We start from the raw sequence: 63,175 nt of genomic DNA, 5'->3' as shown, positions 1-63,175 counted from the left end.
TTCTCCACGCTGCTTTCAAACTCTGAGTAAACAACGTACGCTTCACTGGGAGGCTGTCTGAAGGTGTACACGGGTCTCAGATGGACTTGGTATCACATTAGGAACGATATTCAGTGATAATTCGGGCAACAATAGCTGGTTTTAAGGATTTATTCGAGCGGATCACAGCTCAACACAGCTGAAGACTTCTCCACGCTGCTTTCAAACTGTGAGTAAACAGCGTGTGCTTCACTTGGAGGCTGTCTGAAGGTGTACACGGGTCTCAGATGGACTTGGTATCACATTAAGAACGATATTCAGTAATAAGTCTGCCAACAATAGCTGGTTTAAATGATTTATTGGAGCTCGCAATGTTTTGAACAGACATGCCCATGTCAACTCGTTTTTCTTTTTGTAGTCCTCGCTGTTCGCGTCCGGATATCGCCATCGTAACTACAACCTCACACACTGGTACTGAATGTGCATCAAAGTGTTCCTATCCAGCCAAATATACCAAAAGATTTATGTAAACGACAGAAGAAGCGATCGAAATGTGTATCTCTGTCGAAGGCCACGCCTCCACATCTGTCAACCAGTTGATCGGGGAACCAGTTAAACCGGAACACCGGCCCTGGGAGATGGGTCCATAGACATATAAAGAGTAGACGCCGCATTGGCTGCTGGGGCGCAAGAAATACGGCCGCCATCTTGGACCGGTCATCCTACAGACATTCTACCCATAGACAGCAGAGGTTTCAAGATGCCAGAGCACTGTGCAGCATATTGCTGTGCAAATCGGCGGACGATTTGCGAACAGGGGTCGGGGGATTACTTTTCACAAGTAAGATTCAACATTATAATTGGTTGTATTTTGTAAATAGAATATTATTGTACTGTATTGATGCCCGCCAGCGAAATCGTAGCCAGCAAACATTATGTCCATGGCCAACTGAGACTTTATAAATCGCTGCTGTAACAAGTGAATGTCCCCGTTGTGGGATGAATACAGTAAAATCTAATCTATCTAGGAAGAAGAAGGAAGAAAATAAGCTTGACCTCCTTCTTAAAATGTTTTTGTGTTGACTCTCAAATCTCCCGTTTTTATTTTGAAGGTTTCCCAAAGACAAAGATATGAGAAAGAAGTGGGAAGTTGCTTTGAGGAGGGAAGGGTTCACTGCAAGCGAGTCATCCGTGATTTGCAGTGAGCATTTTAAGCAGGACGAGTTTGACAGGACAGATTGTCCGACTCAGAGATGGTGTTATTCCCTCCATCTTCAGCTTCCCGGTTCACCTCCAAAGAGTAGGTGTATCATCATAAGGTTATTAGCATTCATAAATGTAAATATTCTATTATCAATAACAGGGCAGGGTGACGTGTGTGTGTGTGTGTGTGTGTGTGTGTGTGTGTGTGTGTGTGTGTGTGTGTGTGTGTGTGTGTGTGTGTGTGTGTGTGTGTGTGTGTGTGTGTGTGTGTGTGTGTGTGTGTGTGTGTGTGTGTGTGTGTGTGTGTGTGTGTGTGTGTGTGTGTGTGTGTGTGTGTGTGTGTGTGTGTGTGTGTGTGTGTGTGTGTGTGTGTGTGTGTGTGTGTGTGTGTGTGTGTGTGTGTGTGTGTGTGGTAGGTATTCTGCTTTTTCATTTTAGCCGGAAAAGGGCAGGACTACGTCTACTTCCAGAAAAGCTGAAGAGAGCCTGTCTGTGGCCCCTCAGGACGACCCAGAAGCTTCAACCTCACACTCACAACCTCAGCCTAATGATGTGAGTATTTCTATTTTCAACATCATTCATAATGGTCCTAGACAAAGTAAAATCTCTCTTGTTTGCTGCCACTCATATTAAACACACTCACAAATAAACACATACACACACAATTGAAGACATGTTGAACATGCATTCCACACACACACACACACACACACACACACACACACACACACACACACACACACGATGCTGGCAGTGGCTTTGACAGGTGATGACTATAAGAAAGAATGTGGGCCATACTCTAGTTGTGTCAAAGTGATGTGTGTGAAGTGAAACATCACTCAAACCATGTTCATCCCTCTTATAGGATCATAGCGATGTCTCGCCTGCTTCTCCTACTGCTCTTAAGGCCAGAGTCAATGAAGCTTTAGCAAGAGTGGAGAGTCTCGAGCGAGAGAGGAAGAATGCCATGGCTAGAGAAAAGAGGGCAGAGACCACAGTGAGGAGTCTTTTGGGGGATTTGAGGGAAAAGAACCTCATTAATGAAGAACTCAAAGAGAGGCTTGATTTCTACTCGGGTAAAATGAAATTAGCACTTTGAAATTCATGTACATCTTACTCTTACACTCTTTATTAAACTCCTTTGTTATTATATGAAGGGGGCTTATTCATTTTTTCTCATACAATTTCAGATCTTCAAATAGACTTGAAGGCAAAGCAGGGCCATGAGTACTCCAAGGACCACAGAGAATGTGCCCTCACACTCCATCTACATGGTCCAAAGGCATACAAATACCTCAGAGAGACTACAACAAAAAGGTAGTCTTAATGTTGTTCAATTTCATTTTTGGAAATTACGGTTGCAAGTACGTTAAATAGCTACTTCTCAATTTTTTTACAGGTGGCTGTGTTCGGTGGATGGCAAGCCTGGCCTGAACAAGATGATGCTGGATATGCTGGAGAGAAGATGCCAGGAAGACCAGGCTAAACATGGATGTGTTTCACTCATGTTGGATGACATGGCCATCAGAAAACATGTGCAATATAATCCACATAACCAGTCAATGTCTGGTTTTGTAGACATGGGTGATGGAAACAATGAGACCGATGCTGCTACTGAGGCTCTTGTGTTCATGGTGGTTGGCCTACACGGACATTGGAAGGCTCCCATTGCATATTACCTGACGAAGTCTTTGTCACCTGAAACACAAAGGGTCCTAATCTAAATCTAAAATCTAATCTATCTAGGAAGAAGAAGGAAGAAAATAAGCTTGACCTCCTTCTTAAAATGTTTTTGTGTTGACTCTCAAATCTCCCGTTTTTATTTTGATGGTTTCCCAAAGACAAAGATATGAGAAAGAGGTTCTCAGTCATGCTTTGGAGGGGCCGCATGCACGGGGCATTCGGGTGTCATGAGCAACTTTGTGTAAATATGGTTTGGGCGGGGTGGTGTCATGTTCTTGTGTTTAACTTGAACATTTACATTTTTTATATAGATGTAGAAGTACATTTTCCTTTTTTATGACATAGATATTCATTTTTTACTGATATATAACTTCTGTCTATGTATAATGTATTATTGTTTCTTCATTTTTCAACTTATTAAAATAGCTGAGTATAGGCCTACACAATATGCTTCTCTATCATATATAGACCATTAGTGTTTTTTTATGTGTGTGTGTGTGTATATATTATATATCGTGTGTCTTTTGCAAAATACCTATCATACATAACATAGGCTATCAAATACCAGAATATTCTATTGCTGTTAAGCCTACTATGAATATTAAAATACGCCGAATCATGTGTCCGGTATCATGCCTACATATATGACGTTTGCAGAAAACCCCCCCCCCGTGAAAATCAGTTTTGTATTCAGCGAGTTATGATTGATAAAATGCGCTGACACTTCATTGCGCCTGCCAGACAGATTACACTGAGTGGAGCGGGTGACCGGTCCAAGATGGCGGCCCCACGGCTCGCCAGCGCCAATAGGCAGCAGCGGTCGATGCGGCGTCTACTCTTTATATGTCTATGGATGGGTCTGTCTGCAGACCGCAGCAAGGAGGCGTTTCCTATAGGGGCGTTTCCTATAGAGAACCGCAGTGACGCGTCCTAAAACCCGGAAGTAAGTTAGCATTTTTAGCACTTCCGGTTCCTTCGTCAAAAAAGCAATGTATTTTCTCCATAGGGTTTTGGAAAATAGCTCGAAATAAGGTCTGTAGTTGACACAAATTTAAGAGATAAATCACGTTTTGTTCTACGACAGTAGATACATCAGCAGTGACCCCACTGGTGATTTGTGAAGAGTTTACGTGTCTGAAAAACGATGGTTGTTACCGAGTGGCTGAATAGGACTACAGAAATGGTCGAGTCCGTTGTACGTCATTACGCCTACACACGTAAACACTCCCGCTAAGTTTGTTTTCCCCTGTGTTCTGCTTGAAAGAAAGTACCTGCCTATCTTTAGTAGCCCATCTGTAGTCTCTTTAGTATCTGTATATCTATATCTTACCATTAGAATCTCTATTTTTGAAATGGTCATTTTTAACACCGTAGTTTTATAAATTATAGAACAATTAATTACCAGTGTTTTCCAATTTTACTCGGCAGTTCGTTTCGTTGGCTAACGTTAGCTAAAGCTAGCGCTACTAGTTAGCTACGCAATGGTTTGTTGCTTTGCTCCGGGTTGCAGCCACAGGTCTTCGCATGAAACGTGCTCGTTCTATCGTTTCCCGGCCAATGTTTTCCAAAGGAGAGTCTGGATTCGTGCCATGAGGTAAGCTGACGTTACATTGTTGTCCATGTCACGGTGAAATGTAAATGATGGGTAGTGTATCGCCGTTTTAGAGATGGCACTGCTGAAAAGACCGCAAAATAAGTAAAGATAATGAATACATCCTATTAAAACCTGTGTGGCTTATATGATAAGTTTAATTAGTACAAGCAGCATAACGTTTCACCATGTAACTAAAGATTGTAGTCAGGGAAATCAGTTTGACATATTGAACTAATAACAAATCACCTCTGGCTGGCAGAGAACTCTCTGCTCCATAGCTTCTCTTGGACGTAACATCACATGTACATTTTACATTTATATTCAATTTAATATTCCATCCCTAACATACTTTTGTATATATAATAACTTATATTTTGTTTTTCTTGTTATGCTGCTGCAACACAAACATTTCCCCAATTGGGATCAATACAGTAATATCTTAATTAATTAAGAAATATAAATATTATAATTAGTGTAGCAGCTGACACCTATTTTCAATATGGATTAATCTACCTTTATTTCTTTAGTTCAATTTTGATCTATAAAAATGTCAAAATAGTGAAAATGTTCACGAGTGCAAGGTTATATCTTTAGATGTTTTGTTTTAGCCTATGTACTGTATGTCTTAATGCTCTTATTTGTGACGATGTGACTTCCATGAAACTAATATTTTATATCTTCCCAACAGACGAGCTGACAGGAAGCCTAACCCCCTAAACGCACCAGGAGCGTCTGCGCCGCGTTACGGCTGCGCCGCGTTACGGCTGCGCCGCGGCGGTCGTAAGGATCGCGGCCACTCTAGTCAATGGGTGCTATTCCACCACACGCGCCGCATTACGGCTCAGACGCGTCCCAGAAGCGGCTCGGCGCAGCGCTTCTCTAAAATTAGGATGAATCCTATTTGTGCCGCGGCGCAGCCGTAAGGTAAGGTCGGACAGGCAGCCCCCCCCTCGCAGGAAGTGGAAAGGTGAGCATCCGGGCCAGGCCCATCCCGCGTATATACTAATTTAGCAGACCCCCCTCCTTCATCACAACACCTCCACTACGATACGCACAATGGACGACGAGGAGTTCATAATGGAAGTGGAGAAACACACCATTGTATACGATGTAACCAATGCTTTTTACAAGGACAACATCAGAAAGGACAAGGCCTGGTTTTTAGTCGCTGCAGTTTGTGGAGTGGAAGGTAACAACTACATATTAATGTTTTAAAGTTAATTAAGAACTGCGAGGCTGCACACACGACGCTCTGCTTCCGCAACGTTTTGAAACGCGCCTGGTGTGTTAGGTCGCAGGAGGAGGTCGCAGCGTGGCGCAGCCGCAACCTAACGCGGCGCAGACGCTCCTGGTGCGTTTAGGGGGTAACACTCTAACAACCACAACATTGCAAAGGCGAGTAAATGTAAATTAAAAACGATTCACAATTTCTTAATTTCTTCTTCTTTCTTGCAGTGAGGTGAAGCTGACCTTGCACTTGGTGCCAGTAAGGATGCTCCTCATGCAGGCTGAATGTTTTTCCTTCCTTACTGACACAGAAGCCCTTGACTTGCAATGCTTCACTAATTGTCATTTCCCTGGCTCCGTAGGGACACTTTACCTCCAGCACAGCGGGAGACCCTACCAGACCATCTGGAGATGCCCCCAACACTCCTGATTGGGAGAGCCACAAACCTGACTCATGGACCTGCATCTGGGTTGCAGTGGTGAATGCCCTGACGCCCTCACATTCATTCATAGTCCCCCACTGTACAGACAAAACACCACCAAGGGTCTGTTGTTGCCCTAGCACCCTGGCACTAAGGGAAGCAGTCACACGCTTTGACCTCAGGACAGCTCCAAAGTTGCTGGCAGTCAACCTTCCTTTCCTGAACAAATGCCAGTTTGGGTTGGTTCGCTGACCAGTGTCGCCAACTGAATTGCCCTCTGTTGCTCCTCAGACAATGCCATGCTTGCCACAATTGCCTCAGGTCCCTGATGCCCAACAGATTTGAGAATTTCAGGAACAGTAAGTGTTTCCAAGCTGTAGTGTTCCTCTTCTGGCTCGGGGGAGAGAAGCCAAGACATTCCTGAGAACCTGCCCCCAAGTCTGTCCCTCAGCCAGTCACGATCTACGGAGGTGGGCTCTCTTGTCAGCGGGTTGAATGAGTTATTGGTTGGAGGAAATAGCTCCTCCACTGAATGCGTACGTTTAGCTGCCTTTGGCTTCTTCCACTGACAGGGGGTGTCAGTGCAGCTGAAAGTGTGGATGGCAAAGATGGCTAATGCAGCCGCATGACTGCATTTCCATTCTCCACGTGGGCATTCACATTTTGTGGAGAGAATTCCCTCTTCTCCTGTAGATACCTGTGGTGGTGGGATTGTTTTATTATTTAAAATATATTTACATTTGTAATGCCTTCCCAATTATAGCCTACTGTATGTTTATTTCATGGATATTTCTGTGTTTTCTGGTGTGTAAAATTTGTAATCTTGGGGCCTCTTCTCTTTAACGTCTACATGCTACCACTGGCTCAGATAATGAAGAACAACAAAATCAGTTACCATAGCTATGCAGATGACACACACATGTACCTAACCATTTCACCAGGAGACTATGCTCTATTTCAAACACTGAGTAAGTGCATTGAACAAATCAATGACTGGATGTGTCAGAACTTTCTCCAATTAAACAAAGATAAAACTGAGGTAATGGTTTTTGAAGCCAAGGTGGAACGTATAAAAGTTAGCGCTGAGCTTCAGTCTGCAATGTTCAAACCAACAGATAAAGCCAGAAATCTAGGTGTAGTCATGGACTGACCTGAGTTTCAACAGTCACATTAAAACAGTTACTAAATCAGCCTATCACCTAAAGAACATATCTAGGATTAAAAGACTAATGTCGCAGCAGGATTTGGAAAAACTTGTCCCGTTATCTTCAGTAAACTGGACTACTGCAATGGTGTCTTCACAGGTCTCACTAAAACATCTATTAGGAAGCTGCAGTCCTCACTAACACTAAGAAAGTGGATCACATCACTCCTGTTCTGAAGTCTTTACACTGGCTTCCTGTGTGTCAAAGAATAGATTTCAAAATACTGCTGCTGGTTTATAAAGCACTGAATGGTTTAGGCCCAAAATACATTTCTGACCTCCTGCTAAATTATGAACCATCCAGATCTCTCAGGTCTTCAGGGACTGGTCAGCTTTCTGTCCCCAGAATCAGAACTAAACATGGTAAAGCAGCATTCAGTTATTATGCTCCAAACATCTGGAACAAACTCCCAGAAACCTGCAGGTCCGCTGCAACTCTGACTACTTTTAAATCCAGCAAGAAGACTTTTCTTTTTGCCGCTGCTTTTAATTGAACTATTCACATCTTAAACTGCACTGTAACTTTTATCCATGTATTTTTTCTTTTAATGTTTATTTTATTAGCTTTGCTTTTTAATGACTGATTTTAAATGCCATTTCTTAATGTCTTTCATTTTTTGTAAAGCACTTTGAATTGCCATGTGTTGAAAAGTGCTATATAAATAAACTTGCCTTGCCTAATAAAGATTTCATATGACACATAAAATGGATTTGTTGATGGGAATTAATGTGAATAAATTAACTCTAGGTTAACGGTACTCTCGCTATAACTACTCACCGACACTCTATAAACCTTGTCCCTCATGCTAGCCCTGACAACGCCGGTAAGCACACCTTCATCTAGGCTGCCCGTGTCCTGACTTGTAGTGGTTCTCTCCTCGTCATCTTTGTAAAACGATATCAGACTGGTAATTGACACAGCCATGACTTCTAGTTAAATTCAGTGTGGCTAAAATGAAAAGCTTTGTTAAAATATGCAAGCACGCGGAAGTCAAAGTCAGCTTTATTGTAAACAAATTCTACATGTGTTATACATCCAGAAATATCGTTTCCCACAGTGTGACATGTAGCCTATACATGAAACAAAAAGGGCCTAGATAAACGGGGTATACAGTTTAAAATGTTAATATATTTAAAGTGTTCAAAGTGCAGTTTCAGTGCAAGTCAGTTGAAACGATCTTAAGTTGGCGTGCCGTTGAAGTCGTGCGACCCTGCTGCTGTACTGGCGTGTAGTTCGTTTATAGCATAACGTTAGCATTTCGCTTTTGGCGACTAGAGTTATGATTCAAAAATTATAAAAGTAGGAGAGACATGTGGAGATTATCCGGCTGAACAAAACGTGATCCTTCTCTTAAATGTGTGTCAACCACAGACCTTATTTCGAGCTATTTTCCTAAATCCTATGGAGAAATTGCATTGCGTTTTTGACGAAGGAACCGGAAGAAGTTTACATCCGGGTTTTAGGACGCGTCACTGTGGTTCTCTATTGGGGCATTTCCTAACTTTTTTTATCCAGCTGCTTTTATAAATCCTCGCAGAAGAAGTCATTGTTCTAGTGATGGGAATTCCGGCTCTTCTTGCTGAGCCGGATCATTTGGCTCACCAAGAAGAGCCGGCTCTTTCGGCTCCCAAAGGGCTCTTCAGTTTACCACATATTATACCTTTTAATTATTTTATTTTTTATTTATCCTTTATTTATCCAGGAATGTCCCATTGAGATACAAGATCTCTTCTTCCAGGGAGTCCTGAATTAAATCAAATGTAGCGCTGTTTTGACTAATGATTTATATGTGTACACATATATCACTTAAATTATTCAAGACATCCTTTGTACTAAAGTATTCAAAAGTAAAAATTACATGTTTAATATAAATTATTTGCTGTGGCCAATTGTTTTCATTGCATTTACAGACCTGTGTAACTCTCTGATACCACCCAATTAATGCATTGACTTGCTTGTAGAACCACGCTACACAAAACAGATGGCAACACCTATAACAACTATTTAAAAAAAGGGGCTACTGTATCAACCTATATAAAGTATATAAATATAGTTTTTCTCCCTGCAGGAGAGGGGAGCGTGCTTTGAGATCAACTCAGCGGTCCATACATCATCGCTACGGCGACATATATTCAGTTGCCAGTTACTTTTGACATTAGGGCAGGGATATCTTTCAAGGTTTGACATAATGAATTGTGCTACTTTTAAAGCAAGCAACGATGTTTTCAAATCTGTAATCAAAAAGCTCCTCAAACACACTATAGAAGCAGTTCCTGCCGTTGTTACGTTAGTTCAAACAGTAACAACGGACTACTTTTATTAGCGGATGCATGTCAATTTAAATCAATACAAAAAACTATTTTTTAAATCAATAAAATCTTTTTCTAAATCCATAAAAGCATTTCAATTATTATTGGGAGTCATGTCGTTACTTTGTTGAGAATGTGGCCATGTGTAATAAGCGGGATAATGTCCACATTGCACATTGCATAATGTGCCTTCATGCCGATCTAGATCCCTCCGCAAAAACAAAACAAAAAACGTCTCGTTCGCGGGCGAGAGCCGGCTCCCATCGTTCACTATAGGAAACGCCCCTATAGGAAACGCCTCCTTGCTGCGGTCTGCAGACAGACTCTATTGGGCCCTGGTCTCAGGTTACACTGTAGGAAGTGTAGGTACAATGCTACATTTCCCGCCTCGCCGCAGTCATACAGTAGGCTACAGAGAGCGGCGAGAAACATTTCCTCAGGCATCGAAAAGCGGAACCGAAATTCACATTTCTAAATGATGCCGTTGGAACCGGTTCCGTACCGGTGTTACCGTTTAACTGGTTACACCGGGGAAGTCGTTACGTTAAAGGGGAAAGGAAACACCAATTACAGTTATAATATTCCGGTAGTTTATTCATTTTACAATGGATATTGATCGTAATATTTATTGTATATGATATTACTCGCCAAAAGAAAATTAATTATCCACCGGCCGGGTGGGGAATTCCGGGACCAGGCCACTGCCATTAGGGGAGTCCCAAATGGTGACGTCACTGGCTGTGTTTTCGCTCCACCTGAAGTCAACACAACGTAGCAGATATGGCAGCGATGGAGGAATTTTGCAATGAGATCGACGTTTTGAACGATGAATTTGACTATTCGTCGGGAGATGACATTGATGTGGAAGCATCTACAGCAGGGGTCTCCAACCTTTCTCCACCTGAGAGCTACTTTGAAAAAATGAAAGTGGCCAAGAGCTACTTGCATCACATCGCTTACATTTATTCACATTAGGGGTGCAACAACTAATCGACTTAATCGATTAAAATCGATTACCAAATTAGTTGGCAACTAATTCAGTCGTCGATTCGTTGGTGACGTCATCACATGTGTTCTACACCCCGTTAAGCTCCAACGTTATCGCTCTTTTTTATCGGTACAGGAAACATTTAAAACATGTCATATGTATTATTGCTACATAAACGTTATATCGCAGTCTTAGTGTCACCAACTCCGTTTCTAATATGCAATATGACTACAAAATGCGTCTATAATGTATTTTCGATCTTCCCAATTCAGACGAGAGATCTCTCCCCCGCCTGCTTGCGAGGGGGCGGGGCAGTTTACACACACACACGCAGTGGGTTAAAACATGGGTTAATGATTAGAGGTAACTGAGTTATTTATTTTGTTAAAGTTTCAGCTATTCTGTTTACAGTTCTGTCATCACATTATTTAATACGATTTGTTAAAACATTGTTGTTTCTTTTGATGTGAAATATTATGCATTTAATTAAAATAAAAAGCGATGTTAGTTTTGTTCACAATTTGTTTAGTTAGTTTACCTTATTTCTTGTCAAAAGAACCGTTAATACTATCGTTAAAAGGACCGGATCGATAAGCAGTATCGATATAAGTAGTAGTACAGTTAAAACCTTAACGATCCGAATAATCGATTAATCGTTTCATTAATCGATAGATTAATCGATTATCAAATTAGTCGTTTGTTGCAGCCCTAATTCACATAGCACTCATCAGTTGAATTAAGCTACTTTTGTACACGTGTGAAATTGCAATACCTAAAGCTTATCTAAAATCTTAACTTCACATCAAGGTCCAAGAAAACGACAATTTCTCACATATTAATATGGCCGTCATAGTAAGTACATCGCCTTAATCACCACCTTGCAAGTATGCTTATGGCACATGTGTGTAAAATAAGTGCATTCACTCTTTTTTACAGTCAGTGAGATGAATGGCACTGCATGGAGTCCACCATAGAGGGGTCTGCTGGAGTGTACCCACTTAGGTTCACTCTAATAGAGTAATTTACATGTTCATCAGTCTTGTTCTGTATTTAGATTTCATTCATGTCAGAAAAAGCTGCTTCACAAAGGTCTGTAGAACAGAACCAAATAAAGCAGACATTTTCAGTGCTGCTTGGTGAATGTTCTTATAGTTGTCTGGGTCTACAAGGCTCCAGAAATGTTGTGAGTTTTCTGAGACTTCAGCTGAACATGATTTTGGAGATTTATAACCTCCATCTCCACAGACACTGAACAGTTCAGGCATCTTTTCTTCTTCTTGACATTACATTATAAACCATAATAAATCAATTGTATAGGTCTAGCCTCCCTATATCTGTGTGTGACATTTTTCTATCCTCAAAAACAAAAAACTAATGCTTCTGCAGTCGAGCAGCAGCTTCTTGCAACGGTCTTCTGTTAAAAAAAGGATAGCATTATAAAAACAAAAATAGGGCATGTGGGTGCATTCTCTGTTTTACTGTTGCATAAATCCCATGAATGTATGAGATTAAGTTAGCTTCATCATATCTCAATCAGTGATTAAGTAAATAATAAAGTTTCTATCGGGTCAGCCGTTAGGAATGGGGCGTGTACTTTGAGGAGCATTGTCGAATAGCCAGGAAATACACATTTCGATCGCTTCTTTTGTTGTTTACATTTATCTTTTGGCATATTTGGCTCCATAGGAACACTTTGATGCACATTCAGTATCAGTGTGTGAGGTTGTGGTTGCGATGCCGATATCCGGACGCGTACAGCGAGGACTACAAAATGACAATGAGGTGACTGGGGATGTCTGTTCAAAACATTGCAAACGTGAATAAATCATTTCAAATATGTATTTGTCTCCGACTGTCATTTGTACATCGTTGTTAATGTGATGTTTAGTAGCTTTGATAGCTGTCCATACCTCCAGACAGCCTAAAGTAAGACACAAGTTGTTTACTCACAGCCCGAATGCAGCATCGAGATCCGTGGCCAGCTGTGATCCTCTCGATTAACTTGTGACAGGACTTCTGTAGCTATTCTCCAGCGAGCAAGATTTTTATTAAATACCTCCATCCCTCTCATCACAACAAGACTCTACACTGTGCAGAAAAAAACAACATAAATGAAAATAACCTTGCTGGATAGCTTAGAATGAAACAAACAAACTATCTTCCATGGCTGATACAGTAACGGGTAAACCACAGACTAGTCTAGCGGGGGGGGGCACAAGTTGAATCCATATAATGAAATTGTTATTATATATATATATATATATATATATATATACATGCTATATATATTTATATTTATTTCTATCCTACATTGTCTAGGCCAGGGGTCGGCAACCCGCGGCCCTTTAAGCCCTCTGCTCTGGCTCCCTTGAGTTTAGACAAAAATAAGAAGGAAATAAATAAAAGTATTTGTAGGACTATTTATATTTTCTTGCATGGTTGAAAATGTTTCGTATCTTGTATTTTGAGGTGATACCGTGACACATAAATAAAAAACAAAACGGTTTTAACTAGGTCAACTAAAATATGCGTCACATCCTGCTACGGTCCCGCGCGAGCGCCTTTTCTTGGAGGCGAATAACCTGACCCCCGATTTAATTCTGTGTGGACAGAGTTATCTGCTTGCACAGCAAACGATGCTGGTTTACCGGTATGTTTGATATGTAGAGAGAAGTTGTCAACGGTGGTGCAGCCTTTAGGTATCGAGGAGCAACAAGGGAGAGGAAGCCAGCTGACGATCTTCAGTCATAATTCAATGGGGTATGTAATTTATTTCAGAAAACACTTTTTGTTATATTCCATGGAATGCTCTTAACGTCCCGATAGCAATGAATATTAAATGCTTTGACAATAAATACATACACAAATTAATCTCTGGAAGCCGTAGCGCTGTAAAAAGCACGACCAATCATCTGCCTCGGCCCGGCTAAAGTAACTGGATGGCCTACCTGCCTGTCAGCCTTCCATCTGTGCACAAACTTATCTCGTGCCCTCATTGGTCATGTGCGCGTTCGTGTGTGTTGGAGGAGGGACTCAGTAAGAAAGTCTGAAGGAAGAGGCATATTTTTTCCGGTTGTGTATTTTCAAATTCTAGCGCACTCGAGCTGGTTTCTCCATTCTTACCTACCCTACCTTTAACTCTTTTTAGGGTGCAGCTATATGTTTTATTTATTTCAAAGTGGGCCCATTTTAATGTTTTTTTTTCCTTCAAATGTGCAGAGGACTCCCCAAGTGCTGTGTTTAATTTATTTTAAAGTAGGCCTGTGTATTATTTTTAATTCTCCTTATAAGAGTTCTTTGTTTCTTATTATAGGTTAACAGTTTGTAATAAATAGCCTAATAAATGCAAAAAAACTGTTTTTTGTCTGATATAACAATAAAAAACTATAAAATATGTTTTGCGGCTCCAGACAAAAAAATGTTTTGGAAAAAGGAGCAACATGGCTCTTTTGGTCAAAAAGGTTGCAGACCCCTGGTCTAGGCTATACTGTATAAACTGGCGGAAGTGTCACAACTTTCTAGGTTTGTGATTATAGAGAGAGAGAAATAGCGACAGAGAGATAGAGAGCGATAGAGACATAAATCGAGATACTGTAGAGATAGACATAGAGAAAGATCGGCTGTGCGTAAGTGAGTTGTGTTTGTGTGCGTGTGTGTGGGAGAGAATAGCTGTAGGGCTAACCAAGAGGGGATGGATTCAGGAGTTGTTAAACAATTGATGGATTTTATGATCCACGATATTTATGCTGATGGCTTGGAAAAAAGAAAATTGTTGACAATTATCCTTTATTATCTTGTATGAATATATCTGGTATATTGCTCATTTTCCATAAAAGAAAAACATTTATTTGAGTTTTATCTATCTCTATCTGTCTCGCTATCTATCTCTCTGTCGCTATCTATCTCTATCTGTCTCGCTATCTATCTCTCTGTCGCTATTTCTCTCTGTCTATAATCACAAACCTAGAAAGTTGTGACACTTCCGCCAGTTTATATAGCCTAGACCAGGGCTATTCAATTACACATTCAATTGGGCCAGATTTTATAACTACAAAATTCAGCTGGGCCAGACATTCAGCGGCCTGTAAAAAGCGGGTAATGACACATTTTAAACCAACACATATTACTGCGATGAAAAACATTCCATTTGTATTCATTGTTCATCTAACAAAGCCACTCGGGAGTTGGTTCTGGGCCGCATCTGGCCCGCGGGCCGCCATTTGAATAGGCCTGGCCTAGACAATGTAGGATAGAAATAAATATAAATATATATAGCATGTATATAGCATGTATATATATATATATGTATATACATATATAAAATAACAATTTCATTATATGGATTCAACTTGTGCCCCCCCGCTAGACTAGTCTGTGGTTTACCCGTTACTGTGACACCAGTATCAGCCATGGAAGATAGTTTGTTTGTTTCATTCTAAGCTATCCAGCAAGGTTATTTTCATTTATGTTGTTTTTCTCTGCACAGTGTAGAGTCTTGTTGTGATGAGAGGGATGGAGGTATTTAATAAAAATCTTGCTCGCTGGAGAATAGCTACAGAAGTCCTGTCACAAGTTAATCGAGAGGATCACAGCTGGCCACGGATGTCGATGCTGCATTCGGGCTGTGAGTAAACAACTTGTGTCTTACTTTAGGCTGTCTGGAGGTATGGACAGCTATCAAAGCTACTAAACATCACATTAACAACGATGTACAAATGACAGTCGGAGACAAATACATATTTGAAATGATTTATTCACGTTTGCAATGTTTTGAACAGACATCCCCAGTCACCTCATTGTCATTTTGTAGTCCTCGCTGTACGCGTCCGGATATCGGCATCGCAACCACAACCTCACACACTGATACTGAATGTGCATCAAAGTGTTCCTATGGAGCCAAATATGCCAAAAGATAAATGTAAACAACAAAAGAAGCGATCGAAATGTGTATTTCCTGGCTATTCGACAATGGCTCCTCAAAGTACACGCCCCATTCCTACCGTTGACTTAACGTAACGACTTCCCCGGTGTAACCAGTTAAACGGTAACACCGGAACCGGTTCTCGGTACCCAACCCTAAGTAGGACACACCTGCTTTTTAAAAAAGTAGTCCACCTTTTTATTTCATGGGAAAGTTTTTCAATTACATATACATGAGGTATTATTCCTACATTGGTGTTGCTTTGTGTCATCCAAAGAGTAATTTATTGATGTTCCCCATCGTGGTTTAAAACAAACCTTACTGCGATAGTGTTTTCGCTTATTTCCTCAAATATTTCCTCTAGTTTTACAGTTCCTCCCTACAGACAAAACACAGGGTTAAGTCGAACTTTCACATAACCTGTTTGCATACATTTATTTGTATTTTTTTATTGTATCTTATTAAGCTGTCTTTGTCTCTTTTATTGCTGTAACAAATGCAAATGTCCCCTCTGTGGGACGAATAAAGGTATTACGATTCTGATTAATATTAATTCTAATTAATATAAACTGCTTTAGGTTATCTAATCATGAACTTATAAACCATCCTGCTATTGTATTATATTTGTGCATACATAGCCTGTATGGAATTGTGAAATGGAAAGGTAACACAGTTGGTTTACTCAAGTACTTTTTTATGATTTGTATCTTACTTCTTCTGCTCTTTTGAGAGTGAAAACACTCCACTAACTTCTCAAAACCCCTGAACAATCCCCGTGGGCCTTTGTGGGACTTCCTGATCCCACAGTGAGGGAAAACTGGTTTAAATTACCCTACAGTAAAGATATCACGTTTACTTTTAACAAATTACAATACACTGAATTTAGGTTCCGTGAAGGATCCGAATGCAGCCTTCACCTCCGGTATGTCAACCCACAGACACCAACACCAGAGAGATTTATTGATCCAACCATGAAATATAATTAGATCTAATTTACTTGGAATGAAATTACTAATTATTATTAGTATATCAAGTAATCAAAGCATCATGCCGTGCAGGATTTAATTGAATTGTTTACTGATCGTGTGGTTGTTATAGAATGAAATGAATATGTAACAGCTGCAGGTATGTGTGAATACCGTTGGCAAGGAAAATCTCTGAGACTACCACATTTGTCTTCTGAGGGCCTCGGGTGTGCATCTCAATGAACCTGTCACCATCAATCATTCACCAAGCTCGAAACTGTGTACTTCTTCTTACCTCCTATAAATAGCTGACATATCAAGCATTTCAGATCATGTCTCATGATGCCTCTTTTTGTTGTTGTCCCTAAGCTTACCTAACTTCCAAACATCCCACAGGAAATAAACTTAGTCACAAAGTTAAAGGTAAATAGAGTTCAATGTAGGGACACAGATATTAAATTCAGATGTTTTTTGATCCAAACTACACATTTTTAAAGTATTATTTATATCTTAACTGTAAAAATTACATTATTTAAATATCAGTTTTTAACATCAGATTCCCATAAAGCTGTAAACTGTGTCATACACACTCAAAAGATACAAATATTTGGCAGGGAAATAAAACATCAACTCCCACGAAAACGGTTTAATTGACTCCTCAAACATTATTTACACAATTCCAGAAGAACAACAAGTGCCAGATGACAAACAATGAAAAAGACTCTTCCAAAACTAAATGAAAACTTTAAATAAAAGTAGAAGACACTAGTCTATATCGAAAATGAATTGTCTAAATATGTTTAATAAACCAAGATGTACAGTATACAGGATAGGAAAGTGCTTCTCCTATATAGTTTGTGTTATTTGAAACACCTGCAAAAACATCTCTGCTTGTTTGACTGTTTACTTTCCGATGGTGACATTTTGTTCTTTATTTCCCTCTGAAATAGTCAAGAGGCGGTATAAGGCAGGACTAGTCAGCGCCATGATCGATGCCTTAGAATTATCTGCAAAGTGCACTTCAGGACCCGATAAGTCAACAACTTCCTTGATTTTACATTCTGGTTTGGAAACTATGCTCCAATAGTTTGCTAACAACGAATGTGACTTCTTGGGACTAAATGTGGCGTGGACCATGATGCTGAAAACACGCGCATTCCTTGTGCAATTTTAAGAGAAGTATTTTAGTCGCAGTCTTCTTTTCATCAAATCAGTCCCAGTGAGGTTTCTGAATGTGCACTGCAGGCCAGCAGAGTGCTTTTGTTGATTCCTGTGGCACTTAATGAAGTGCACAAAGACGGCGAGTACTGCATTATAAAGGAGGATGTTTTATTTTGAAGGCATCAGTGGCTATTATCTGAAAGCTTGTACTGTTATTTTGTGTGTATTTTGTGCATTATCCTTATAGCAGATGCAGTAAGAGATTTCAGACACACTCTTCACTTGGCTCCAATGTGTCGAGAGAAACTCCATCACAGATAACAAGATCAGAAGGCATTTCAAACTTTGGGCCGGCATCCAGCCCACAGTTACACAGTAGGATAAGTCAATATGTGACATCAGACTATTATATTTCGGCTTGAGGCTAGGCTGTTAGGCAACAGTCTCTGTCCTGTATTGCAGCTATATGGTGCTTTACAAGTAACACACTGTACATGAACTCCAGCACTATGCAACCTCTATAACCCTTTTTAAGGTTTAAAGGGGGCAGAGCAAGTACAAAACTGCAAGGCAACAAAAAGACATTCAGAAGTTAACTTTGTTTCTGCTACAGCTGCAAAATAACTGTTTTTTTTTGTTTTGTTTTTTTTTAAATGCAGTAGCGCCGTTTCTGGAGCATTTTACAATGATATTCACAAAATACCACAGCAACAAGTTGGCCACTGCTAAATGTAAAATTCATATACAAAAATCACAGGTGAATGATGTTCTTAACGTGGAAATATGAATTATACAAAAGCACTGTGACAGCAACTGGCTTGCTCAAATAAAAAGACACACAATGAGGATTTGACTTCTGAAATGTGAGGCTGTTAAGAGTTTGGAATGCATTATTAGTTAAAAATGTACTGGAAATTAAACAGCAAACCACCCACATATACAGCAGCTGTCACACTAACGTAACAGTTTCACATTCACAAGCAGTTTAAGGTAAGGCTTTTCTACCACCAAAATGATTACGACTCAAATAACATAATACATTCCTCAATTGTCTAGTCTTTTTTCAATACATTCAACTACTATTTTGTCTGTTTTCACTTTGTTTTTATCCCAGCTCTATTCCCTGTGTGTCTGTAGATTGGTCAAGCCAGGCTGTGTCAGTGAAGGCACTATAGAGGAGAAATTACTGCATCACAACTAGACTGACACAGACTACATCAGAACAATTTCTAATACATTACTACATGACATTTTGAATTTGTCCATGTCAGCTAAATATTCATCCATTGACAGAAATAGAGTTGGACTAAACTTCACTTCAGCTCAGTACATTTCAAAATATAGATCTATATATAATTGTACAATATCTTATAACATTGTAATACAAATTGATTGTTTAATCAATTTGACATTAATTAGTTTGTATCATTTGGATTTTTTTGTGTTTGATTTATAATTTCACTCTTTCACTCTGATGTATTGAACTGACTGAAGAGAAGTGGTAGTCCCCCAACAGGATTTAAAACTAAGCCCCATCACCAACTAAACAAAGACACACAGACAAAACAAGAACACACACACACAGTGACATCAGTGGCCCCCTGAACACACATTGGACCATACATCCTAGGATTATAATCATACACTATTTTCCTTGGCAGGGGCAGGAAATACAATGGTACTTATTGAAGCCCCCTGTTATACATCTATCCTGCATTTCTAACGCAGACAATACAAAAATGATTTAATTAAGTGACTGTTGCCAATGGATTTTTAAAAGCATATTGGTGTCTCAAACAATGACAGAATGAGCTAAATAAAATCCACTTATACGATTTCAGTAAAAGGTTAGACCTCTACAACATCAATAACTTTCACTGGTTTATATTCACATTGAATTACTAGAACTAGATAGTATCCATAGAAAAAGGTAGTTCAATACTTTTGCCATTTCATGGTTGATTTGAGATTAAATCTCTTTTATGTCCACTTTCATGATTTAGTTTAAAGTGGAAAGATGGTCTAATTGTTTCAATAATTTCCTTTGTAGTAACAATCCTAAAACCCCCTTTGATTCTCTTATATTTACTCCCCACATATATGCACACACCAGACTGAACATACACACACACACACACACACACACACGCACGCACACGCACACGCACACAGCTCTACTCGGGCCTCACAGTAATTTAGCTCTACAGATAGAGCCTAACAGTGAGATTGCCACTTTCTTGCCGGTTGCTGATCCAAGCTGTCATGACCATTGCTGCTTTAGGAGGAGTTTAGCAGGTTGCTAAGGACTGCAAAAAGAAAGAGAAAATGTCAAAAAATGGCAGATGATTATATGTGTTTCATCTTTGTATCTACGTGTGTGTGTGTGTGTGTGTGTGTGTGTGTGTGTGTGTGTGTGTGTGTGTGTGTGTGTGTGTGTGTGTGTGTGTGTGTGTGTGTGTGTGTGTGTGTGTGTGTGTGTGTGTGTGTGTGTGTGTGTGTGTGTGTGTGTGTGTGTGTGTGTGTGTGTGTTACCTTGGGGATCTGCCTGAGCCCCTTCAGTATCAGCTTTGCGGGCAGCTTCAGGATCAGCTTCTATGCACAGATTGACAAAGTCAGACCGAAGCAAAAACGCAGTAAGAAAAAAGTGAAGGAATAAAGTCATCACGTCAGTTTGGATTTCTCAAGCATTTAGTAAGTTAAACACAACTACAGTGTGACAGTGAAAGCACCCAGGGGGTTGTAAATATGTCTAGGCTCTAATTGACTAATTCCCTTTAGTGAGGGAGCATCCTTCATATTCATAAATACCAAATATATGAAAAGGAGAATATATAATTTACTTTATTTGAACATTTGATAAATACTATAGTCAGAGTAAAATCCTTTTTCTGAATCTGACTTTTGCCCTACATCACTTGAGCTGAATGGCCTACTGCTGATGTTGACTGTAAATTCAAACTCTGCTGAATTGGTAGTATTGGTATGCAGGATGTGTGAGAGTGGACAGCAATTGACGACACTAAGGGATCAAGCTGAGTCTGCTATGTCTCAGAGAAAGACTGCTGACCTCCAGAACTTGTGATATTCAGACCCAAAGTCACACACTAAGATGCCCCACCTGTCCTGAAGTTGAAAAAACTAAAACAAACGTGTGACTGGATATGCTGGCAGCTTGAGTCTAAAGACATTTTTGTATAAGTGCTGTCATTCAAAACATATCAGGCCTTGTTTACCGCAGTTAGGCATCATATTATTTGTTAGTCAGTGTGATAATTACCTTGTCTGTTTTTGAAGCACAGTTTCTTCTTTTGGTATGTGTAATATCCAGTAGCAGCTCCCACTATGGCCACACCGATTGCACTCAGGATGCCTGCGACAGAGCCGGAGCTGGCCTCTGTAGGAGACAAACAAACAAACAAACAAAGATAATGATGACAGTGCATACTAAACATACTAGTGTTTATGATACAAATGTGACTCCTGTGTTGAATATTTGCCAGTGTAGCAGCGCAAGAGATTGTTATATTCAGCCTTAAACCTGGCTGCCACTTTGCAGTTGAGAAATGGCACGCAGCAGTGAGGCTCAATGACACGAGACTTGAGCGATGCATCATCTTTTCACAGCATTTTCTGATTCCATTTCTCTTGCCTACCCAATAATTAAGACTCTTGAAAGCATTCACAGTTAAAGAATAGATCCGTCTGCACTCCGCACCTGTAACCCAGTTACCATGCCAACACGGATCTGAATAGTTTTCGTGCTGTGTCATCGCAAATACCTCTCATAGTCTGTGAAAGGCACACGGACAAATGCACCACTGAGTAAAAGCCATTTATTCAACTCCAAAATAAGTACAAATAATGGCAAATGATAGTGCACTTATATGATGTGACATACGATGCTCGAGTCTAGTGTAAATAGCATAACAATCATTTTTTAATCATATGCTTACTATTTTATAGTATATACTTTATACAGTTTATAGTAGGTATTTTAAATAACTAATGATTTAACTCACCAAACGCCTGTGATCTACACTATGTTACAATACATGTTATGTTGCATTAATCAGGGTTTAATACATTGCCAGAAGAAAGCCATCAGAATTATGGTTATATTTTATGACTTTATTAAGCATCTAAAATCTTCTGAATTGGCTGTAAATGATGAAGATAGAATACAAGATTAGAGACTTTGTTGCATGAATTATATCTGTAGATATATTATTTACAATTTTGACCTAAATATATACAAATCAAATCAGAAAGAATAGATAAGGTAATTCAAAAATCAGGATAGGCTGGAGTGGAAGAGAACAAAGGAATACATGATGTTGTAATGAGTCAGCAACTTAAACAGGTACGCATGACAACTAAAGGAGTGCATCCAAGTTATGATGAACACAGTTAAAAAAAGGAGAACAAATAGGGAGTGGTATGAGTCAGAGAACCTGCGTGACTCGAGATACATGAATCAGGAGGAAATGAAGTGGAATAAATCGGGAGAAGATAGTGAGTCACTACAAGGAAGTACATACACACATACAGTAGATAAACTGACAGACAGCGCTGACAGACATTTTATCACTGGAGACTTTCTGCCAATTGAAGGTCCAATCACTCTAATAGCCTGATTATCATTGATTAAATATAAAAAGGCAGTTATTCAAGTTTAAAGAAAAGTTTGGGAAATGTCCTACAGCATCGGCAGCAACACCACACCTGCTTAGGGCCCTAAGGTTATGAAAACAGGGGACTGCTTGTTTAGGGTATGTTTAACGCAGTGCATGGGTGGCTGGGTAACTGTATTCAAAACAAAAAAAGAGGGATAGCTCACCTTGGGCTTCAGGTTTTTCCGCTGTAGAACAGAGAACATATATATACCGTTAGTAACATGAAACACCATGTACATACTGGTAAAAGCCTATAGGAGTTACACATTGACTGTGAACCTAGGTACTGTTTATTTAAACATGCACAAACAGGCACCAGTTTTCCTACGGTCTGATAAAAGGGAACCGTACTACTTCCGAGCTTCAGAAGTAACACTTGGACAGATGTGTGTAGCGTGACTACACTTCACAATGCTTTTTCAGAGGAACGGTTTCAAACAGTGTTCAATCTATAACAATATGGAGAGGTATTTTCTGCTGAGACTAGTATCCTGTTTGTACTGTCAGTGGCATGCCAGCAATATCCTGTGTGCTTCACCAGTTTCCAGAACTACTGGACTGACGCAGGCTTGATGGGACTATTTATTTTTATATTTTTTGATCATGAACACAAAAAGGTCTTACCTTCTCCTAAGGCGTCTGCAGCATGTGCTACAAGAGAAAGAAAGACACGTGTTTAGAGAAGGATAGGGGAAAAAGGCAAAATCATTTCATGTCTGAATGTGTTGATGATGCAGGTTAAGCACGGAAAGCGGAGAAGAAAAAGGGAGGATCAAGAGTATTTTCTTTGAGGTGGTTTATTCCTCAGTCATTAAAAGGCCTAGGGTTTTTGTCCTAACCGGTTTCGAAACGCACATATGAAATGTCCTTTCTGTACACCAATAGCTTCCTTTATGATATCAGAGGGAGACAAACAAACACTCTTTGTGGCCCGCGCTGAACTTTGATCTGCGACATAATGCAAAACAAACTCCATTATCTCCTTCTTCATTGCCTGCCTGCCTGCCTGCCTGTATAAGCCTGTGATGTCATTGCTGCCCTCTACCTGCTTCAACTTGACAAATCCACTAATAACAGAGCACTAAAGGAAAGCGCCCTTTAACTGAATTATAATGATTATACTGACATAGATGAATCAGCTTTTAGATGGGGGGGAAAGGAGGAAAAATCAGTTGCTGTTTTTCTCGGTGAGAGTAAAACAATTCAATCCATTCTCTTGTCGTGGGAAACAGAGATCCTAAAATGAGAACAGCATTTTTGAAGATCCAAGGGAATATGTTTAAAAGCACAGTTTATGAGGCACAAGTGGCCTTGTCCTACGAAACACTCTGTGGAGGTGTGACTTTGTAGATGTGATGGCTGCAGGCGGTGCAGCGATTGGTGGCAACTTCACCATTTTATATCATTTTTTATGGCATCTTTTCATTCTTACAAAAAAAAACCGTTTAATTACTCTTAGCATATCATTTTACTCGCAACCTGTCTTACCTATTCTTGCCTTATGATTTTGATTTTATTTCAGGGTATTTAGTTTTCACTTAAAATGCAATTGTTTAAAAAAAATGTATTGACTTCATTGCAATCCTAAAATGTTTTACAACCTGTTTCCTCAATGTAAAGCATTTTCTAAATTTGTTTTGAAACGTGCTGTATCAATAAAAAAACGTTAGCTCAATGTCTCAGGATATATGGATTTAATACACTGCTGTATTTAAAAAAAGGAAAACAAGACAATAACTCCCCAGAGAGCAATGACTGGTCTTACGAAGTCATTTTGTTAAGCTGCTTTTTTTCAGCATAAACAAATAAATCACATACAGTATATTATAAAATGTCCTATCCACTTCCTGTTCACATGTATTTCTAAACCAGAAGTTTAGGGTTACCAGCTCAACGTATAAAACCCTTTATGTCAGTAGAGGTTTTGTCCAGAGTGGAGATAACTCACCTCCAGATCCCATACTGCGGCTTTTTCCTGAGTTTTCCTTTGCATCATTTTCTGTCAGAGCATCTTCCAGGTCAAAACTCTCTGAAAAAACATTAAGGCATCATTGGTGACGAAAATGCAATTTCAATCCCTGTAGGGAAATTCACTTTTCACCACCGCACCCAGAGAGATATCTTCCAGATGTTCACCAAAAGCATGTCATCTCTTTAACACACGATACTTCACTGTTGCATGTTAATCTTACTTAATAAAAACATCAGCTATAATGGGAACCCTCCCCACTTCAGTCCCGCATGGCTCCTATAGTTAATACCCTGCAGAGCTGTCCTGGAAAGGAACTGTGAAACTCTACCTGCTCTCAGGGTGTGACTGTTATCCTGTGAACAAGTGTTGACTTAGATGTTAAGGATAGCATCTGTCAGGAACAATACCTTAACCTGACTCTATATTTCTGGGGGAAACCCCAAGTGACGTATTAAACATGTGGGACTACAAAACCGTTTTAGGCTGGGCAGGGATCAGTTCATTATTTCAGATAGAACCTAAGGGGAATCATTTTCCAGTGACCTTCTTTCACCTTAAATAATTATTGATATGAAAACATAATGAGTAAAAGTGCCCTCTGATACACAAGCACCTTTTGTCACTGATAAGTAATGAAACCATTTTTTGAGCCAAGCTTTACTCTGATACTCTCATTCTCCTGCGTTTATTAACCTCACAACCTTCTCCCCTCTCTTTGCCCTTGCATACCCCTGCATCTCTTTTTTTACTTTACCTTTTACCTTACACAACAACCCCTCCCCCTGTACTTTTCTAATTTCTCTCCTTTCTTAATCCTTCTTTCCATCTATCAACTCTTTACCTCCTGTCACCACCGTGCAATAACGTTCGGTGCCAGTTATCATATGGAAGAAACCTTCCACAGCAGCCCCTTCCTGCACCCCCCTTCCTTAGTTGTTAGCATGACTCCGAGGGGAGATAATGACCAGCCAAACATAAAATTACTATTCTTGAGTGACAAAGAGGAGTATGTCCTGCTATAAAGCAGGTAAGGACAAACAACAAGCATACTTTGGACAGGAAATGCTGAAATGAGCGCAGAGAGAATACCATTGTAGGTGCGACACTTCCAGACACTTCCACCCCTAATTAAATCTGGAGGTAAAATTGTGGGGGCCAATATCCCACCTCATAACCTTTTTTAAAAAATACATCTGTTTTACATTACTATGTTCAGAAAATGGGGAGTTGCAGCAACATGATACACGATACAGCATCTCATGAAAGCAGGTCATGTGTATGTTTAAAGGACTGATAGCAGAAAACTGTTTCATGGGTATTTCGAGGGTTCAGTCATGACACAGTGGGAATCTTATACGTTTGGACACATTAAAGTAGGTTCAGAGTTATGGGAAATAAGAAAACATGTTTAGTCAATTAAGATTAAATACTGAGCTGAGATGAAAACGTTCTCGCTTTAAACACAACTGCTAATCATTTATTGTGATTTTCTAGCTTTCATATTCTAATGACATGTAATGCTTTAATGGGGATTTCAACATTACCAGCTGCCGCAAGTGTAATTTAAGAATTTAGTTCTGGGGATTCCATTTATTGCAGTAACTGAAAATAACTGGTTTTAATTATGCTCTTGTTTGATGAAAGAGCAGCTGAGTCATACTTAGCAATGACTTGTGGTGTGCCGGAGTTATTTGTTTAGCTGTGTTAGACTTAGCTCCAGAAAGGTTGAGGTTTATATAGGAGGTTTATTTAAGGTTCTTTGGAAAATGCAGAAATTAAAGAGGAGAGAAGTAACAAAATATATTTTTACCTTTCGCAGGAACAATTGTGTCAACTTCATCTGTTGGTAGAAACAAAGAACAGAATCAGTGATGCAAACATCTAAAAAACAAAGTCTAGTTGGACACCTTTATCACGAGCTCTACAAATGTGTAACACTCATCTGTTTTTTATCTTAAATAAAAGCATCAAAGCTTGCTGAATAGTGTTTACAAAGAGGATATATGTGAATATCTACTTTCTCCATATTAAACTGCTTATTACACTGAACAAAAATATAAACGCAACACTTTTGTTTTTGCTCCCATTTTTCATGAGATGAACTCAAAGATCTAAAACATTTTCTTTATACACAAAATAACCATTTCTCTCAAATATTGTTCACAAAACTGAAAAAATCTGTGATAGTGAGCACTTCTCCTTTGCCGAGATAATCCATCCCACCTCACAGGTGTGGCATATCAAGATGCTGATTAGACAGCATGATTATTGCACAGGTGTGCCTTAGGCTGGCCACAATAAAAGGCCACTCTGAAACGTGCAGTTTTGCTTTATTTGGGGGGGTCTGGGGGGGTCCGAAAACCAGTCAGTATCTGGTGTGAGGGGTAGGGTTAGGGGTAGGGTTAGGGGTAGGGGTAGGGGTAGGGGTATGGGTAGGGTTAGGGGTAGGGTAATGTTGTGAATTGAGTGGCCCATGGTGGTGGTGGGGTTATGGTATGGGCAGGCGTATGTTATGGACGACGGCCACACAGGCCACTCGATTCACAACATTACCCTAACCCTACCCCTAACCCTAATCCTACCCCTCACACCAGATACTGACTGGTTTTCGGACCCCCCCAGACCCCCCCAATAAAGCAAAACTGCACGTTTCAGAGTGGCCTTTTATTGTGGCCAGCCTAAGGCACACATGTGCAATAATCATGCTGTCTAATCAGCATCTTGATATTCCACTTCATGAATTCAAGTGTCCATATTGTGTCTTTAATACATACCTCAAGATACCTACTCTGTCCCAAGTGACTTGGAGCAAATAGCTATCTCTAAGTTCTTACCTACAGTCTCAAGGCTGCATTCTGTACCAGAGTCATTAGAAACAGGCATGGACATTTTTGCTTTCTTGATTTACTGTATAGTAGTTGCATGGGGATCATATTACATTGTTTCCATATGAGGTTATACACACAAAACAATCCACAGTATATTCTCACCTGGGTCCTCCACTTTTGGTTCCTCTTCAGCTGGTTTTGTTGCTTCAGCAGCAGGGTCTGTTGGCTTCTCCTCAGTCTCTGCTGCTGCCCCAGGTCCACTCTATTACAATGTATCAAATATAAACACAAAGGATACGCCAGGAACTTCTCAAATTATTGCAGCTTCTGAAAAATGTGTGTTATACACTGGCTGTCGGCAATTATACATAATCAGAATGTAGATGTTAGGTTTAAATAAGACTTTGTAACGGTGCTACTGACCTCCTCCTGAGTGGGTGCTTCAGTAACGCTTGGGGAAGCTTCCTCTTCTGGTTCCTCAGTCTTTGGAGCCTCAACCTCTGGATCAGCTGCAGGTGCTGGAGCTGAGAGAGAAACAGATGGGGGGGAGTTTAGATCACTCATTTATTTGTATTGTCCATATTCTATGACATGGGATCAAATGGAATGGCTGGTTTTGTGGCACTTGTTATTGCATGTTGCCAGGCAGGTTCAAAAAAGCATTTTGCCTAATCTGCACATTGACAAGGTGTATAGTAGCAACAGTTAATAGAAAGACATCTCGCAATTGAGATTGACCTGTTTCTTTATCAATCAATTACATTGACTACATTTTTTTTTAATGGTACAATCGCTGTTGCTTCTCAGTATGATTATTATTAGTCAAGCTGATGTTGGAGATCAGCATCGAATTGAAGGAGAACAACAAGTAAAAACAACAATAATAAAAACTGTTATTTGGGAGAAAAGAACAGTGTGCAAACTCTTGGTTATGGTTTATCAAATATCAAGCAGCATCCCGAGAAGGAAAAACAGGTCTGCATGTATTTGCAACGTTTGGTGTGTGTGGGTGTTTCTGAATTCCCATCTTCACCACTTCCTCGGAAATCTCTCTCTTTATCAAAGGTGCACTGAGGCACAACATTCTACTTTAGATGCCAGCAGATGTCTCACCAGTGTACGGATTGGGCTTTTGATAAAACATAAAACATCAAGTGTTGATTTTATTCTTGATTTAAGTTAACATTTTATTGTTAACTTTTTATTTGGGAACAGGAAACAGTGAGTAGAATTGTTGGTAGGGTAGGGTTATTATAAAAGTAAAGAAAAATGAGGACATTATATGCTTTTGCGTCAGATTAATCATCAGAAAAAAACATTTCTGTATTTCCTTGTGCATATGTGAACACCAGTGGATCACCTGGTGTTGCTGCAGCGGCTTCTGTCTCTGTGTCGGCTGGATCAGCGGATGCTGGTTCTACTTCACCAGCCTCAGGAACCACAGTATCATCGGCTCCGGCTTCAGGTTCAGCAGGAGGCTCAGGCTTGGCTTCTGTTTCCTATATTAAACACGAGTAATACATATTTAAAAAATGCATTTACATAAAAGAAAAAAAGATATTTAACATAAAAGGCCCTCAGGTGATTTGGTTTTAAGATTAGAGCATATTTGTTAGTGCTTCACCATATCAGTTTTTTTAACCAAGCAGCACAACTGATATGCAAACTGGAGCTTTGCTGAAACACAAAACACAGTCTGAAAAGGGCTGCCATTGACGTTATGTTTCATAACTCTTTCAATGCCCACCTTGAATGTACATGAACAACATTCAGCCATTTGATATGACACAGCTTCTCAAATATCTGCCTGAAGAAGATTAAGAACTATATATTCTCTAGACCTCAATGTACTAAATGCAGGTTGCAAAGAGGCACTGCTTTCCAGAAACACGGCACAGCTCAGATCACTTTTTGTACATTTGTATATATTTAGTCAGTAATGCTGTTTTCAGAACACCCAAACATTTTCCTGTGTGCTATTTACCAGACAAGATAAGAGTTTGGAGTGATGAAGAAAGTTTGCAATCATCAAAAATAACCTTTGTGAACTATACCCCCTTTTATATGCGTCTCCCATACATCATCTGGACCTGAAATTATGTAACTTTTATATGTTTCTGTTTTAAGAGCAAGTGTTATTTAATTTTTGACCATATTGGGTTCTTTGGAGGTTGTTGATCACCGGGAGAACTCTAGCGAGATAAACACAGATTGATCATCCAAAGAAAACAAATCAACAGAAACAAAAATGTTCTTTACGTCGGCTGCTTTGTCAGTTTCCACCGTGGCTACTTCTGGTTCTGCTTCAGAAGCTGCTTCTGGTTCTGCTTCAGGAGCTGCTTCTGGTTCTGCTTCAGGAGCTGCTTCTGGTTCTGCTTCAGGAGCTGCTTCTGGAGCTGATTCAGGAACTGCTTCTGCATCAGGAACTGCTTCTGGGGCTGCTTCAGCAGCTGCATCTGCGGCTGCTTCTGGTTCAGGAGCTGCAGCTGCTTCAGGAGCTGCATCATCTACACAAAATGTAAAAGAATAATTAAGAAGGAAACACATATCCAGTCAAAGGCTGACTACTGGTACATATCAAGTTAAAAAAGGGCAGAAAAACAAAACAAAAGGGCTGTCCGGGCTGCTTCAATACATACAATAAGCATACATCACACCACTGACAGAAGCCTGAGGAACTATAATTGTCTTTCTCTCAAGAAGAAAAGAGGCAGACATGGCAGACTAAAATATGACAATATGTCTCAATGACTCATACAGAGTTTCTTCTGCCTTTGAAGGCTTGCAACCTGGCACTACAACCCCTATAATTGACTGAATTGACCAATATGTTGTGCCCTTGCCTGTTCACAAACAAATAAGCCACACTTTTACAAGTCTGACCTAAAATAGAACCAATAGAAGAAAAGACTGGCAGTGATACACACACACACACAAAGAGCCACACCCTGCTCTGATTGGTTCCTGATGTGAACTCTCCAGCCACAAATGGATGACAGACGCATCGATCACGTCTCACCTGCCTCAACATCATATGGAGACTCAACCTCTGCACTGGCATTGCAGCTCTGTACTAATGAGAAAATGCAAAGCACATGTCTTTGTCATTCTGTGTGTGAGATGAGCATGGCGTTTGTGTGTGTTTAAGGCAGTGCTGTGAGATTCCCCTGTTGGATGTGAGAAGCTGAAACAGCGAAACTGTGCTCTAAGTTGAGCTGATTTCAGCAACACCCTGATGCTGGTTCTTCGGGATAGTACCAACCTTTAACAGGTATATACCATCTAGAAATAATGGTATGGGTGATGTTTTGCTTTCTGCTGTTCAAACTGGTTTGAAAAAGTGGAAAGTTATGTACAGGTATTTGGACCGAAACCCAACTAAAACACCTATAAATTCAAACATAAAGACGTAACAAAGAGAAATCAGAATCTTCAGGGGTTTTCTGCTGTGTATCACAACTATCTTCCATAAAATGTTCACTTCACATCATTCGTAATCAATTTTGAAGCCAGTTGCTTATTGTCATGTGAATTTCCAATGTAGGATCGCTGCCTTTGCCAAATGAGATTCTATCTCAGAGACGCCCTGAGGGAGGGCGGCAGGAACACATCTGAAGTATTTCCATCGCACTGTTAATTAAACCTCTGGAGGCAGGCCGTGCGATGTTTGGGACACCCTTGCTTCTTCCAAACACACACCCAAATCCATACAGACACTAGCATGGCTAAACACACACCATATGCACTTATGCACAGAAACATGAAGGGGTGACTTGCACAGATGCATGATCACTAATAAAAACAAGCTCTATTTGTTTTTCCCTTAATTCCTTTGGTTAATGTCACAGTATGAGCTTTGTATCAGTGGTAATCAATACTTAGTGCCATTCATGGTTTATTAAGAACCTGACAGCATCACAAACTAGGGCTGCTCGATTATGGAAAAATCATAATCTCAATTATTTGGGTCAATAATTGAAATCACGATTATTAAAAACGATTCTCCATTTACATTGAAAACATCCATTTATTGAATACAAAATGTGAACAGTATGTTTTTAACAGTTGATTACCCTGAACTTTAAGTATAATTCAACTGAAAAACAAATACAAAATAAATAAATAATCGTTTTATTTCGATTATGTTGTTTTCATAATCGTTGCAAGCCAAAATCGTAATTGCAATTAAAATACGATTAATTGAGCAGCCCTATCACAAACTGAAGAAACAGGACTGAATGTGTGAGTAAATGTGTTTGTGGTGAAGTTCAGGATTTTATCTTCATGACTTTCTTTGATATCTCAATCAAACAGGTGTTATCAAAGATGTAACGTAGCAAAACATTCAGCTTGTTGAACTAGTTTAGACGCCACACATGCATGTGTGTGTGAGGTATGTGGCTCTCATGTAGCATGTGATGTGGGTGTGTGTGTGAGGGAAACTGCCCCCCATACAAACTCTTTCTCTTGCCACTCCATAGAACATTCTGTTCCCATCCATCAGTTTGCCACTTCCTCCTCTAACTACCTCCGCTTCAAACACACCCCCTTACATCCCCCCACCCAACAACAGGCATGCGCACACGCACACATGTGTGTTTGTGTGTGTGTAGAAACCCATAAAAAAACCTTCTCCTCCCCCTTTGAGTCCAAACATACAAACAACCATATGTTCACACACACAAAAGTCAAGTTAACATTCACCCTCACCCTTGAGTAAGCGCTGTCCTGTTTTGTGTTAGTGCAGCAGTGAAACTAATTGTTGCACATCCAAACCCTCTCAGCCTTCCTTTTTGCTTTAAAGACTGTCTTCCCCCTTTCCTCTCTCTTTCCCTCTCCCAAACTCTTAACTCCCTTTGTTTCTTTGCCACTGCTTTCCCCAGGGGCTGATTAGTCATCTGTGTGTCTCTGACATGGCTGCACGCAATTGTATGAGACTGAACAGCATGTGCAGAGTTAAACTCTAAGAAAAGCTCCCCAAAGACGGACTCTTAAGACAAACCAGTTTATGCATGTGGGAAAACACGATACTGTCGGTTACATACTATTCTTTAGGAAAACTGGCTTACAAGTTGTTGATAGATTGACAAATACCCTCCATAGCCACTTTATCAGGTATACCTATACCTGTCAGGGCTGGGCAGGAAGGAGCTAGAACATTCTGGTAAGTTCTTCAAATGACACCACTTTAAAAACAGGAAAGACACTTATGCCATGTTACGATTTTACCATATATACAATCTTAAACTAAATATTAAACTTTAACTTCTCCGACATTGTCAATCAGAACTGAACATTATCATTAACACTGAAAACAGGAGGATACCAGTAGCATAGCTCTGTACATTAACATTTTACAGAACGTTTCAGGGTGCCTGACTATGTCTTGGCCGGGCACAACTCACTGTCGTTACTGTGAGTTACTGGTCCCCGTCTATACAGTCTATGCTCCTAGCCAGGCAATAGTCCAGCACATTAACCCCCTTAAAACTCCAAATTGCCTGTTTTTCGTGTGCAAAATAAACAAAAGAGATATAACTCACAAGCTTAAGAGGTGCCTGTAAGTGAGTGTATTATATAACCTTTGGACTGAGTCAGGCTGGCTGTTTCCATCCGTCTCCAGTCTTTGTACTAAGCAACGTTTTAAAAGCTAAGCATTACACTACCTCCTGTATTGCTGCACATCTCAAGCTTAATCTGTAACTGTCTTTTTTGCTGAAACAACCCTTATAATGCAGACAACTTTCCATTTCGTTGTTCTTTATGCTCCAGCAAGCAGGACTTTGACATCACTTGGGGTTACTTAATCTGGGAACCAACTTGTGCCAAAGCTGTTCCTGCAGACAAGTTAAAACAGGGTTTAAGGGATATATGTCACAGAATAAAACTAAAATTGATAGAAAACAAGTGAGCACTTTTAGCACGTAACATCATGTTAACGAGCTACTATGACAACAGCCAATACACCTTGGAGACGACACTTCAATCAATCAATCAATGTTTATTTATATAGCCCAATATCACAAATGTTACATTTGTCTCAGTGGTCTTCACAGTGTGTACAGAATATCAGTATGACAATACGACACCCTCTGTCCTTAGACCCTCACATCGTACAAGGAAAAACTTCCAAAGAAAACCCAGTTTAAAGGGAAAAATGGGAGAAACCTCAGGGAGAGCAACAGAGGAGGGATCCCTCTCCCAGGACGGACAGACGTGCAATAGATGCCGTGTGTAAATTGAAAAGATAATACATTGAACTTAAATGGTTAGCCTCTATAATGATTCACAGGCATCATGGGAGCTTTCATGCTGTAATAATGATTGATGCCAAAGGGTGACACATAATAAAACTGTTTAACTTGGCACTTGATAGCATTTCTGAGTACGCCTGATAAGTAAAAAGTACAATTATTTTTTTTGCAAACTACTAAACAAAGACGTTCATCTTTTTCAAATTCAATGCCCTTTGATTTGGCCAGTTATGAATGACAAAGGAAGAGCACCTTACGACACTTTCGGTTTCCTGCCGTGAGATTGTGTGAGATCGCCTGAGTGTGGTTGAACGGTCCTATAGCGTGTACAGACACCAATAACCAATCCTTGTCTCGTAATAGTACACCAGAAACTGTGTGTGCATGTGTGTCAGGTGATACAACAGCACCTCCATAGTGCATTGTTCTGTCAGATATGGCTCTATTGTGTGTTTGTAGGACAGAAAGTTCCGTGTTTACCCCAATCATGCACACCTTAAAACAGCCCCCATGGGAGCAGAGAGAGCGAGAGTGTGTCTGTGCATGTGTGACTCGATTTCACTTATCCACCATAAGAGAGATTTATGTGATGGTAGTTGATGGTGTAAACAAGGACAAGTCTGCACACAGTACACACACACACCTGGCACACATCACAATTCTTTCATCTACCTCTAAAACACACACACACACACACACACACACACACACACACACACACACACACACACACACACACACACACACACACACACACACACACACACACACACACACACACACACACACACACACACACACACACACACACACACACACACACACACACACACACACACACACACACACACACACACACACACACACACTATAACTGACTCATATTAATGATCACTCCCATACTCCCACATGTTCTGTATATTTATATGTATATTCCCACACTCTCTCACACAGATGCTGAGGGCCCTGGGGGAGTGTAAGGCGCGGAAACTAGTTGAGTTGTTGGGTGTTGTCTACAGCTGGAGCTGGATCTAGTTACGAGAAACTCCCTACACTTCACTTCTATAGCTTACACACATTGTGCATGATGTGTGCGCTGACCCAAGGACCCATCTTTTTTTCCCGTGTAACTATGTACTCCTTACATGCAAGCAAGCCAATACACCCGTGGAGATTTTCTGTGTCAAAGTACAGCAGCACATTGGGTTTTACAGTTTGGCAAGTTGAGAAAAAGTGTGTGTGTGTGTGTGTGTGTGTGTGTGTGCGTGTGTGTGTGTGTGTGATTAATCTTTTGTGGTTTGTACTCATACAAAATGAACCGGTAGAGTGAGAATACACCAGGTCTCATTGTAGTTCCCCAACTGAAATGTCGTTTGCATAATGGTGATGAATCTCACTGTATCAATGAATAGCTCTCTCACTCTATCCTTGATTGTATATCTGCTGTTTTTCCCTCTTAATCTGCTCCAACATTTTAGTTTTGATCTTCTTCCAACATCTTCCTATCTCTCCCTCCATCTCTCCAAGTGTCTCTGCTTTTCTCAATGCTTCCTTTATCTCCCTCCCTCTGAGTTTTATTGCTCTTGAGAAATCTGAAATCATTGCATGCGCCGCGGGGAAGGGCAGGGGCCCATGAGCCAGAGGAGGAAGAAGAAGGAGGAAGAAGAAAGAGGAAGAACAGATCAAAGTATGGAAAACGAAGATATGAAGAAAAAATTAGACTCACAAAGCATCAGTGATTCAATAAAGGGGAATAAAAAGAGCTGGAAAAATGGATGAAACAATTAAAAGAGGGGGGAATTCCCTATGTAAGGACAATCGGCCCACCACACCCCTTTGGGCCAATCTCATGTCCAGAAAGATATGGCCAGATTAAATGACACACCTATTTCACTGTTAATGCCTGGCCTGCAGAGCCGTGAAAAACGGAGAACAGAAGAAGAAGTAGGCAGAGCTGCCTCCATTCATTCAGCCAGAACAGATTGAAACAAGCAGATTATAGCTAAAGGTGAATTGAATTGGCATGCAGACGGGGAGGCAGACATACTGGCAAAAGACACTGGCGATTGCCCTCAGACAAACACATACACATTCTGATGGAGATGATCAACCCACTGATAGATAGATAGATAGATAGATAGATAGATAGATAGATGTGTGTGTGCGAATAAGAGCATGTAGTTTAAGGCTGGGCTGAATTAATTGGAAATGTAATCATACCTTGTGCCTTGGCGCTTGTAGCCAGCAGGCTTCCTAATAGCAGAATCCACAGGTATGACATCATGAGAACACGGTGTTCTGGCTGCAATTGAACCGGGGTTTAGATTCTCTTTCCTCTGCCTTCAAACAGGACAATGTACCGGCTCAGATGTTTCAGGTAGATCTGGAGGGCGTGCGTGTCGGCGTGCCGGTGGGTTCTTGCGCGTCGGATCAAACCCGTTGCGTTTCCAAGGTGCTCAATTGCTCTGCTCAGTGCGCGCCTCCGCGGATCTGTCGTCCTCTCCTTTTGTCTGGATTGGAAGAGAAAGGTCCAGTCTTTATTAAGGTGGGCGGGTCTCTTCTCCCAAATACGTACAGGCAGGGAGGCAGGAGCGCTGTGTACGGGCTGTCATGGCATCACACACATGTTTTTGCCGTTGCCATCCTGTTGCTAGAATGACTGTTGCCAACAAGGTATCTTCTTTATCGATACCGCCTGGTTAAACACAACATTCCATTGGCACAAACTCAGAATCAAGCATTCTTTTAATCAAGCCATTCATCGTCTATTCAGATAGCCTACTAAGCCACAGTGGCATGTTCCTCGGTGAAATTAAGCATTTTTTTCGTGGCTTCAAAATGGAATAGCCTACAATGATTATTGTAGTTAATTACTTTCTTACAACGTTATAGTTTACTCGGATTTATTAACATGTCAGGTTTCTGAAAAGTACACGGAATTACTGGATTTGGTAGGCTGTCGTCTGTTCTAATGTAGAATTAATGTTAGGTTTCTATTTGAGTAAAAACCCCATGACCTATACAAACCAGACAGAATGTGGATCTGAAAAGATCATGTTATTTTCCTCGGGCTCCTCTCCTTTTCATTACCACTTTGTTAACTGAGCCAAATTAAACTGCTTTCACTAGAATATATCGGCAGGGGGCGCCATTCATTATGTATATTACAGTTCACGCCTTCATTAAAGCATGGGAGGCGTTCAACGTCACGACTTTGATGAGGCGTTCATATATTCATGTACAATTATCTTTGAATCACTGCAGTCTTTTTTATTGTATCATAAATGGTAGGGGAGGCATCTACCACGTAATATTAAACACATTGAACTAAGTTTAATTAAAAGCCTTTTTTTTGTTACACTTTAATGTCTTAAAATTAGACAGCAAATCAAAGGTCTCATATCAAATGAGTAACTTATTCACCTCAAATGTATTTCCTACTACCTAACTTTAACCTTATTCATAGGAATTATGCATGTAGTTGATGCATTGCTTTGCTTGATATTCTCACTGTTTTGGTAAACTAAAAAAACTATTCCTGTGTGATTTGATATCTCTTGCATGTTGGTAGACAGGTATCAACACACAGTTACGCCCATCTAAATCATACACCATTACCACAGGTGTCATGGAAACAAAGGCAAGCTTTGCATAGGGGTGATGCTGTGTTACTTCGAAACAGATTAATTAGAACAGTTTGCCCTTTAGAACACTCATTTCGCAACAGTTTATTTTCTTGTAATCCACAAAGACAAACAAAACCCGCCATGGGAAGTCATCAAGCAACCTGGCTATGACTATGTAGTCTGTACATAGTGTGAAACCAGCAACAGCACATTTTGTCCCACTCTGCTCATTTTCACATGGAATACAAATGGAATGCAAATTGTTTTTAAAAAAGAAATTTGTTTATTAGTGTCTTAGCACAATGATTACATAAACATTAAAACAATCTCTTATTGAACAAGTTAATACAAATACAAAAAGCCTTGATTTGGGAAATTAGAGTATTTCTGATGATTTGTTAAGAAAGAGCAGGGATAGCAAAGAGAACACATCTCTGCACAACTTTTGCATGACCCTTTTGCACGTATCTGTCCTTAGATAGATATTGAGAGTAGCACATGTATTGTTTATAGCATATATATTTAGCGAGAATTTGAGTTACTGATGTATTTGTAGTTAAAGGTTTCCAATATTTGGTCAGTATTTTTCCGAACCATTGACCTGAGGCATGCGCATCAAACCCCATGTCTAGTATTCAGTGCAGTACCTTGACATCAGAAAAAGGGGCGAGGCACATTTTGTCTCTCCCCTGTTGTACAAAACCCATGTTCATTTTAAGGCAATAAAGCTCGACAACAAAGAAAAAGGCACAATTATTCAATTTTCAGCACCGGTTGCGTTTCACAACACTATTGTTTGCAGATTGGTTAGTTCGTAGCAGTGCCATGTCTCAGTCCTCAAAGAAAACATCCACAGTAACTAAAACCTAAGTGAGGCCTTCATGACTGCATGTTATTATTGGTCATTTGCGTTTGGCACATAAAAGAAACAAAAACAATATAACAAACTGCCCAAAGCTTGTCAACACCTCTCCTGTGCTCCCCACCCGTGATCTGTAATATACAGACTAGCTCTTGGTCATAAGCACTTTGGTGGGCTGTCGTTCAAAAACAGCATAAAGACTGAAATGGAAATGAAGAAGAAAAAGGAAGTTAATGTGTAGTAACTTCCTTAAGTGTGGTTATTGTCCCCTTTTCTCACAATTCTGACTTCCCGTTTCTGATTTATCTGCCACTGAGATTATTATGAACTTCAAAGGATTACACCTTCTTTCGAGGCTGAGAAGAAGTCGTGGTAGAAGTATTTTGAAAAACATTATTCCTGGCAACAATTCTAACATTGATACCTGCATGTCTGTCCCGTTATCTCAATGCATAGCTCTGCTGCATTAAGGAAGGCCCAGGGACATAGGTTATAGATGCTCTTGGCTTGCTGAAAGAACATTTAAATGCCATTCTAATCAACATAAAATGATATCCTTTAGATTTCTAATTCAAACAAGCTTGGTGCTGTATTTTTCACTCTTTACCTCCTTTTAAAACATAAGAGAGAGCATGATCTTTTACATTTTCCATATTTTAAGGATGAGAGATAATTGTAACAACCCAAATTCATTGCACAGCCATTCCCAATGTGCAATCATCATGCATTATTATTAGTGCAGGAGTTTCCTCTTGTTCGTGATGTGAGTTTTTCAAAAAAGAGGAAAAAAGTATTGAAGACTTGGATCGTGTGGAGTCTGAAAACCACATCAGCAGAATGAGGCTGTTAGGACAGCTGGGACTGACATGGAAACTGTCTCTAAATGAATGTGTGTGTGCACGTGTGTGAGACGGAAAGAGAGTGACAAAGAAACAGAATCATTCAGCGTAGCTAACAAAGTGAGGGCAGTATTAAGGCTCCTGTGTTCCATCTCCATTTGAAGGCAGTTTAAGGATTGGTTGCTGGTCCCACTCTGGAAAATGTGATTGACTATTGTTTTGTTTCAAGAGAGTGAATGGCTGGAGAGCGGCTCACATTTTGTTGAAACAGTCCTTGGCGTTGGACCACACCTGGATTCCCTGAGAAAGTGGTGCATTGAGAGAGAACAGATGAGAAAGAAAGCAAAAACACGACAGCTTTTTTTAATTAGAAAAACAGATTGGGAGCTTTACTGCTGAGAAATCAACATCACGAGATGCCTGGCATTTTTAAGTAGGCAATTATACAAGAAAAAAGACATTATAGAAAAGAATCCCATACCTTTTTACACGTGCTGATCTGCATTATGGCATAGCTGATTAGTGCTTCACGCAGGTCTTTGTCCTTCTGCTCCTTAAAACGTTCAATGTCTTGCCAGGCCATTTGAACAAACTCTCTGAAGACACAAACACAAAGGAACCACTGTGAAAGAGCTGGTGGAGGGAGAATAGAAGGCATAGGGGGAAAACTATGTGGTTGTCTTTTTGTTCTCAAAATTACTAATGTGTTATTACTCATACACAATTATTCCTGGTGTCTTGCCCTGGTCTACCTGAGAACAAATTCAGACTATAAGGGAGTAGCTCTAACCATCGATGTGTGGTCCGAAAATGTATACGTCTGTTTTCGATAATATTGTCTCTTCTTAGGAACTCTTCCAATGTATAGTTTTCTGTCTGAGGCATGAAACAGTTATTATAGAAATAAGGGCCTAAAAACTAAACTAAAAACCAGAAGATATACTGTGTTTTCAGAGGGAGGGAAATAGTGAGAGGAGCAGAATAAGAGTGGGTGAATACATATCATTTAGAAAAGGTGGAAGATTGGTACATTAGTGTGGAGCTTACTTGCACTCCGTGTTCTTCTCCTTGAGCGCTTCCTCCCCCTCCTGGATGCTCTGCTCCAGAGCAGCCAGCCTGCTCTCCCTCTGCTCCTGGCTCTCCGTGCCAAACAGTTTACTGGTCATGCCCTTCAGGGAAAACACACGTACCGTCTGCCCAAACACAGAAACACACATACAGTATTAGGAACCGCTAGAAGCACTCATTCCTGCCTATGTCCATTAAGCTTCTTAACACTCACATGTAATGAAATGTACTTTTTAAATGTTGGCCATGAGGGCTGTGCAATAGGGCACCATTGTCAGTATGTGCGTCTGTGTATTGTGAGTCCAGAACAAATGTCCTTACGGGGACTGTATCGTATCGTATAGTATTAATTGATTTACTGATGTTTTCATCAAGTCAGACCACAAAAGTGTTTTAAACGCTTGCCTAATTCTGTTCAAAATTCAAAATCATTTGTGTGCAATCAGCCGTAAATTTGACAACTGACTTGACACGGTCATTGTGTGTGTAGCACATACGTGTATGTGCCCAGAATGGGCGAGAGAAAGTGAGAGATAATAAGTGGGTGTGTGAGTGAGTGCTTTACCCCGGTAGCCAGCTCTTCTCTCTGCTGTTTCTTAGAGACGAGTTCCTGAGCTGCCATCTCCAACTCATACTGGATCAGCTCATGTTTCTTACATACTGACCTTCGCAAACAAACAAAATGGAAACATTAAATCGGAAGCTATTGGTACCTGCTTATGTGGATAATTATGTAAATGATGCTGTATGATGTCCTTTTGTTGTTCTGTTTATGTTTCATGTGGAACTACTTGAGCAGGTCTCCCTTGAAAAAGAGATCAATGATCTCAATGGGATTTATCTGTATAAATAAAGGTTTGAAATTAAATTAAAAAAACATCCATATGTGTAGTCCTATTACATTTTGCTGCTAATATGACAAACAGTCAACAGATATGACTTTTCCATCAGCGTCAATACAAAAGTTAGACATAGCCGATTGTTACATCTGCCTCTTAATAAACAGCATGTGACACTGAACTCCATCCAATCACTGCATCAGTGCTCGTTCAGAACAAGCCTGCATGATGTGCTCTGCTGAAAGATGGTTTACATCTGCTATTGACAATTTGCATGTGTGCTGCAGCGTGTTGCTTTGTTTTGAATAAAGATCAAGTCAAATGGCGACATGTGGCAGAAGCAGACAAGAGTATACTTTTTTTTTTACTTGAAGACTTTACATAGAAAAAGATTAACAAAACATAAAACCATGCGCCAAATGTTTAGTGGAAAAGTCAGGGTGTTATCTCTACAATACCTCACATTACCTTTGTCAGACAATACCCTGAACTACTTCTTCCATCAAAATGTATTCATGTTGTTGATTCAATCAATCGTTTGATCTTATTTACTATGGAAAAGGTCTACAGTCACCACTGGACATTTGGTATGTATTCTTGAATATTAGTTAGAAACTGAATCAATGGACGAAATAGTTGGTGAGAGTGAGCTACATAACAAACATTGGTACCACTTTACAATAAGACTCCCCTTATAAAAGGGTTTACGAGTAGTTTGCAATTCATTTATTAATTAGGTTGTGAACACTTTATAAATCATGAATAAGCTTTTATAAGACATGAGATAAACAGGGCAACTGACCGGTGGCTTGCCAAATAGTGAGTCCACATTTATCTGTACTGCTAAGCCTTATATTGGCTACCTAGCTTACTTCGTCTTCTTCAACAGCCAGCGTCCTTGGTATCTGTTGCTCACTGAGTTGATTCTCGCTAAGTAGCCATTATAAGGCTTAGTCATCTTGCCAAATAGTGAGCCTGTGTTGATGTATGAAAACTATGTTAGGACTGGTTTATAAATGGTTCTTAATGATTAATAAAGTGTTTACAACCTAATTATAAACCCCTTATAAGGGTAGTCTTATTGTAAAGTGGTACCCAAATGGTGATATTTTTTCAAACCAAATGCTAATAAAGAGCGCTGGCTAATGTCACTCATATTACACGACTGCCTATTCTATTGGCCAGTTATACAGTGGAGGAAACAAGTATTTGATCCCTTGCAGATTTTGTAAGTTTGCCCACTTACAAAGAAATGAGCAGTGTATAATTGTAATGGTAGGTTTATTTTAACAGTGAGAGTAAGAATAGATAAGAGATATCAATTAATTTGCATTTAACTGTGGGAAATAAGTATTTGATCCCCTTCCAACCAACAAGAATGCTGGCTCCCACAGACCGGTTACACAAGTCTATTTCCTTTAGGAAAGTACTCCTAATGTGAACTTGTTACCTTTATAAAAGTCATCTGTCCACATAATCAATACATCAGATTCCAACCTCTCCACCATGGGCAAGACTAAAGAGCTGTCTAAGGACCTCAGGGACGTGCCTATGATGTCCGCACCCTCTGATAAGGCTGGGATTGGCTACAAGACCACCAGAAAGCAGCTTGGAGAGAAGGTGCCATTATTCAGAAATAGATGAAAGACAAAATGACCATCGATCGCCCTCGGTCTGGGGCTCCACACAAGATCTCGCCCCATGGAGAATCGATGATCATGAGAAAGGTGAGGTATCAGCCAAGAACTACATGGGAGGAACTTGTTAATGATTTCAAGGCAGATGGACCACAGTCACCAAGATAACTATTGGTAACACTCAACACCATAATGGATCAAACCCTGCAGCGCCCGCAAGGTCCCCTCCTCAAGAAGAACATGAAAGGCCCGTCTGAATTTTGACAATTAACATCTGAATGATTCAGAGAAGGTTTAGGAGAAGATGATGTGGTCAGATGAGACCAAAATCAAGATCAACTCGACATGCCGTGTTTGGAGGAAGAGAGATGCTGACTATAACCCCAGAACACCATCCCCACCGTCAGGCATGGAGGTGGAAACATTCTGCTTTGGGGTGTTTCTCTGCTAAGGGGACAGGACGTCTTCCTGCATCGAGGATAGGATGGACGGGGTCATGTACCGTGAAATGTTGGCGGATAGCCTCCTTCCCCCAGCAAGGACTCTGGAAATGGGTCATGGATGGGTCTTCCAGCAGGAACCTTGACATACGGCCAAGGCAACACAGGAGTAGCTAAAGAAGAAGCACATTTAGGTGATAGAATGGTCTAGCCAGTCTCCGGACCTTAATCCCATAGAAAATCTATGGAGGGAGCTGAAGTTTGGAGATGCCAAGCCTCAGCCTCAAAACCTGAAGGATTTGAGTAAGATCTTCAGAGAGGAGTGGACCAACATACCTCCTGAGATGTGCACAAACCTGGTGACCAACTACAAGAAACGTCTGACCTCTGTGCTGTCCAACAAGGGTTTCTCCATCAAGTACTAAGACATGTTTTCAAGGTTCAAGGCTTTTATTAGTCATACATACATAGCTACAGTGTAGTTATAACGATGAAAATCTTAGGTCACTGGCTCCACCAATCAAATATTTATTTCCCACAGTTAAATGCAAATCAATTTTTATATAATGTTAATTTCTGGATTTTATTTTTGATATTCTTACTCTTAAAATAAACCTACTATTACAATTATAGACGGCTAATTTCTTTGTAAGTGGTCAAACTTACAACATCTGCAAGGGATCAAATACTTGTTTCCTCCACTGTAGATATATCTCTCTGTTAAACAAGACTTACCTGACGGCGTCAGTGTAGAAAAGGTATTCTTTCAGCTGGTCTGCATAGTGTTCTTCCTCCTCCAGAATGTCATCTATTTGTGCAGCATACCTGTTGTCATGTATATAAATGAACCAATGCAAAAAGAGCACTATGGGTGAGAATGTAAGGTATACTCTGAGTGTGTAAGAGGGTACACTAGTTGAAGTGCCTCTTAAGTCTACTTACGTGTCCATGTGGTGGCCAGCACTCTGCAGCCCGTCTCCCATCTCTTTTTCAATAGCACTCCACTCGCTACAGACACAACAAGTCAGGCATACCTGAGGTTAACTCGACAGTTCTCTCTTTCAGGTCATAAAACATCAGTACTTTTTCTTACAAGTAATCCAAATAAAAACACAGCTTTTTGTGGTAGCATTTGTCTCTGAATATATTAAGCATTTGTATTTTGTTGTAATTCATCAGGTTTATTTATGCTTTTATAATGCAGATTAAGGCTGGGCTCTGTCAGTATGTGTTTGGGTCAACACTGTTCCCTACGAAGTTTATTAAAAAAGTTTAAATATTAACCCAAACTTTAAAAGGAATATTTCATTTAGCTTTCTTCAGTTATTAATCAAGTCCTGAGATATAGTAACTGTATATGCAGAGGGGTAAGAGGCATTGGATGTGCATGTAAGGTCTTTTAAATTTGAACTCGGAGCCCTTTATGCTTTATTAAAAAAAATGTTTTAAAAATTTAAAAAAGAATGTTTCTCACCTAAATACTCTGCCGTAGTTACCGTGGACCTTGTAGACTCCATACAGCCTGTCTGCTACTCTCTAAAATAAAAGACATTGAATTCATTATTATGTCATGGCTCGTCAAAAAAATAATCCAGAGGCAGAAGCGACTGAAAAAAAAAGCTGACGGTGAACTACTTTCTCAATAAGACAAAGTTGGAGATGAAGTAATTGAAGAAAGTAAAAAATCTAGCATGCTGCGGACACTAAACTGTGTGTCAGCCAGAGGTTGCACTAGACTTTTTCGCTGCCCGTCATTTTGACGGACAGGATCGTAAAACTTCTGTCAAAATCCAGAATTACCCGTCGGCCTTTACACAACTCTGACGAGGGGGGGAAGCATGCTCGTGAACTGTCAACGGGGGGGTTCGACAGTTCACATGCGCCGTGTTATGCATGGCTGGTGCACCTGCACAGCGTAAAGCCAAAACTCAGACATTTCAATGATCTGTACGGCACAGTTAGGTTTGGAAACGGTATGATTTCCTTTTTGGAGGGCATGCATAACACGGCATAACACCGGAGCCTCGCTGCGGGGAAACTTTGGCGCTGTTCCGAGTTTGTTCTAATCTGTCAAAATGACGGACTGCTTTCAGATTTGTCCGTCATTGTTAAAAAAAATCCGTCATCGACGGAAAATATTTGGTTAACGCGACCTCTGGTGTCAGCAGATGTCAGTGAAATATGGATGCCGGTGTTACACAAGAGTATGCAAAAAAAATGTAAATGACTGGCTGAACCTACACAGACATTTAAATGCAGGTGTGTGTATGTGTGTGTTTTGCACATGCTGAACTCACCGCCCGCACCCTCAGTAACTGAGAGATGACAGTGTTCAGTTCATCACTGTATTGTTTCATTGCTGTGAATCGCCTGGAAAACACAACACATGGATCATAAATCAAACAGTGTTTAACCAAAACCACACGTTCCTTTTTGTTCATATCCTGCCAACATCTTTCACAGGCAAACCAATGAAAGTAAAACAAGAAAAAATCATCTTTGTTTGTATTGCACTTACTTGTCAGGGTTCTTGACTCTGAACATGGCACTCAGAGACTTTAGTCTGGAGTCAACCTGGGTGGAAAAGAATAAAACAAGTTAACGGAAAATGTATAAAGTTGCACACATATGATCAAGTTCTACTTTAATAGAAAAAGGACAGACATCGTATTTCTAAAGAACGATTCTCAGTCAAGCAATCCAGCAAGGAGGAACTTGAGGAGTGTTTGTAAAAATAATTAGGCAATGTATTATCCCAATCAAGTGTGGAGGAGACATTGTAAAGTCAAATTAACTGCATACCTTATCCTGGAATCCCGTCTCCAAAACCGCCTCCCTCCATCCTTTCTCCTGAGAGAACAGAAGATTGACAGATGACGGACACATGAACCACATTGTTTGAATGGAGCTTTTCAGCAGACAATTACACTAAAACAAAACACCACAAGATGTTGCGCTGGACTAAGCATGGGGCTACGGGTTACAGGGAGAAACACAAGTATGGAAGTTCAATTAAAAGGTGTATCAAGTGTCAAAATGCTGCACACAATGCATTTTTTGCATGTGAAAGTTTAACAGGGCAACCGTCATTTCCATACTATGAGACATACAGCAAAATAGAAAGTGCTAGTTTGAATTATTTGGCCCTTTCAATTCCTCTCATTCTTTTTAATGACATCAGTGTGTGCAGTTTTTCAGTGTGATATCTCTTCTGACTGGAGTTTCTCTTTCACACTTCTTTGTCTGTATCTTCAGTCATTATTTTGCAGAAGAATTTTAATAATATGGAAATGACTGGAAGACGACAAGAGTGCATTCTCGCAAAGGAACTGCAGAATAATTCAATGCGATGTGTAAAACATCATGGTTGAGTGCTAACCTCTGTCAGAAATAGGAAGTAGATCTTGTCATTGGAAACGACAGGATGTGATGCAACACGCAGCAGGAAGTTTTCCAGACCGACCCTCCGTCGCTCAACAAAGTCTGGGTCCAGGTTGTCTGCTGCCAGCTTGTGCCACTGAAACTCCGCCTAAAACAGGTAATAAAGGAAATAAAATAAAAAGTGTAACTGGTGTTACCTTGGTTGCTGATTGGCTAATGGTTACACAAGCCAAAAAATCGTTATGACATCATAGAGTGGCCAAAATCTGATCAGCTCATTTTCGGACAGGCTTTTATATAAATGGATCAGGACAAAAACTTTCAGAATCTCTTTACACAGAGGGGACACATGTTTATGTATAGAAGACAGGAACAAGTGGATTTTGCATAATAGGTGAACTTTAAGACTAAATACATGTCATTAACTTCCACCAAAAGTCCTTAGTGATACCCAGCAAATCATTTCATGTAATTCATCTTTTTTAATTTATTCAAATATTTCTCCCACCCACATTATGAGTCACTTACCCTTTTCTCCGGGAGTGGAGGGATGATGATGTAGGGGTAGGTGACCAGGAGGAATGTTCTGAGTAATTCAAACTCACTGTAGCGTCTCCACAGAGTGTCAGGTGCTGCAGGCGCCCCCCCACCTGGAACAGTTTCAGCTGGCCTGCAGACAGAGGCATGGGAATAAACAGTAGTATTATCAGGCGTCATCGTAGAAATGGATCAACTGTTCTTGTTCAAAGAAACCTGAGATAGCATGAGCAATGTACCACATCTACCTTTGAGATTGCCTATTGGCTTTTCTGAGAAATGGTGGGGGAGAATAATCTTGTCAGAGGCATTGTTAAAACCTTTTAAAAGCATCAGCACAAGTGGATAAAATACTTAATTGGAATTCAGAGAGCTACCTTAGCGCCAACTGAACAGTCAAGTAATGAAATGGGTAGTGAAGTAATCAGTGAAAGCTATTCTGCTCCCTGATTTTGTTTCGTTTAACTAACATTTAAATAAGGTTATTTTATCTTTGAGCAATCAACTCACAGCTGAAGTAGCATTAAAATCCAATCAAGTAATCAAATTAAATATACCCAGAGAAGCCCAGTCCTGTTTGTGGTGGCCAAATTGCAAACCTTCAAGGAACTATTTCACTTAATTACTTTAAGGACACTTAGAAATAAATGATGGAAGATGAATCAAATATGTCCTGTGGGCTTTTATATTGATGAAGTGTAGGAGTAAACGGTCCTACTCCACTCTTCCTGTCACTGCTGTTCTTTCATTTTGCATATGCATTTACACTAATTTCACAATTAGTACCAATAAACTGAAACTTTATACCACTTTTTTGTTTTCAGAAACAACAAAATCACATAAAAGCCGGCAGTAACCAGACAGCTGTTGGCTTACCGTGTTTCTATGAGGTAGACAGTATAAGTTTCCTGCATGTTAACGGTGTTTTTCCCTGTTCTCTTCTCTGCTTCTGCCACATTTATCTCCATTTTCCTCAACAGAGCTGTCCCTCGTTCCACCATCTACACAGACAAGGACATTTCGTGTGTTAGCATTAGAAAACAATGCAGTCAATGAAAGATACAAAAGGTATGTGTCAAATATAAGGGGAAACATCATAAACAACTACATCAGGTGAACAGAAAGGTGTGTGCTAGAGTAGGGTTTACAGGGATTAAGGGAGAAATTAGACACCTTTTCACTCTGGTGGACAATAAAGTTATATGCAATCCCATCCTAAGAGACTATGGAGCAGAGCACCAGATGGACACAGAGCAACATACAGCTGTTTTGCAACTCAAGGTAACGTCATATTACTGCAACACCCTGCTTCTTTACAAAGGGTATGACAGGCGTATGCAGGTCACAAGACGTGAAAATACAACCACTATTTAGGACTAAAAAAGCGTCGCTTGTGTATCCGGAAATGCGCCTTTCTTATTTGAATACAGTGTAATAAAGACTGAACTCAATAGTACTGGCAAATTATGACTAAACTAAACTTCAGATTTGCTAGCTTGCAAGCTAACATCAGGAGTAAAGTTTACAAAGTAGCTTCAAACAACTGTTAGCAACAGGACTCTGGCTAGCGTTGTTACCTTAACCGCAGAACTACTAGCTCGTTTTAGCTTTGAAGCCAGGTAAAGTTTTAAACATTGTAAATGCTCTTTGTAGAGGTAAGTGGAAAACTCTCGTTTGATTAAATCACTAAACTCCACTTTGGTTAGCTAACATAACGTGAACGTTAGGCCTGATTGGGAAAGTTTTCACTTGTTAAAACAGACATAATAACTCCAACAATGCTTGTCAAAGAGAATTAGAAAATGTACGACCGTGTTGATAATGTTGCTCTCGGTTTCTGTTGAAGTGATGTCGGTGTTACCGATCACAGCCACTTCTTCGTTACTTCCAGAGTCTGCCATCATCCCCCGGCTACCGAGCTGCTGCTGTTGTCAGCTGAGCTGGCAGAGCAGTGGTTCCTTTGGTATGCGCATGCGCGTCTAGGACTCAGGCCAGTGATCACTTTATAGTCTAACAGGAAGGGCCCTCAGCTGTTCTGATACCCCTACCCGAGGTAGAACAAAACACAACAATGATTTTTCTTATCTTTAGGGTCTCCCATTAATGAAATTGATTGTTGTCAAATTTTATTTTGGGGGACAAAATTATTTGTTTGCTTGTTCTTTAGAACTACCCCAATCCCTGAAAAAGAGCCAAATTAGACCAGGCCGAATATGGGAAAGGTGACAAAAAAGCCCATAACTTAAGAAGGATCACTCTTTTCCTCTTCAGATTTGCTGAGGTATGAACCAGGTGGCTGTCCTACATCACCAAATAGTCTGACAATTATTTACCTAAAAGAATACTGAATTATAGTCCGGTAAACTTAGCTTTAGTTTAGACGGAAATTGTACTTTTTGGTGATAGGAACTAGGACTCAATCACTTTTCTCTCATTTATCAGAAAAACAGAAATCCCTAAAAAATATACCATTAGTTATATTGCAAATGAGATTGATGTAGGCATAGGCTTACCTCTTCTCTGATACAGTAACATTCCGAATGGGGGAGAAGTGGCAATAGCCTATAAGAATGCTCACTCTGATGGTCATCATATTTGGAGAGGGAAATACCAGGTGGCTGAACTACATCACCAAATAGTCAGAATAAGTGTAACCCAATAACATAAAGTGTATTAGTTCTAAATTGCAAGCCTCTAAAACATAGGTGTAAATAGCACAGGTGTTATTGAAACTGGAAACTTAATTCAAAGTACAGTATACAAATCATCAAATAATTCTGTGAGAGGTCAAGTATATAGATACTAGAATAGAATGTTAAATGTCAGGTTCCTCAGAAACGTTGGGGGACACATTTTGACATTGTGCACAGCAGGTGCAGAACTCCGTATACAGGGAAGGCCAACAGAGAGGCACTGGCACTTTCCACTCTCTCCACACTTTGCATCTTTGCAATACAAGTGAGTAATGTGTCTCACTTCTGTAGGTGCTGGGGGTTTTGTAAATAGCACTGGTTTAATGACCCATCTCTGACAATCCCCCCCTTGCCAACAGAACTCCATAACAAGGGTTCGGGTTCGGGCTGTGACACCATATCGCTGTCTGAAACATTGCTCTTTACATGTTGTTGAAATGCATCCTCTGTTGGCGGCAGATTTTCCGAGGCTGCATCTGTTGCTGATGCAATTATGAACCTCAGTTCATCCAAGTTTGTGCACATCAGTCCAATTTCCTTTTTCCATATAGCAGAAGCGCAAATTCTCTTGCGACTGGCAAAGACTCTTCCAAGCTGGCAGAGAGTCCAACATGGGCCAGATCTTTGAGCTCACTGAGATGGGTCTTGAGTTAGGTGAATTCTGATTGTCTTTCCTATTCTGTACAAACTACTTGTTGTGCCACAGCCAGTGAGTGCATGACATGCTGGTAGACACTGACAGTTAGACATGTGTGACGAAGGTAACTTCGTCACTGTGGATTGACGGCTTCGGGCCTTGTAACTCAGCACTTTAGTGAACAGTTTTGCACTTTATTAGCGTGATTGCACAGTACCGTTTGGCATGGCATATTTGCACATTTTATATAATTTATACTAATTATTGAGATAGTATTTATTAAAGGATTAAACCGTATTAATTGTCTGGCAGACGCTGGTCGGGCTCTCGGCTCCACCTGGAAAGAAAGGGGAGTGATAGCAAGAGCGGCGAAAGTGTTGGTTTGTGTAGATTGACAGCGGTTAAGAATAATCCGGGTGCAAATAATATGTGGGGGTGGTGTAGACATCATAGCGTTAAGTGGCATTAATTGTTCAAGTGCTGACTGCATTTAGTTGGGTTTGTATGTGTGTACTTCTGTTCAGTTATATGTTTGTGTTTGAAAAGTGTTCCCCCTCCCGTTATGTCTGTTGCTGGATTGTGTGCACCTGGTGCCCTGTGTTGTCTCCTCCCCCCTCACCTGTGTTTAATTGCTGATTAGTGTGCGTGGGTATTTAGGCTCTGTGTGTGTGTGTGTGTGTGTGTGTGTGTGTGTGTGTGTGTGTGTGTGTGTGTGTGTGTGTGTGTGTGTGTGTGTGTGTGTGTGTGTGTGTGTGTGTGTGTGTGTGTGTGTGTGTGTGTGTGTGTGTGTGTGTGTGTGTGTGTGTGTGTGTGTGTGTGTGTGTGTGTGTGTGAGATCCTGGTGGCTGCAGGCTGTGCTCACGTGAACAGCAGCAGCAGGATTGAGGCTGTGTGTGTAATGTGTTCATGTTTTAATAAATGCCCACACCGGGTTATATTTTTGGAAGTTCTGCATCTGCCTCCTTGCTTGGTCGGGCCGCTCAATTGTCAGCTTCACTACATGTCTTTTCCAATTTTCTCACATATGGTGTTGATGGGGACATATCTCTCTCTCATTCCATGGCCTGCATGCATCTACTCTATGAACCAAACATGTATTTGCTTGCATAATATATGAGCAGTACTTCCACATCTGTATCATCAGACCTCACAATGATGCGGGAATATGACTCTGCAAGATGTATGGCATGGAGCATCATCCTTGTGTTTGCCTCCTCCTGATCAATGTACAGTGATGTCAAACTGCTGACTCCTGCTGTGCAGATACTCTTCACCTCCTCCCCTTCGTCAAATCCCGAATGTAGTCTCTGTGGGGCAGCAGTGACAATGTAGTTGCTCACAAACATGCACAGTGCAGTCTTGTTTCCACTACTCCTCAAGTACTTCCTGTAGTTTGGATCAGCTGAAGCGACTTAGCTTACTTCCTGTAGTTTTGCTTTAGGTTAACACTTGTGTTATTCTTCAGAGCTGGGTCCTCATTACAGGTCTGCACTTTTTTTAAATGCACCTGCATTGACACACCCGTTCACAAAATCAGAGTGTTTGGCACATATTATATATACATGGCACATATTATATATATATATATAGAAAACAATAAATTAAATGTGTGGTCATTGTTAGAACGGGGTACAAAAATACTGGACTCAAATGCAACGACTCATATTTTAATGAGAAAAATAAAACAAAGTATTAACAAAAAATCACTATCCGCTGGGTCTCTCATTGTGCAGACACCCTTATGTAAAGTAGAGATGTAACTGTTCATTGCCTTTATTTTTATATAAATATGGTGTTAGTGCAAACATTGCACTATAACTTAAGCTGAAGCTAACAGTAATAACTATAAGATCTATCTAAAATAAATAAGTGTACTGAAACAAATACCAATAACTGTATTGCATTGTTTTCGTATGCGCAATTACTTCATACTGTCTAGTTCTCTTTTTCGTCCTGCATTTATTATGCCACCCTCAGAAAATAACTGGCCCCCCAGTGGCCCCCCCTGTCAAATTGGTCTAGAACCGCTACTGCACCCACAGGAGATGCGAGCGGAGGACTGAGGAGGGGAACCGAGGAGAGAGGAGTGGAAGCAGCAGGCGGTTAGAGAAATGAGAACTCCTCTCCTCTGAGCGGTCATTTTAAAGAGACGTCCATTAATGATGACAGGAGGCACAGCACAGCAGCCCTCTGTCTGATGGACAGATGTGTTCATGATGACTTATATATTTACTTTTAATTCATTCACAGTGCGGTATAATGAGACAATAACAGGCTACAGATGCGGACATATACACACACATATATGTATATAAATATATACAATTTCAGAATCAAACAAGTATGAGAGCACTGAGCACTCTCATAATAACGTAACACAATCAGAGACTGGATATATCCCCCCCCCCTCTCTCTGGTCGCTGAAATGGGGAATTTAAATTACGGGCCAAAAGTTGTACTGTAAAGTATTAAAAGTAAGCACACCAAACCAACTGAGACCCGTCTGTCCGCCGCATCTACGCACTGTACAACACACACACACTGTCCCACACTCCAACCCAGTCTCATGGCATTTCGTGTTCACCAACACGATTTTTAATCTATTGATTCGTGTTCACCAACACGATTTCCCCCTTTTTATCGTGTTGCACAGCACGATTTTAAAAGCAATGTATTTCTACTGTTAATGTGTTTCGTGCTCTTTTTCTCCGGTCGGGTCGTGGAAGACCGGAAGCTGTGTGGTTCATAAAAACATGTTCTTACTCAATATCAAGCCACAAGTATTGCTTTTATTTTAAATCGTATCATTTTGGACTTTTGTTGCCGTCTGTGAGGAAAATAAATGGGGCTCAGAGCCTCAGGATACTGAAATCTGTATTTTTTAAATCTTTTTTTCCTTCTAATTTGTTATTCTTTTCAAAATAACACACTGTTATTTACTCACCAATAACACACAATTATCCTTGCTTTTATTTATTGGTTTAATTCCATAATCTCGAGCTTTTTTGGCATCCGTCAGGAACTGAATTTCAAAATAAAAATAACCGGAAACAGACGTAGGCCTATAAGGGACATTTCGAGCATCATTGCGATTGTCAACATTTCTGAGTTTAGGATGGCCGAAGACACTACACTACCCATAATCCCCAGCTATCGTTTAGGACTACAGTCCCCGTGATTAATCTTCAAACTCTGGGATTGGATGTTGGAGTGGCAGTGCGCCAAGGTTACAACGAGCGTCAAACAGCTGTTTGAAATGGAAAGAAACCACGCCAGACTATCCAAAACTGGAATTGAACGCCCCCCCAGAACTACACATGCTGGCTATTGTGTTTCGCAAAATGTTCTATGGGACGTCTCGTTTTTCCCACAATTAGAAGTTGCCAGTATTAAACACATTGGTGTTATCAAATGTAAAACATATAATTAATAAATGGGTGAAAATCGCTTGTGTCCATAATTAGACCCTCCAGAAAAACGCGGGCAAAAATCCTAGATTATGCGATCAAACATGCGGGGTTTTATGTGATTTTATGCGGTGAAATTGCGGGAAGTTGCAAAATATGCGGAAAGTTGGGAAATATGCGGAAAAAATAAATATTGGGCTGTCTTATTTATTTATTCTCTCTCACACACAACCTGCCACTAACGTTAAACCCCTTTACTATTCAATTAAACACATTAAATGTTTATTTATTGTAAAAGCAATTGGGGTATTTTAATCTCACACACACACACACACACACACACACACACACACACACACACACACACACACACACACACACACACACACACACACACACACACACACACACACACAATTCTGTTTTCATTTACTCGTTCGTTATCTGACCAGCTTCAATCTTGTAGGCTATTCACTTCGTTTCTTGTAGCCCTCGAAAGGGTTTTGGAGGTTGATGCCTCGGGTGAACGTGAGTTGTTTGGCTTTCTTGTCCGCAGCAGCAGAAAGCATTTTCGAATCTTTGAATAAATCAAAGTGGGTCGTCACCGTCGATGTTCTCTTATCAACACACAGTTGCACGGGGTGCAGATTAGTTTCCCCCCACTTTCATGCAAGACATCGGGTTACTGCTTTGCCCGGTCTTTAGCAGAAATGTTCGTCGGTAAATGAGATGGATTAGATTTTTTCATCGTGTGAGCTCCACACATCCACTCTACGTTGTTGTTTACCTTCTGTGATGCGCGAGCTGATGACGTCACGCATCATCACCACTTCACGTCAAAACGAGTTAACTTTTTTTTCCAACTTTGTGTGGAAAAATGCGGGGATTATGCAGCCTTTTGATAAATATACAGCTTTTTAAAAATCTGCGCCATTTTGCTGATTATGCGGAAAATTCTGCGATCGCAGAATCGCGTTTTTCTGGAGGGTCTACATAATGCGCAGCATCTACACTCGTCGATCAGAGCGAGCGGAGCGCATTTTCGCGAGCGGAGCACATTTTCTCATCCGCCTCACGGAGCGTGGAAAGTGAGGGGCAGGGCTGCCTCTCTTCCGTCGGCGTGGATAGGAGGTTTACCTGTGCACCTGTGCTGTTGTGGGGAGGTTTTTCCCGGGAAGTCGCGGAGAGACGGAGCGGCTGCACGTTGTTGCTTGGGCCCCCTTTTTCCACCTGCCCAGTTGTGCTGTGGCGGGGACCTGCTTCCACTTGTCGTGTGCTGCTGTCCTGGCGAGATTTTGCCCCGGGGGGCGTAACGGAGAGACCGGAGCGGCTTTGCGTTCGGCTGCGGCCTGCTTTACACCTGCTGTAGCGGAGGCCTGTATCCACCTGCTCCACCTGTCGTGCTCTACGGTGCCGAGGACGTTTTACCACGGGGATATCGCGGAGAGACCGGAGCGCCTCTACGCCTCGAGCTGGTCCTGCTTCGCCTATCCTGCTGTACTGAGGAGGTTCTGCACTGGGGATATCGCGAGGAGAACGGAGCGCCTCCACATTTCGGGCCTGCTTGCACGCCTATCCGGATGCTCTGCTGGTCTGGGAAAATGGCCCATATCGTGATTCTACTGTGCCTGTTAACTGTTTTGGACTATGAGAAGATCTCTAGTCATTCTGAGAAGACTACTGGATTCAGGTCTGTTCTGCCACCCGCAGTGGGCATCCCCTGCAAAGGTTCGGATGTGTTGCTCAAACAATTACCGGTTGCCTTGTCACAGTCAATCTGCTCGACAAAATATGTTTGTCTTTTTTATTTTCCTGCGATGATGGTTCTTCAGGACTGCTTCTTAAGCTCTAATCACACTCTCGCAGACTTTTCCGGTGTTTCTAAATTAGATGACAATGTATGTGTGTCATTTAAGAGGAAAAGATGCCTGGTTTTTTTGTTGTTATTACGGTCAGGAAATGTACAACCTAACCCTGGTCCGCCCAGTAGTAATAGTCAGATCGCTACTCCTGCTGATTTTAAAGCTAGGTCTGGGTTGGGTTTCATCCACTTGAATGTGCGCAGTCTGTTAGGTAAACTAGATTTTGTCCGTATCTGGGCAAAATCGACTGACGCTGACGTCATTGTCTTATCTGAAACATGGCTAAATAAGTCTATTTTGGCCTCTGACATTGCCTTAAATGGTTTTAATGTGTATCGTACCGACCGGCCTAATAAAGGTGGTGGCGGTGCAATTTATGTTAAGAATAAGTTCAGTGTAACCACATTAGTTTCCAAATCGATCAGTAAGAAATTTGAATTTTTAGCCTTAAATATAGAAGTGGAAAAGGGTCAACAGGTCATGGTAGTGAGTTGTTACAGACCCCCCTCAGCTGTCAAAGACTCCTTGTCTTCCATCCATCCATCTTCTCCCGCTTATCCGTGGTCGGGTCGCGGGGGTAGCAGTTCCAGCAGAGAGCCCCAAACTTTCTTTTCCCTGGCGACATCAACCAGCTCTGACTGGGGGATCCCAAGGCGCTCCCAGGCCAGCGAAGAGATATAATCCCTCCACCTGGTCCTAGGTCTACCCCTTGGTCTCTTCCCAGCTGGACGTGCCTGGAACACCTCCCTAGGGAGGCGCCCAGGTGGCATCCTAACTAGGTGCCCGAACCACCTCAACTGGCTTCTTTCGACGCGAAGGAGGAGCGGCTCAACTCCGAGTCCCTCCCTGATGACCGAACTTCTCACCTTATCTCTAAGGGAGACACCAGCCACCCGGCGGAGGAAACCCATCTCGGCCGCTTGTATCCGCGATCTCGTTCTTTCGGTCATGACCCATCCTTCATGACCATAGGTGAGGGTAGGAACGAAAATGGCCCGGTAGACAGAGAGCTTTGCCTTCCGGCTCAGCTCCCTTTTCGTCACAACGGTGCGGTAAAGCGACTGCAATACCGCTCCCGCTGCTCCGATTCTCCGGCCCATCTCACGCTCCATTGATCCCTCACTCGAGAACAAGACCCCGAGATACTTGAACTCCTTCACTTGGGGTAAGGACTCATTCCCTACTTGGAGTGGACAGTCCATCGGTTTCCTGCTGAGAACCATGGCCTCAGATTTGGAGGTGCTGATCCTCATCCCAGCCGCTTCACACTCGGTTGCGAACCGATCCAGTGAGTGCTGAAGGTCGCAGACCGATGAAGCCATCAGAACCACATCATCTGCAAAAAGCAGTGGTGCAATCCTTAGTCCACCGAACTGCAGACCCCCCCCCCCACGACTACGCCTCGAAATCCGATCCATGTATATTACAAACAGGATTGGTGACAAAGCGCAGCCCTGGCGGAGGCCAACCCTCACCAGAAATGGGTCCGACTTACTGCCGAGGACCCGGACACAGCTCTCGCTTTGGGAGTACAGAGATTGGATGGCCCTGAGTAGAGACCCCCTCACCCCATACTCCCGCAGCACCTCCCACAGTAACTCCCTGGGAACCCGGTCATACGCCTTCTCCAAGTCTACAAAACACATGTAGACCGGATAAGCGTACTCCCAGGCCCCCTCCAGGATCCTTGCGAGAGTAAAAAGCTGATCCGTCGTTCCACGACCAGGACGGAATCCACATTGTTCCTCCTCAATCTGAGGTTCGACAATCGGCCTGACCCTCCTTTCGAGTACCTTGGAGTAAACTTTCCCGGGGAGGCTGAGTAGTGTGATGCCTCTGTAATTGGCACACACCCTCTGATCCCCCTTTTTGAAAAAGGGGACCACCACCCCAGTCTGCCACTCCTTCGGTACTGTTTCCGACTTCCACGCAACGTTGATGAGACGTGTCAACCATGACAGTCCCTCAACACCCAGAGCCTTCAGCATTTCCGGGCGGATCTCATCCACCCCCGGGGCTTTGCCACTGTGGAGTTGTTTGACGACCCCAGTGACCTCCCCCCGGGAGATTGGCGTTGATCCCCCGTCATACTCCAGCTCTGCCTCTAACATAGAGGGCGGAGTTGTCGGGTTCAGGAGTTCCTCAAAGTGTTCCTTCCAACGCCCCAACACTCCATCAGTTGAGGTCAACAACGTCCCATCCTTACTGTACACAGCTTGGATGGTTCCCTGCTTCCCCCTCCTGAGGTGTCGGACAGTTTTCCAGAACAACTTTGGTGTCGCCCGAAAGTCCTTCTCCATGTCTTCTCCGAACTTCTCCCACACCCGCTGCTTTGCCTCGGCCACGGATGAGGCTGCTGCCCTTCGGGCCTGTCGGTACCTTGCAACTGCCTCGGGAGTCCCCCGGGATAACAAATCCCTGAAGGCCTCCTTCTTCAGTCGGACGGCTTCCCTGACCACCGGTGTCCACCAGGAGGGTCGAGGGTTACCGCCCCTTGAGGCACCTAGGACCTTGAGACCACAGCTCCCCGCCGCGGCTTCGGAAATAGAGGCTTTGAAGACCGACCACTCTGGTTCAATGTCCCCAACCTCCACAGGAATGCCCGAAAAGCTCCGCCGGAGGTGTGAGTTGAAGGCCTCCTGAACTTGGGCCTCCTCCAGACGTTCCCAGTTCACCCGAACTACACGTTTGGGCTTACCAGGTCTATCCAGAGGCTTCCCCCGCCACTCGACCCAACTCACCACCAGATGGTGATCAGTTGACAACTCCGCCCCTCTCTTTACCCGAGTGTCCAAAACATACGGCCTCAGGTCCGATGATACGATAACGAAATCGATCATGGACCTTCTGCCTAGGGTGCTCTGGTACCACGTACACTTATGAGCATCCTTATGTTCGAACATGGTGTTTGTTATGGCCAATCCATGACTAGCACAGAAGTCCAGTAACAAACCACCACTCCGGTTCAGATCAGGGGGGCCGTTCCTCCCAATCACGCCCCTCCAAGTGTCTCCATCATTGCCCACATGTGCGTTGAAGTCTCCCAGCAAGACTAAGGAGTCCCCTCCAGGAGCCCCATACAGGACTCTTTCCAGGGTCTCCAAGAAGGCCGAATACTCTGAACTGCTGTTGGGTGCATAAGCACACACAACAGTCAGAGTTTTCCCCCCCATAACCCGCAGGCGTAGGGAGGCGACCCTCTCGTCCACTGGGGTAAACTCCAACAACGAAGCACCTAACCGGGGACTTGTGAGTATCCCCACACCCGCCCGGCAAAGCCAGCTTCTGCCGCCCGGGTCTGGTCCGTCGAGACCCTCCGCTTTCACTGCCACCCTTCTGGCAGACTCCTTGTCTTTACTAGCAAATCTTTTATCACAACTAGACTACAAGGAAATAGTGCTACTTGGAGATTTTAACTGGGACTGGTTAACTGCAGTGTCAGAGGATTTTAAAAACCTTTGTATCTCATTGAATGTTACTCAGATTGTGGACAGTCCTACTCGCCCAAATATTAAGTCCCCTAATAAATCCTCCCTAATTGATCTAATTTTAACTAATGTGTCCCATAAATATTCATCTGTGGGAGTATTTGCAAATGATCTGAGCGATCACTGTGTTGTAGCCACAATTAGGGACACTAAGGTCCAAAAGGTTAAACCTCGCATTATCATCAAGGTAGACATAACACATTTTGTGGAGCAGGGTTTTGTGCATGATCTGTTTGATTTTGATTGGGGTAAAATCGATCTGTGTGCTGATGTGGAAACCGCATGGTCTTATTTTTATCTTGGTTTTATGGAGATCATTGATAGACATGCACCCCTGCGTAAATTTAGAGTAAAGGGACGAGACAATCCTTGGTTTTCTGCTGAGCTGTCTAGTCTCCTTCATGAGAGAAACAAGGCCTGGGCAAAGGCTAGGAAATCAGGCTCAGAGATAGAGTGGCTGCGTTTTAGGCAGCTAAGGAATAGCTTCACTTCAAATGTCAAAAGTGCAAAGTCGAAGTACTATTTGTCAGTTACCACAGAAAACCTAAATAATCCTAGGAAATTTTGGAAAGCAATAAAATCGATATCAACCGGTGAGATCCGTAATGAGCTACCTCCGTGCCTTACCACAGCATCTGGCTCTATATCGGACAGGGCTACTATGCTAAATTGCTTTAATGAGCATTTTGTGTCCTGCGGTTCTATGTTTGATTCTGTGACTAACTCTGCTTCTGTGAACACTACAGTCTGTGACTCTGAACAACGTGGTCTGGAAAACCCTTTCAGTTTTACTCCTTTTACTGTCAATGTTGTTCATGAAGCCTTATCTAAGCTAGATCCTAGGAAACCGGCTGGCCCGGACAACTTAGAACCTTTCTTTTTAAAGATAGCTGCAGATTGTATTGCTCCACCTCTTACTTCTCTTTTTAACCTCTCCCTCAGCACAAATACAATTCCAAAAGTATGGAAGTCTGCTTATGTCTTGCCTTTACTGAAAGGAGGGGAGGCAACTATTTTAAATAACTATAGGCCAATCTCTAAATTGTCAGTTCTGGCTAAGGTTCTTGAACGCCTAGTGAGTGAACAGGTAAAGGAGTTTTTATGTACAAATGACATCCTGTCTAAACATCAGTCAGGCTTCAGAAAGAAACACAGCACCATTACTGCCACAATGAAAGTGGTGAATGACATTACTAGTATTTTAGATAATAAGCAGAGTTGTGCAGCTCTGTTTATTGACCTTTCCAAAGCGTTTGACACCGTTGATCATCGCATCTTAAAGCAGAGGCTACTCAGTATTGGCATATCCAGCCTTGCAGTGGGGTGGTTTGTGAACTACCTCTCTGAAAGGTCCCAATGTGTTCATTTTGATGGACTGTCTTCTGAGTGGTTAAACATTTCTAATGGTGTACCACAAGGTTCTGTTTTAGGACCACTTTTATTCTCCATATATATATTAACAGCGTAGGTGATAATGTGGATGAAGCTACTTTACATTTGTATGCGGATGATACTGTGATGTATTGTGCAGGTCCCTCCATTAAAGAGGCTGTTGTTAAGTTACAGGCTGTTTTTAACACTATTCAGACTCAGTTCTCTGAATTAAAGCTTCTTTTAAATGTGGATAAAACCAAGGTAATGCACTTTTCAAAAGCTGTGCTGGACTATGGTGATTTGATATATATGAATGCACCTGCCCATCGCCTGGAAAAGTTAGATGCTGCGTATCACAGTGCTCTGAGATTTGTTACTAACTGTAAAGCACTTACTCATCACTGTACCCTGTATGCCAAGGCAGGTCTGCCTTCACTAACTGTACGGAGGCTCAGTCACTGGTACATGTTCATTTATAAAGCCATGTTGGGTAAACTACCTTTTTATATCTGCTCTCTGATCTCTCGACGAATTGAAAGTACGTATTGCCTGAGATCTCATGATGTTGTTTTATTAAATGTGCCAAGTGCTAGGACTGTCTTAGGGAAGAAAGCTTTTAGATGTGCAGCTCCACTAAATTGGAACAGTCTGCAAACCTGTTTAAAACTGAGCACTTTGGTTCCCCTGCATCATTTTAAAACTCGGCTGGGTGACATGCTGTTTGATACTCATGGTACCTGTCACTGTAAATAGAGTTTTGTAAACTGTACCCTGTACATTATGTTGTATGTCATCCTTATTGTTGTTCTGTTGTTTTTGTGTAACTAATGTCCTGCAGGTCACCCTTGAAAAAGAGATATTTTGATCTCAAGGGGCTTTCACCTGGTTAAATAAAGGCTACAAACAAACAATCACAGCGATAGTGTGAAAGGCGACACAGGTATAATAAGTATGAACTCTTAGTAACAAAAGTAATATTTCTTATATTTAAGTGGTATAATATTTTAAATGTTCGAACATGTACAGTGCCATGTCTTCTACTTACATTAGTCTCAAAGATTGAAGGAAGAAGGGAAGGGATCACTGCCCTCCACCTGCCAGCACCCAGCCAGAGGAGCGCAAACAACAAAAACAAGCAAGGTGTCCCGTCATGTACCTGGAAGTTTGGGTTGGCAAAATGGAGTAAGAGAGGGACTTGAAAAACCTTGGTGGCTCTCTACTCATGTTGTTACAGTTGTCTTGGTTACAGCTCTCAAGTCTTTTTTTGTGCCATTTCCACATCTTTAGAAAATATGAAAAAATTGAAGTGAAATCAACCTCTTCTCTGGAGAACAAACTTTGATTTCTCTGTCTTGTGAGTTTGCAGTCTTGCACTTTTGCTCCTCCACCTGTAACATCACTGCCCCTCCACCTGCCATACAGTAGGTTACTAACAAGATTACTTATATAATACAGTGATTGAATACATGTTTAGTATGCTTACTTATATAGACCCTCACCCTGCACCCTGAGTCTCAACTCTGTGTTTTTCAAGCCTTTCCCTGTTTTTTTTTGTATTAAACAAAACATTAAGCTTTCCCAATGGTGTGGTTTTCGTTTTGTGAAAAAGTACAAATGCAGTGTTTGTATATAAATCACATATTTTGTTGCTGTTGGTCGTGAAATTGCTCCTGCTTCCTCCGCTCTGTGTCAGTGGGGAAGCCGTACATTCGTACTCCTTTCTCTGAGCGATTGGAGCATCCCCAGGCAGCACAGCAAACCATGATGGCGACTAGGAGGCAGCACAGCAAACCAGGACAACACGTAGGAAAAGGCACAGACAAACTGCATGATATGCTATTCAATGTTTATTGAATTCCATGTATTTGCAATGGATGTTCCTAAAACAACACATTTAACATCATCATCATGCTGCTGCCGCTGCTGCTGCTGCTGCTGCTGCTAGTCCTTTGATAGTCACCTGTCGGTCTCCTGTCCTTTCTGAAAGCCATAAAGATGACATTAGTCATTTAGATAACTTGTGTCCTCAATTACCATGGGATTACTGAAACTACCATGAATTTAAGAAAATGGTAGAAATTAATCTAATCTGAATTTTAAAGCATTACTTTAGATCCCCTCCCGCTAAATATATCAATAAACATTAGAAAGTTATGCTCCTGACTACCATACAAGTTTAAGAAGATAATATTGGTTTTAAAGAATTCAAAGCTATAAATAAACAACAACAGGTTCTTTAACCAAGGCACTGTTAGTAACATGTAAACTAGTTGTTCACACTAATCCTAATAATACTGGGAGTTGTAGTTTTAAAAGACGTTTTCATATTTCCCATAATAAGAAGTTGCCAGTATTAAACTGTGTACATCCCTGGAGGTTTAGGGGATAGGAAACACTCAAATTTAAAACATATAATTAATAAATGGGTGAAAATTGCTTGTGCCCATTATGGGCAGTATTAATATATATATACCCACATGCCACCTAAGGTCAGAAGAGCTTTATTTAACAGCTGGTCTTATGTCTGTGACCCCTCCTGTTGTTCATTGATGAGCCTGAAACATGCACTTGTCAAGGTTCAGAGGCACATTGTGCAAATATGCCATAGCCATCGATCATCTTAAGATAAGATATACTTTATTGATCCCAAGTTGGAAACATTTGCGTTACAGCAGCATGTGTATAGTTGTAAATATGCAGTGGTGTCTATTTGTAAATCATTTAGTATAATCACACAAATTCTGTGTTTTATATTTAATAATTCTGTGTTCTTTATTTATTGATTGTTCAATACCTGACAAGGCCGGAGATTAAAAACTTTGGTCACAGGTTCCTCAACAGTGCATCACAAGACATCTTTCAATATGTGTACCTCCACCATTAAATTGTCATATTCTGCAAATTTCTTATACTATCTACATACATCTTATAAGAGTATAATACATATGTATAATATCAGTTAAAATAAGTGCTTCAACATAGTTAACATGGCTGGAGGTATGCACACATATTGATAGATGTCTTGTAATGCACTGTTGAGGAACCTGCGACCCAAGTTTTTCATTCATTGCATAACTACACCATAGTTGTGTAGGCCTATA

The 63,175-nt window shown here is 41.1% G+C and overlaps 2 protein-coding genes across 2 annotated transcripts; both read right to left on the bottom strand.

Annotated features, from left to right (window-relative positions):
- Nucleotides 1–15,345: 15,345 nt before the first annotated feature.
- On the bottom strand, nucleotides 15,346–35,913 carry LOC117466663 (uncharacterized). The gene is made up of 12 exons (XM_034110043.2): nucleotides 35,605–35,913; nucleotides 29,390–29,637; nucleotides 28,491–28,629; nucleotides 27,554–27,654; nucleotides 27,293–27,392; nucleotides 26,113–26,142; nucleotides 24,279–24,359; nucleotides 22,955–22,981; nucleotides 22,495–22,515; nucleotides 20,935–21,051; nucleotides 20,190–20,249; nucleotides 15,346–19,963 (listed from the first exon to the last, which is right to left on the bottom strand). The coding sequence occupies exons 1-12, from the start codon at nucleotides 35,666–35,668 to the stop codon at nucleotides 19,935–19,937; spliced, it is 1,017 nt and encodes a 338-aa protein (XP_033965934.1). The 5' UTR covers nucleotides 35,669–35,913; the 3' UTR covers nucleotides 15,346–19,934.
- A 1,357-nt stretch (nucleotides 35,914–37,270) lies between these two features.
- On the bottom strand, nucleotides 37,271–48,572 carry LOC117466640 (sorting nexin-4-like). Its single transcript, XM_034110012.1, has 14 exons — nucleotides 48,425–48,572; nucleotides 47,490–47,614; nucleotides 46,605–46,746; nucleotides 46,075–46,224; nucleotides 45,498–45,545; nucleotides 45,214–45,269; nucleotides 44,993–45,065; nucleotides 44,170–44,231; nucleotides 43,638–43,703; nucleotides 43,431–43,520; nucleotides 40,345–40,444; nucleotides 39,759–39,904; nucleotides 39,193–39,307; nucleotides 37,271–39,011 (listed from the first exon to the last, which is right to left on the bottom strand). The coding sequence occupies exons 1-14, from the start codon at nucleotides 48,515–48,517 to the stop codon at nucleotides 38,964–38,966; spliced, it is 1,314 nt and encodes a 437-aa protein (XP_033965903.1). The 5' UTR covers nucleotides 48,518–48,572; the 3' UTR covers nucleotides 37,271–38,963.
- Between the last annotated feature and the right edge of the window lie 14,603 nt (nucleotides 48,573–63,175).

The sequence above is a fragment of the Pseudochaenichthys georgianus genome, chromosome 21 (genome assembly GCF_902827115.2).
Source record: "Pseudochaenichthys georgianus chromosome 21, fPseGeo1.2, whole genome shotgun sequence".
Classification (NCBI taxonomy): domain Eukaryota; kingdom Metazoa; phylum Chordata; class Actinopteri; order Perciformes; family Channichthyidae; genus Pseudochaenichthys; species Pseudochaenichthys georgianus.
Note: the sequence above shows the minus strand (reverse complement) of the source record. Positions and strands in the feature narration are given on the sequence as shown.

Bases quoted from the DNA above. Each gene is read 5' to 3' on its own strand.
- LOC117466663 (XM_034110043.2), bottom strand. From the start codon at position 35,668: ATGATGTCATACCTGTGGATTCTGCTATTAGGAAGCCTGCTGGCTACA. The intron at 26,143-27,292 runs GTGAGAATATAC...TTCTACCAACAG, and splicing joins ACCAAAAGTGGAGGACCCAG to ATGAAGTTGACACAATTGTT. The intron at 22,982-24,278 runs GTGAGTTATCTC...TTTCTCTTGTAG, and splicing joins CCGCAGTATGGGATCTGGAG to CACATGCTGCAGACGCCTTA.
- LOC117466640 (XM_034110012.1), bottom strand. From the start codon at position 48,517: ATGATGGCAGACTCTGGAAGTAACGAAGAAGTGGCTGTGATCGGTAAC. The intron at 44,232-44,992 runs GTGAGTTCAGCA...CTTTTATTTTAG, and splicing joins AGTTACTGAGGGTGCGGGCG to AGAGTAGCAGACAGGCTGTA. The intron at 43,704-44,169 runs GTGAGAAACATT...TTGTGTCTGTAG, and splicing joins AACTACGGCAGAGTATTTAG to CGAGTGGAGTGCTATTGAAA.